The sequence below is a fragment of the Brachionichthys hirsutus genome, unplaced genomic scaffold, assembly GCF_040956055.1.
Source record: "Brachionichthys hirsutus isolate HB-005 unplaced genomic scaffold, CSIRO-AGI_Bhir_v1 contig_434, whole genome shotgun sequence".
Classification (NCBI taxonomy): Eukaryota; Metazoa; Chordata; class Actinopteri; order Lophiiformes; family Brachionichthyidae; genus Brachionichthys; species Brachionichthys hirsutus.
In genome coordinates, this window is record NW_027180590.1 from 5,619 (window position 1) to 73,616 (window position 67,998).

General features: G+C 45.1%; 7 protein-coding genes across 8 annotated transcripts; 4 read left to right on the plus strand and 3 right to left on the minus strand.

Moving 5' to 3' along the window:
• The first annotated feature begins 9,903 nt into the window (after nt 1-9,903).
• LOC137916063 (retinol dehydrogenase 12-like) lies at nt 9,904-12,603 on the plus strand. Its single transcript, XM_068759182.1, has 7 exons — nt 9,904-9,999; nt 10,216-10,331; nt 10,823-10,978; nt 11,058-11,162; nt 11,514-11,723; nt 11,814-12,006; nt 12,232-12,603. The coding sequence occupies exons 1-7, from the start codon at nt 9,986-9,988 to the stop codon at nt 12,332-12,334; spliced, it is 897 nt and encodes a 298-aa protein (XP_068615283.1). The 5' UTR covers nt 9,904-9,985; the 3' UTR covers nt 12,335-12,603.
• A 3,841-nt stretch (nt 12,604-16,444) lies between these two features.
• On the plus strand, nt 16,445-25,564 carry LOC137916069 (phthioceranic/hydroxyphthioceranic acid synthase-like). The gene is made up of 6 exons (XM_068759188.1): nt 16,445-16,502; nt 16,598-16,751; nt 17,072-17,232; nt 17,446-17,652; nt 17,758-17,939; nt 18,821-25,564. Exons 1-6 carry the CDS (start codon nt 16,445-16,447, stop codon nt 24,365-24,367), a joined length of 6,309 nt encoding a protein of 2,102 aa, XP_068615289.1. The 3' UTR covers nt 24,368-25,564.
• A 1,335-nt stretch (nt 25,565-26,899) lies between these two features.
• On the plus strand, nt 26,900-35,619 carry LOC137916071 (phthioceranic/hydroxyphthioceranic acid synthase-like). Its single transcript, XM_068759190.1, has 6 exons — nt 26,900-26,957; nt 28,062-28,215; nt 28,518-28,678; nt 28,899-29,105; nt 29,211-29,392; nt 30,073-35,619. Exons 1-6 carry the CDS (start codon nt 26,900-26,902, stop codon nt 35,617-35,619), a joined length of 6,309 nt encoding a protein of 2,102 aa, XP_068615291.1.
• Nucleotides 35,620-36,403: 784 nt separating this feature from the next.
• Nucleotides 36,404-43,503, minus strand: LOC137916070 (mycocerosic acid synthase-like polyketide synthase). The gene is made up of 6 exons (XM_068759189.1): nt 43,446-43,503; nt 43,202-43,355; nt 42,966-43,126; nt 42,677-42,880; nt 42,400-42,581; nt 36,404-42,309 (listed from the first exon to the last, which is right to left on the minus strand). Exons 1-6 carry the CDS (start codon nt 43,501-43,503, stop codon nt 36,829-36,831), a joined length of 6,240 nt encoding a protein of 2,079 aa, XP_068615290.1. The 3' UTR covers nt 36,404-36,828.
• A 272-nt stretch (nt 43,504-43,775) lies between these two features.
• Nucleotides 43,776-49,029, minus strand: LOC137916066 (ATP-dependent zinc metalloprotease YME1L1-like). 2 transcript variants are annotated; one of them, XM_068759186.1, is made up of 18 exons: nt 48,908-49,029; nt 48,287-48,403; nt 48,040-48,211; nt 47,853-47,954; nt 47,680-47,783; nt 47,498-47,594; nt 47,265-47,348; nt 47,001-47,174; nt 46,729-46,881; nt 46,490-46,622; nt 46,323-46,385; nt 45,953-46,065; nt 45,593-45,748; nt 45,333-45,484; nt 45,108-45,234; nt 44,884-44,957; nt 44,713-44,799; nt 43,776-44,634 (listed from the first exon to the last, which is right to left on the minus strand). In XM_068759186.1, exons 1-18 carry the CDS (start codon nt 48,941-48,943, stop codon nt 44,494-44,496), a joined length of 2,085 nt encoding a protein of 694 aa, XP_068615287.1. In that variant the 5' UTR covers nt 48,944-49,029; the 3' UTR covers nt 43,776-44,493. The 2 variants fall into 2 exon arrangements, with proteins under 2 accessions (XP_068615287.1, XP_068615286.1); XM_068759185.1 differs by having other exon boundaries at nt 47,001-47,348; nt 47,438-47,594.
• A 625-nt stretch (nt 49,030-49,654) lies between these two features.
• On the plus strand, nt 49,655-54,175 carry LOC137916067 (serine/threonine-protein kinase greatwall-like). The gene is made up of 13 exons (XM_068759187.1): nt 49,655-49,798; nt 49,863-50,000; nt 50,092-50,231; nt 50,303-50,391; nt 50,468-50,574; nt 50,659-50,818; nt 50,889-51,040; nt 51,167-52,171; nt 52,384-52,525; nt 52,638-52,658; nt 53,220-53,333; nt 53,495-53,596; nt 53,796-54,175. Exons 1-13 carry the CDS (start codon nt 49,655-49,657, stop codon nt 53,951-53,953), a joined length of 2,472 nt encoding a protein of 823 aa, XP_068615288.1. The 3' UTR covers nt 53,954-54,175.
• Nucleotides 54,176-55,005: 830 nt separating this feature from the next.
• On the minus strand, nt 55,006-59,933 carry LOC137916065 (acyl-CoA-binding domain-containing protein 5A-like). Its single transcript, XM_068759184.1, has 11 exons — nt 59,837-59,933; nt 59,335-59,455; nt 58,974-59,046; nt 58,736-58,853; nt 58,205-58,405; nt 57,922-58,131; nt 57,186-57,602; nt 56,856-57,070; nt 56,355-56,414; nt 56,165-56,274; nt 55,006-56,072 (listed from the first exon to the last, which is right to left on the minus strand). Exons 1-11 carry the CDS (start codon nt 59,931-59,933, stop codon nt 56,060-56,062), a joined length of 1,635 nt encoding a protein of 544 aa, XP_068615285.1. The 3' UTR covers nt 55,006-56,059.
• Between the last annotated feature and the right edge of the window lie 8,065 nt (nt 59,934-67,998).

The following is a 67,998-nucleotide window of genomic DNA, read 5'->3' on the forward strand; positions in this document are numbered from 1 at the left end:
GAATGAAGTCCCTTTATTGACAGGAACCCGCTCCCTGCTCATCCTCCGGTTAACCGTTAACCGGTTTAAAATGATAAAACCCAAAACCCAATAGGAATGGCATTTTCATTTCAGAGTGCAGAATCGGCTCAAAGACGATATTCCGGAAGTTTTCCACTTTGCGTTATGAATTTTTCTGACTGTGAGCGATAATGGCTTACAGGCTAAACATTCCAAAAGCAGATTTCCTCTGTAATTTCCTGCTGTCAGTCTTCATCGCCGGATTATGTAAACACCCGTTTCTTAAGGAGAGAGCGTTTCTGGTCTAAAGACGGATAATCTGGGACACGAGACTGATCACAGTTAAACAAATCTACCGCGTCCACGGAACGATGCGGAACTCCGTTCATCCTTTGGGATGGGTTTTTTGGGTTATGAGATTTAATTGTTGCGTTCACTGACACGCCCTGTTTCTGTTCATTAGAGTCAGCTTTTTAATTACACCCCCCCCCCCCCGAAGTCTCTTTCTGCAGTCATTTTAAACAATCCGGATTACACAGGCAGGAATAAGCAATCTATTCCCCTGAAGTTAAAATGGTGAAATGCTTTCAGTCATTGCGATGCGTTCGAGTGAAGCCTTTTCCGCCCCGTTACGTGCAGAGTGCTCGTTCCGTGGCGTGCGCTTGTTGGGCCACCTGCACGGATGATGGAAATGCTGCAGGGAAACCCTCATTCCGATGTTGAATGGCTCGTTTCTGATCTTACTGTGGGATTAAATACAGAGTGTGCGCCGCCCGGCGTGAGCTCTTCTCCTCGCATCCCCTCATTAGCATGTCGGTACTTTTCATTGATAATGGTGGGAAGTAAGAAGTGATAACGGAGGAGCGCCACGCTTACACAATTCCTACAGCTCAGGAATAACTTTATCTAGGTCACCTCCTCCTCCTCCTCCTGCTCCTGCTGCTGCTCCTGTTCTGTTGCCCACACTGATAAGAAGAATGAGTCTATTCACCGAGGCTTTCTAGCTGCTTTGCTGAGTGGAACCGAACCTGCAGCCATTTCTGTGTCCATTCGATGGTTCATTTCTTTCTTTCTGATGTTTCGCTGGGGTCAATCGTTCCCGTCCCTCTTCCTCGTCACATCGTCATCTCCTGACCTCCGTCTAGAATCCGGCCTCAGTCCGGATTTCTGTTGCTGCTCCTGTGCTCCGTGGGCGGCATGCCGCCGGCGTTCCCCGTGGGAGTAGGGTTTCCCGTGGAGCTGCAGGAGGTCACACTTCTCACGTTACCAGCTGTTACCAAGTGCTGGTTAATAAGGGGAGCAGAAATGTGACGACATGCTCCTCGGTTGTTCCCGAAAAGAAATGTGCTCGCTAAAAATCGATCGAGCTTGGAGCCGATGATGGTTTTTTTGCACAACGCTACAACTCCATTTAAGCGTTTTGGAAAATCCGATGCTTCCCATCACTAAAACTGGGATTTTATGACTCTAAAGCTGCTGTGTGTTTCTTCCCTTGAGTTCTGCACATGATGGCGGTAAAATGTTTATGCAGGTCACGTGCACAACGCACAGAAGATATGAAAGTAAAAGCACCCAGTCAATCAAAGCCGTAAAGTGGAGTATATCTTCTCATCCGTGTGGGAACAACGACCTACGAGGGTTAATATATATGACATCACACAGAGATAGAGGACGTTTTATTGAACTGACATCGACTCCCATGGATTACAAAGGGGAACCAGATCAATCTGACATGCGGCCTGTTAATCCCAGCGTTAATCCGCGTGGACACCAAACACGCCGGAGAGACATGTTGCTGCTTTCTTTCTTCTTGTTCTTTGATTTGTTGCTGTTGCTTTTGAAGAGAATTCATCATGTGAAGTAAAAAAAAAAAAATGCATGCATTTATTATTTCTTTAATATAATATTTATATGCCGATAGGATCAGAGCAGCTTCCGTGCAGCTACTTAATGGTTAATGGGTTTATCCTTATAGCTCAAAGAGCTGTAAAAAATGAAAACGATGATCGCTTGAACTTCTACATTGAATATACTTTAACTAACTGGCCTTCGCTTTGTGTTGAAGGCGGTGCGGGTTCCGTGGAAACGTCCATCAGATACGACGCTTCACGGGGCGTGGTTGTTTTCTCTCTGCTCCAGACGCCTGGCACCATGTGCTGGTTGGCTGATAATGTACAGTGCAGTCAGATAACGTGCTTAAAGTTCTGTTCTTAGAGGGGAAAAGGACAAATCAACGGATGGGCTGCTCAAAGCTGACGACATTTACCTCCATTATCCCGTTACTGGACTTGAACTGCAAACCGACGTATTCAGGAAATACAATTAAATCCATTTAGTCCCTGTTAGTTTTCAGTCTCAACATAAATCCGACATGAGTGAGAACCTGTTCAATGGAAAATAAAACGTGAAACGCCAGGCCCTGCAAATGTAATGCTTAGGAAGACATTTGGATCGTATAAAAAATACAAAATATCAGTAAATTGGTGAGAAAATATTCTCAAATTCTAATATTTTATTTTTGATATAAGAAATCTCAACTATTTAGAATTAAAAAAGAAATAATGTAAATTTTAGTACAAATATAATTCACTTTACTTGACACGATTTCTTGCTGCCGTTTATCTGTCTGTCTGACTTTTAGCAGCATAACTCAAAAAGTTAAAGGCGGATCTTGATGAAGTTTTCAGGAAAGTTTGGGAATGTTACCAGGAACAGAGGATTAAATGTTGGTGATGATCCAGAAGAGATCCTGAATTGTGGCTCACTTTGAATTTTTTGTTAACTTTGCAGTCAATGTGTCAGGAACCCAGCTCCGCCCTCCTGCTCTACGTAGCTCCGCCCTCCTGCCCAGGTCACGCTGCTCCGCCGGCCACGCCTGTAATCAGCTCATCCACATCACCTGTGCTGCTCAGCACACCTGCTGCTCGTCTCCTCATCAGCCTCACAGCACATAAACTCTCTCAGTCCTCACGCGGGAGGCAAAATGTTACCTCCAAGGAGGTCATGTTTGTGACGGCGTCTGTCTGTCTGTCTGTCTGGTAGCAAGATAACTCAAATAGTTACGGACAGATCTTGATGGAATGTTGGAAATGTTACTCGGAACAGATTATTCAATTTTGGTCATGACCCAGAAGAGATTCTGGATCATTTACATTTTTGTTAACATTACAGTAAATGAAGCTTCAAAATTTGTTCCTCAATATCGGTTGATACGTAAATTATGTAAATAAAGTTTTGTACCAACGGCGTCGTTGGTACAAAAAAAGCAAAATGATTTGAAGTCACACTTCGAAAAAATCCAGCCGGCCGGCGCTCTTTGGAACGTTCGAGCTGTGTTTTAGTTCTGTTTCGATGTCTCTGCAGATACTCCTGATTACAGCTAATTATGTTGCTGTAACACACGGGGGGGTGACAGGAAGCTGGCTGAGATGGGTGTGGCCGTGTAAAATGCTGTTCCTCAATCTGCTGCAAAAGCCTCTAATGTTCATTCTAAACGCATCCGAGCAGCGACGGAAGCGGATATCTCGGGTCACGCAAGCCGGTTTCCCATTGGATGACCTCCGCATGTGATGTCGTGACAACAGCGGTCATATCAGTTTAAGAGCCGATTAGCCCTCATTGTTGGCAAAGCAAACACAAAGCGCCTCCTTCATTTGATGTAAAAACAGGCAGAGCAATCGGCCGGCCGATTGCCATCGCCGTTCCTCGCCGGTGAGCACGGGCGTGAACCCAGACGCGATCTGTCTGGCACCAACAGATCGGCGCAATGTGCAAATACCGAGAGACATGAGGGAACAGGTTCGTCCAAGGAGAGAGGCGGAGGCGTTGGATAACCGGCGCACGTTTGTCTGTTTTCACATCACACGCCGGGAGGTTGTCGGAGTTTATGGCTTCATTTGAGGCCGAGGTTCATTCATAAAGGAGAGGACAAAACCCAACAAGCCAGATGAACGCTTGGATGGATTCACTCATCCATCCGTCCGTCCATCCGTCCATTGTTCTCCTGCCTCACACACGTTTCTGCTTCACCTGGGTTCGTGCCTGATGCTGCAGCTGGTGGATCGGTGGACCGCCCCCCCCCCCTCCACACACCTGACGCTCATCGCATCATCCCCATTGGCTTCTGTCCTCCCTGCATTTCATCACCAGATTATTGTCTCAGAGGGGTTTGCGTATTATTATTTTTGGGGTGCCTACCTACCAGTTTAAGATATCTTTGTTTGTCTGCTTTTTTTGCAAATCTTGAATCTTCCTCAGTTTCATCAGCCACCACCACCTTTGACACTAAAGCTTTTCGGACACCAAATACATTAGTCTCTCCTGATTTTACCATTTACAAGTGTACTTACTTTACTCCCATAATCCCATACTCCTCAATGCATCATTGAGCTTCATCTCTAGACGAGCTGAGAGTTGAGGAAATCACACACTTTGCATTAAAATACTTGAAACCTGTGACGGCACGAAGGTGTGTAAATATGAAGGCAACCTTGTTCTTACTTCACAACAAGCGCTGTGGCTGTTTTCGTCACTAATATTTTGAGTTACAACAAGCCTCTATTTTCTGCTTCACAGGTATTATGTCACTCAGTTTCCTTCTCCTGCCCAAACACTTTTAATAAGATGATTACGAATGTACAAAGGTCGTATTTATCGATGGCTAAAACGGCTTCAATTGTGTTAATTTGATGCTTGGTGACGGACCCCGGGAATGTAACCCGATTCTTCATAGCACTGCTGAGACAAACAATGAAAACTATTATAAATGAAAAAAAGCATCGAGCATCTTACACGCGGTTATTTGTCAAGGTGAAATCTGTCGTGAAGAAGGAGATCTTATTATCTTGTTTTTCAAGAAACCTGAAAAACAAGGGACTTGAACTCATCCAGAGCTTTCGTGTGGCCCGTGTGTTCTAATATTCCGTGGGAGACATGCTGGGAATGAGACCAGATGAGCTGAATGTCTTTCGTCAAGTTGCGTTGCGGTGAAATCCGAGTTCTTAATGGGAATAAAAAGGTTTTTTTTCTTCAGTGTCTGAAAGTAGAAATTAAAGCTTTAAAGCGGTGCTACTAATTACGCAAAGAGGATTGGCACATTAAAGTATTTCAGGGTTTTGCACCAATCGGTAAGGACCTTTTATGCTTTGGAGACAAGGTCAGAGAGGACAGACTTTGATGGTTTGGACATGTCCAAACCATCAAACCATTTGGACATGTCCAACTGGCGGAACTAAGAATACTTTCTTTTGACTAAACAAGGGGGCAGCTGGGAGCCCGAGCCCGAATAACGGGGGGGGGGGGGGGGGGGGGGGTCAGCGTTCATGATGCGCAGGCCTACTCTCCCATGAAATAACACTGTTGTACATCCAATCAAGAGGAGGCACGGAATCAAGGCCAGCTCCCCGTTGTGCCCAAAGAACAGAGCTCCATTCTCCATTCCCAGTATGCAACGGGACAGCAAGGCGAATGACGACGGGTCGTCTGGAAACTCTTCTATGGACGTTAGGAGCTGGTGTAATGAAAGGCGAAAAGTTGGAATCTTATTTGTTTGGTGGGAGCAGTCAATTCATCGGGTCTGGATTTCTCTCGAGCTGCTCACCAAACCTTTCTACGACAGCGTCCGCGGCGATTGTGATGTCCCTCGGGGATGAACACAGAAGCCGACGTGAACGGAATATTAAATGGTGAAGTGGAAGAATGTGCCAAGTGTCAAGGCTCCGGTCCCGTTAGTGAACGCCGGACGCATACAAACTCCATGAACTCTGCCCACCTTGTAATCCAGACTCTTTTGAAAGTCCGGTTTTCTGCCCCTCCGTCGCCGCAGCTCATTTCTCTGAATATTAAAGAGCTCCTTTCAGCTCTTGTGCAGAATAGCGCTTTTAACAGAACGTTCCACGGGAGACGTGGTTTGCACGGTAACGAGGAACGCGGTGCATCTTCTGCGCTCTCGTGACTCAAATCAAACATGAAAAACTAAAAATGAATGGCTGCATTTTAACAGTGAAGTGTCGTACAAACATTTGGGATTATGTGAAGTCTTACATAACGTAATCCCTGCAGGGAAAACATTCAATTAAATCTGCGTCCGGCTGGGAATTCCTTGGAATTCTGTGTGACTGGGAATGCGAGTTGAGAAAAGGCTTCGAGGGACATGTGGGTTCCATCATCACCATTCATGCAATTAACCAGGCCGGAGTGAATGCACAGCCAGATGTGTAAGGTCTGCAAACGTCCTGCATGACCGCTGCTCCCATTAAGGGAACACAGAAAGCTTAAACTGACCAGATCGGGTTATCGTTCCTCCCCTGGGCCTCCTGGGAACTCCTGCGTCGCTGCCGTCTAAAGTTTCCCTGGTAGAGTTTTCCCACTTTTAATGAATATGTGCAAAAGTCTTTTAAAACTGTCCCCAATCCCGACGCTTCTAGACTGGACTCTATTTTTAGAGTCATTCACTTGAATTGGGGTGCTAACCCTAACCCTAACCCTAACCCAATGTTTATTTTCCATTCCACTCATCCATCACAATCCCTCCCTCCCTCGGCCCAAATGATCTTGCGTGTTTTTCGGGTTTCTGCTAAATGACCTCACCGAGGTGACGCTTGGGGCCGCGTGAGCACACCCAAGAAGGTTCTGGGTTTCAATCTTTAGACCTTTTAGGACCTTTCTTTGTCGGAGGCGTTGGATCGGTGGCTGTAAACCTGCCTGGATGTCGTATCCCTGTGATGAGTTGCCGATTTTATCCGGGACGGGCTCCAGCGCCGACGTGACTCTGTGAGCAGTTATAGATAATACATATTTGGCTTCCCTCCCGCTGTTAAATTAAGACATAGACCGATTGTAAATGTCAAAGATCATGAGCGCAGATAGTGTGCGAGCGATGGAAGCAACAGGCAGTCTTCACCTCCGGTACATTCGATCACGTTTGAGCTCCTAAAAACATCGTAAGCCTTCGTATAGACAATAGTACCGGAGCCGGGATTTTAGGTTTAGGATTTATTCAAGCTTTCTCTAAAACTAAAGTTCATTAGACTTTATTAAACCGTGTGAAAAAGCCCTCAGTGGTCATTTAAAGCTGCCCTTTTTATTACGCCATAGTGATAAATTACAGCCACTTATAAATACTCCGGGTGACGGAGGTCTGCTGGGAAGAGTTCATCGGCGTGTCAGAGAGATCAGATTATGCAGATCGCGGCTTGTGTGGCGAACGCCAGTTGCTCGACTGCTGAAGGACGAGTGTTGATGGATGACCGTTGATCACTACGAGATAAAGTTCAGACTTCGGTAAGCAGGAAGAGGAAAAGGAAGCCGACAGACTCGTACAGAGACTCGCACAATAAAACTGAATTACGTTGATAAAACCGACGCTAATCCGCGATGTGATGACGGCGCCGCTCCCGTCTGAAGCAAAAAAAAAAAAAAAAAAACTTTCCGGGTCACGGGAGTTGCTGGAGCCTATCCCAGGTTGCTTGGGCGAGAGGCGGGGTACACCCCGGATGCGTCGCCAGCGCATCGCGGGGCCACACAGAGACGACCATTCACACACTACGGACAATTGGGAGTAATAAATTCACCTAAAGTGCAGATGGACAGATAGGATTCGAACCCGGTACCTTCTCACTGTGGAGCGACAGCGCTAACCACTACGCCAGAATACCTTTACATGACATTTCTTATTTTTTTCCTCCTGATTTATCTGCAGAAACTGAAAAGTAGTGCAAAAAAAAAGGAGACTATTGCACATGTGGAAGAGCAAAATCCTACAGTTTGGGATGAAGGGGTCCGTCAGCTGGCGTTAATGATCAGCGTGCCGATCGCTATCCCAGGGGACAAGCCATTATGGGGTGGGAGATTTGTATCGGTGTAGTACATGATGAATAGAACCGATTATGTTATGCAACCAGTCAGATAGGGAGGCTGGGTGGGGGGGGGGGGGGGGGGGGGGGGCTGATGGGAGAGCCAGACTAAACAGAATAGGAGTGCCTGACATGCCGTCGTGGGTCTGTCTGTACGGTGAAGGTGACGGCAGAGGATGGGGGCGCTCGGATGTGCATCATGTCCCACGGCATCAGATAAATAAAGGCTTCTGCAGATGGGAGGGAGGTGGGGGGGGGCTGTAGAAGCCAGACTGCTGGTCGCCTCTTTGTGTGTCAGGGAGGGGGCGTGGCCTTGGATGGCTTCGACAGACTTTTATACCAAAAGGACAAGAAAATGAGTTTATCTTTATACATGGTTATTCTGTAGAGGACATGAGAGTGGCTGGTGTTGGGGAGGGCGATGCAAAGGACAGGGTGAAGTGGAGACGGTTGGGTTGCTGTGGCGACCCCTCAGGGGACAAGCCGAAAGTCCAGTAGTAGATAATGACTTGTTCATTTCTGTTTTATCTTGTTTAAAATAAAGAAAAAACCTTCATCCTCTCGCTCTACATCTGCAAAAGCGTATAATAATAGCTGATGGACGGTTCTTGTAGTTTGTTCAGTTCATCCGCCTCCCTCTCCATTGTCTTTAGCATCTGGGAAGCTGCTAATGTGGCGCCACTAATAGTTTAGATTGTTATGTCTGGGTTTTTGCCATTCATGAAAAACAATAGCCAATCAGTGAGAGTCTGCACGTGAGGTATCTGACACACAAATAATAGATAGATAAACGTGTATCAGTTGTTATTATGTCACGTTATAAAATGTTAAATTAACTTCAATTTATTAATTGCTGTATATGAGATTATAATATATCAGTGAGTAAAGCAGGACAATTAAAACCCCGACTGAGGTCAACAAGGAAACGGAAGTCAAGGCGGGGATGTGGAAGTTCTGGGGATGCAATCAGGATAACAAACGACTTGGATTTCTGGGTGTTGGATAATCAACGTGGATTCAATTATGCTCCACGCACACAACTGTCTGTCTTTGTTCCTTCAAAATGCATGCGCACGCGCGCGCGCGCACACACCCACCCACGCACACAAAGAGAAAGGGGCTGGAAACGTTTGCTTATGCACAATCAGCTGATGACCCACGCGTCGTTTCCTGTTTCACTGACCTTCTGTCCAAGGTGAACTTCCACGTTACGCAGTCCGGAAGTGATGAATCAGCTGTTCACGGTGTGTGTTGGACTTTTTTTTTTTTTTATTGGTGACTGGATCCTCTCTCTGTGTGATGAAGCTCAGCCGAGGACAACGATCTTCCTAAATACAAACCCGATAATGTGTGTGTGCAGCCAAAACACGGTGACGCTGGGATTGTGCGTAACGGGTCCCCACGACGGTACATGACTGCCCTCTGCTGTTCGGAACGAGTTTCGGCTTGTTTCATTTATTAGTGCGATTTATTTTTTTTATTTACAAATAGCACTACATAAAATACTGTAAACTGGATGATACAGTTTTGAGTTGATCAGAGCCTGTTTAGTCATCTGTCAGCCTAAATGCTGTTTATTTATTTATCACAATGTACTGTATGGTTTTATTCTTCTTTCTTTGTTATTAATTCTTAACCTTTAATCTACTATTTGCTGCTATGATACCGGGATTCATGCATTTCCCTTTGGGATTACTAAAGTATTCTCAATCTGAATTATGTATTTTAGGAATAGAATAGAATAGAAAATATTTTATTACATTTTCAATCAAATATAATATTTATATTTAAATGTATACCAATTATATATTTTTACATGCAGTTGTATTCACTCCAAATAAAACAATAATATCGTCTCTTCTTTTGAACAAGCGCTTCTCTTCTTCCGAGAGAGGCGGACCCTCACATAAATTTCAACCAATCAGCGTCGTCAAAGAAACCATGTCGTCGCGGCCTATTGGCTGACATCCCGGCCTATCAATATTTACCGAACTTCCTCATTGGGTGCGGTTTAAAATCTGTTGTCGCAAATGTTTGCCACTTCCGGATTGAAAGTTTATCACTTAGCGAGGCTTTTTTAAAGCATAATTGTGAATATTTGTGACCCGCCCGGCCGCAGTAACAGATACAAAATGCAGGCTTTAAGGTAAGACAGCGTTTGTTCCATCTTCTGAAATAAACTATGTAGTTTGGGCGACGCCCAAATGATAAGCTCGCTGTTTCCAGACGAGATGATTGATACGTGGTTATTCCCGGAAGGTTTTTATTTGCGTAGTTGGGCGTGAAATAGCGTGTATATTTTTTAACTTGACTGCACTTTGTTTGTTGAGACATGAATTACGTGTATTTCTCAACGTCCTAGGAACTTCTTCCGGGCTCCCTGGTCCTCTGATGAAAGGTTGGATGACAAGACTGTGGTCATCACCGGTGCCAACGCTGGGATTGGCAAAGAGACCGCCATCGACCTGGCAAAGAGAGGTGCAGTATTATATATAAACACATGGCTTTCATATCTGCATGGTGGCGTAGTGGTTAGCGCTGTCGCCTCAATGAAAGAAGGCACCGTTCGTATGTTCTCCCCGTGTCCGCCTGAGTTTTCTCCGGCTTCCTCCAAAGACATGCAGATTAGCGTGTGAGTGGTTGTCTCTGTTTGGCCCCGCGATGCGCATGGCGACGCACCCGGGGTGCGCCCCGCCTCTCGACCCTAAGCAAGCTGGGATCGGCTCCAGCAACTCCCGGGACCCGAAAAATGGAAAAGCAGCTTAAACCTTGATGGAAACGTGACAAAAGTGTTTCGTTTTCCATTTTAATATTGAACCCGTTTCCACTTATCCACATCCAACCTTAACTAAATGAATCTTTATGGAATGATGAACACATTTTGTCAGGAGGGGGCGCTCTCTAGTCATATTGCGCGGGGAACTTTCTCCCGCTGGTGTATTTCACTGCTGCTTATCTTCCCGCTTCAGGGGCAAAGGTCATCATGGCGTGCCGCGACATGGAGAAAGCGCAAGCGGCTGTGAAAGAGATCGGCGAACGCTCGGGCAGCCAAAATGTTACGTGCATGAAGCTCGACTTGGGAGATACCAAGTCGATACGGGAATTCGCTGAAGCCATCAACTCAGGTTAAGCGCGTCCCTCGGAGACCTGGGCGCGTGGAGGGTCTGCCCGTCACGCCGTTTCACTCCGTGTTGCTTTCTGCAGGGGAGCCCAAAGTCAACATCCTCATTAACAACGCTGGAGTAATGGCTTGTCCTTTCGGGAAGACGGCGGATGGCTTTGAGATGCAGATCGGCATCAATCACATCGGTAAATAAAACTTTAAAGCTGTTAATATAGTATATATATATGTAGGAATATTTCTCTTCTTGCTCGTAGGAGAAATTATTTATCTTTATTTTTAAGGTTTTGGTGACTGAAGGAAATGTCTTTTGATTTTCTCCTAGCTTTGATTTGTTTCCTTCTGAATAGCAGAAGCAAGAAGATCTGACAGTCGATCAGACGTTTTGTGTCGTTAAGGGTTGTTTTTTTTAAACGTTTTTTTTAAACATTTTGGCGCTGTAAGAAAAACCATGAAACAAACTCGTGTTCCCGATTGCTTCTGGATTTAAAAGCTTTTAGCAGGTTTTGGGCTATTTTCATCACTTCCTCCTTCCCCAGGTCACTTCCTGTTGACGCATTTGTTGATTGACCTGATTAAGCGATCGGCACCGGCCAGGATCGTAAATGTCTCTTCCATGGCTCATTCCTGGAGCTCCATCGACCTGGAAGACATCAACAGCGAGAAGAGCTACGACAAGAAGAAAGCCTACTCCCAGAGCAAACTGGCTAATATCCTGTTCACCCGCTCTCTGGCTACGCGACTAGAGGGTGCGTGCGTTAACGACTGTTCGGAACGCTTTAAGCTAATAAAAGGAACGTTTCCATATAAGCCGCGCTACGGATCGACTTGTCTTCCAGGAACAGGTGTGACGACGTATTCCCTCCACCCCGGGGTCGTCCAGACGGATTTATATCGTCATCTGCCCGGGCCTCAACTGGCTGTCGTCAGACTCGTCACGCCGTTCACCAAATCGTCTGTCCAGGGAGCGCAGACCAGCATTTACTGCGCGGTGGAGCCATCACTGGAGAAAGAGAGCGGCGGCTACTACAGGTACGCTAAAAGGGCGGCCGCTAAACTGCAGCTTAGCTCAGATTTATTATTAAGTGTTACTGTTGAGGAGCTCTCAGGAAGGAAACCTGCTCCTGCAGGGCCAGACTGAATGAATGAAGGAGAAAACGTGCATGAGTTTCTTATCGTGTGTGTGTGTGTTCGTGTGTGTGTGTGTGAGTGTGTGTGTGTGTGTGTGTGTGTGTGTGTGTGTGTGTTTTCTTGCAGAGACTGCGCTCCTGCAAACTGCTCAGCAGCCGGGAAAGACGACAAGCTGGCGCAGGAGCTGTGGGAACTGACCTGTCGGATGCTCGCAATAACCTGGGAATGAGACGCGTCGAATGAAATCCTCAAAATTCAATTTCACTGTTACTTTACCGGCTGCTGCAATATTTCTAGAGAAATGGTGGACAAATCAAGGGTTTTCTTGGTTTGTCATATCACCTAAACTCACAGATGTGGCACTATCCATCAGCTCCAAGTCGGACTGAGGGAGAAGAGATGGCAGCCATGTTGATAGGACTGCAGTTTCTTGTACTAATATTTTGATATATCTGCCATCATTAGCTGAGTTGTTCAAGTATCAGCCAAGTATTGATAAAGAGAAAAGTTTGAATGATTAATTTGCAGAATAAAGTTCCTGTAGCAGAATCAAATGCCTGTTGATTGATTGATGTCTTGGGATCCATTCTGTACCCTGAAACTGATTTTAATGTGAATGTTTTTGGCATCGGCCTGAAACGTTCTTTGTAATATAAAGCAATGAGAGAGACGTCCCGCATAGTTCCCTCTGTTGTTGGATCCAGCGCTTTCATCGAAATGAAATGAAAGTTCCTGCTTGCCCCCCAAAAAATGGAAATGATCAGTCTTTTTGAGGTTACCCCGTTTCTTTTCACCTTTTTGTTGTGGACCTCCGTCTCCCTGCGCACATGCTCGTTCACTCTGGTTTCCCCAAATGTTTTTGAAAGCACCGCAGCTTTTAAGTGTTCGGCAGTGCTTAGGCGTCTCGTTGCTGCCTTGGTTAGGCAAGTCAAATTTACAAACCCGGTGTGGCTCCAGGCACCATGTCGATCAGTGGCAAATAACAAGCACTCCCAGCAATACGGCTTGCAGTGCTCCTCGGACCCTGCTAGCCGGGGGTACCGCTAGTAGTTGGTAACATGAAAGTAATGGACAAATCCTCTTCCTGGTTGTGACAGGCTAGCTAGCTAGCTTCGGAGTTGTCGGCCCTTTTTTTTTAAACAATGTCCAGCTTTTCTTGAAAAGTTTCATTTTGAATACAGTCACGTTGCCGTAGGCTGCTAGAGGGCCCTGGTGACACCAACTCCAAATCTGATTGGTTGAAGCAACCTTTATTTTATGTTAAGAGTGCCTGCAAAAACAGATTTCTTTGACTTTGACCCTGCCTGGCAACAAATGATGGCTGAAATGTGATTGGATGAATGCTTTAATATGAAAATACATGTCTGGAAGCAGCACAACCATTGCAAAAGCAATGAAAGGAAATGGACAGACCATTTGGAATTATTTAATAAATTTTCATGGACAACATATAATTAACATTAGTCTGTGATTCAGATATTTTTAGGCCAGCAGAGAAGGCCCCAGATGCTCTCCAACAGCCCCACCCTCTACCCCTCATTCAGTATCAAGTTTAATCCCTGATAAAACCATCAATAATCTAAATTTTTAATTTGTAGGATGAGTGCAGCAGGTGTTCGATGTTATTTATTTCATATCTGTTGTCCTGATATTTTTAAATATGCCATCGTTAGCTGGGTTGCTCAACAATTATCAGCCAAGTATTGATAAAAGGGAACCGTTTGAAGGATTTATTTGCAGAATAAAGTTCCCAATGTATAATTAAATGCATATTGAATGATTGTTGTGTTGGGGTCCATTCTGTACCCTTAAACTGATTTTAAAATGAAAGTTTCTGGCATCGGCTTGAAAAGTTATTTGTAATGTAAACTAAAAGTAGGTGCTAGTTTATGACCTGATGCAGCAGGGGTCGCAACCTAAAGCATGACATGCGAGGGTGTCTAGTTAAAAAATATCTTATTGTATTGTATTTGTAAGGCATTAACTAAAACACACAGCTGGCTGGCGCTGTAGCACTGCATATCTTTCGGCTGAGCGAAGCGATTAGAGTTGTTTGTCCTTCGTAGGACACCGTAGGTTACTGCCTTTTTCCAGAGGACGTCATGTTTCGATCAGTTTTCTAATAGTGAAACAAGGAAATTGAACCATTCACGGACAGAGAATCCATGGAAGCTTTCCTATCGACTGCGGTAGGTTTTGTGCGTGTCCTACACAACACTGATAGTACATTGTCCTGCTCTTTCTCCTGCGCTATTGTCTGTTTGTTTTTTAGGCTCTGTGAAGCTAAAACCTAGTTATAGATGTGCACTCTGACGTATACGGTTAACTAAGGCACTTGGTGCTTAAGTGAACATATTTAAATACCGCAAAAAAACTCTAAAAACAGAAATTAAAAATGATTTTTTTAAAGAAGTAAGTGTTGGCGCTCTTGGCTTGAGTATGTTGTAATGTGGTACGGGTCATGTAAATTTGTAAAAGGTTGCCAATCCCTGTGATACAGTCTGCCGAAAGAAGAGTCCGGTCAGATTAAAAAGCCTTACTTTTATCCTGACGTCCGAATAACGCTATTTGTGGTTAATAACTGAAATGCCTTCAAATTACTTCTGTGTGTCCCAGGAGAAGAGGTATCCAGAAACTGAGCTTCATTAATCGAAAACCGGGTAATCAGCCCAAACCAGCAGACAAAGGGAAATTCCAAAAAAACAGGCAGAGTTCAAAAACTAGATTAACCGGGCAGACGAGTCCAACGGGGAATGCACACAGGCGGAATCCACAAAACAGGCAGGTTTACTAGTGCTGGAAAGTATGAGGATGTCTCTAAACAATCTGGCAGAGGACTGAACAGAGACTAAATACTGAGGCGCTGACGTGCAGAGCATGTGGCATAAATCAACAGATGACAGGGAGACGTCATGTTAGGAACATAGATATTTGCGAGTCAGATTAGACGGCTGCCGTGACACTGACTGTGGGGAGTTGATGAAGACAATAAATCACAGGTAACTCTTGATTCTGCTTTATGCATCAAACAAGTGTCTTTACTGACCGAGCTACCAAAACAAAAATGTAATGTTTAATGATAATTAAAAAAAAGTGAAAAATAGACAGTTCTGAGGAGAAAGTGCAGTGGATTTATTTGGGGGCTTCTTCCTGATTGTGCCGGGAAAAGATTTGAAGCTTCAAAGCCTCAAATAAAGAGCTTACTGGTTCCATCTAGTGGTTAGCTGCTGTCATAGCAACGATAAACTGACACTGGTGCCATCTAGTGATTAGCTGCTCTCATAGCAACGATAAACTGACAAATGATTCCCACATCTTGTTGATACTGTGGCGCTCAATACTGCCACCTGGTGGATCTTGGAAATCATCACTAGGTTTCAGCAACATTAAACCGACTTCCTGGACGATGCGTGTAAGATCTAACACATATCAAAGCTGGATCTGGTTCCAGTTCATACTCCAGATCTGGCACCTGTAGGAATATTTCCAACTTTTTCCTTGATCGATTGGATGATTATTAGTTGTGTCTTACATGTAATCAGCTTCAATGAAACAAGATCCAGGGTCACCTATATTGTGTGTGTATTCATTTACACATTGAACTTGGACTAATCGCTCACAATGGACCATAAATGTGTTCACTGAAGTCCTTCATCTCCATGGACACGGATGCAATCAATCATTAATGTTTAATAAAGAGCAGAAGCAGGCTTTAAGATCAACCACAATTGACGCCATCACTAGGGAAACGGTATGGATATAGGGATACACTGAGTTGTGACAAATTTGGACTGATTTATACAACTACTGTACTTTCAGCTTGTCCCCTGAGGGGTCGCCACAGCAAACCAACCTCCTCCACTTCACCCTGTCCTTTGCATTGTCCTCCCCAACACCAGCCACTCTCATGTCCTCCCTCACTACATCCATGTATCTTCTTCCGGGTCGACCTCTAGCCCTGTTCCCATCTCTCCTCTGGACATGTCCAAACCATTGAAGCCTGTCCTCTCTGACCTTATCTCCAAAACATCTAACCTTCACTGTCCCTCTTATTGTCTCATTTCTAATCCTATCTAACCTGGTCACTCCCAAGGAGAAACTCAGCATCTTCATCTCCGCCAGCATTCCGCCAGTTCTCTAAATTCTCCTCTACCTGCTCCCTGCTCATCACAATGTCATCTGCAAAGATCATATTCCAATGAGCTTCCTGTCTCACTTCATCTGTTAGTCTAATACAGTTTAATTTACATTCAATCCTGGACGGCTTGAAAACAGAGATGCTGACAGGATGATGCAGTAAATATTTTTGATTTGTCCTTTTCAGTGATGTTCAGTCACAATGGAAGAAGCTGAAGACGGTATTGCAGTGGTTGGAATTGGGTGCAATTTGCCCGGCGGTAAGCTGGAGCTTCTTTCTTTGACTATATATAGAAGATGCAGAGTAGTCTATTGCCACATATTATCTATCTATCTATCTATCTTTCCAACACAGGAGAAGGGCTTGATAACTTCTGGAAGGTTCTGTTAGAAGGGAGGAACTGCTCTGTGCCCATTCCAAGAGAGAGATTTGACATATCCATCTGGTATGACCCTGATGACAACAAAGTTGGTAAATCCCGCACAGCCAAGGCTGCACTTATTGACGGGTATGTTCTTTAAAGCATATTAATTACACGATTTAGATACCTTTATTTATTCCTTTGGTTAGATTGGGTTTCGGCATATTTCAGACATCCACCTAATCACATGCATAGAGTATATTTCTTCCCTTTAAATTGTTACTGAATCAACTAAGAATTTTCTTGTTTCTCTTCGCGCTAAAAAAAATAGTTTGAACAGAAATGCTGACGTCAAACAAATAAATCACCAGAAAACCATATATTTCAATGATTTTCAGAGTTCTGAGCTGAATTCAAATTTAGTGCTCTCTGCTCGAGATTTGATGTAATGATTTGAATGATTTCAGGTTCAATGAATTTGACCACAAGTTCTTCGGCATCACTGACAGTGAGGTGGAACAAATGGACCCTCAGCAGAAGCAGCTGCTTCAGTGCGTCTACAGGGCTTTAGAGAATGCTGGAATTCCAATGGAGAATGCCAGTGGGACCCGGACAGGAGTGTTTTTTGGTAAATCAATAATTATGTGTTGGTATTGCTTTAATGTGGTGTAATATCAGGAATGTTGACTCCATTTCGACTGAAATACACATAAGTTTATTCAGGTTGATACATTTTTTTCCAACAATTGATTCTCTATCTAGTTTTATTACAGTACCCTCAATTATATAACTGATCAGAGACCAACAACAACAGCCAGGTTTTATTGCGCTTCTATTGCAGGTCTAATGAACAGAGATTATGAGACAACTGCTGTACATGTGCACCCAAGTGTGATCAACCACTGGACAGGCACAGGACTGGCTTTGAGTATTGCAGCAAACAGAGTGTCTTTCATTTTCAACTTCACTGGACCGTCACTAGCCATAGACTGTGCCTGCTCATCGTCGCTCGTAGCGCTTCATCTTGCCTGCCAGTCCATTAAACAAGGTGTGTATCATGAACCACGGTGGGAAGCAGTGCTGCGGCATCATGGTTTAATCGCAAAGGTGGATTTTATTGGTCAAGGTTATAAAATCTGTGTCTTCTTGTCAGGCGATTGTGACATGGCTGTTTGTGGAGGAGTCAACTGCATAATAGAACCAAGAGTGTTTGTTGCTCTCAGTAAGGCAAAGATGATCTCACCTGATGGGACGACCAAAGCCTTTTCCAACAGGGCAGATGGTTATGGCAGAGGTGAGGGCTGTGGGGTTGTTCTGCTGAAGCCTCTGGAAAGGGTAAGATTATGCTGAGTAATAAAATATTTCAACTTTGTCCCTATGTCCTCGTGGCTAATTGACATGATATAACTACTACTGTACCTTCTACTTGTCCCATGAGGGGTCGCCACAGCAAATCAACCTTCTCGATTTCACCCTGTCCTTTGTATTGTCCTCCCCAACACCAGCCACTCTCATGTCCTCCCTCACTACGTCCATGTGTCTTCTCCTGGGTCGACCTCTAGCACTGTTCCCTGGCAGTTCCACCCTCAACATCCTTCTACCGATATAGTCCGTATCTCTCCCCGGGCCATGGCCAGTCGAAGTCTGTCCTCTCTGACCTTATCTCCAAAACGTCTAACCTTCACTGTCCCGCGTCAGAATCAGAATCAGAAGTAGTCTTTTTCCAAGTGTTAAACGTTTCCGGTTCTGACAGACACATCTCACAACACAAGTGTCAATGAGGGTTCAAAGTCTAGGAATTTTCCTCACTGAAATCGCGCAACATGTAACAGTAATGACTAAGTTACAAAAACATACGAGTACAGAACACATAAAAAAAACAGCTAAATGTTCATGATTCCGAGACTGATTTCTAATCCTATCCAACCTGGTCACTCCCAAAGGAAACCTCAGCGTCTTCATATCAGCCACTTCTAGCTCCACTTCCTGTCTTTTCCTCAGCGCCACTGTCTCTAAGCCATACATCATGGTTGGCCTGACCACTGAGGCCAGTATTGATGTGATATAACTAAGCATATTAAATGTTAAAAGGTCTGAAAAAGACTCACAAATGTCAGCAGATCCCTTGCTTCTATTATTTCTGTACTGCAAGCAATTTGTCATGATGTAGACAAAGACTAAAAAACAAATTTTTCAATACTCTTGTTGCTACACAGGCTATACAAGATCACGACCATATATGGGGTATCATCAGCAAAACAGCCGTCAACCAAGATGGACACTCAGTGACTCCAATCACCAAACCCTCCATGACACAACAAGAGGAACTCCTGCGAAGGATCTACTCAGAGACAGACTTAGCAAAGGTCCAGTACATTGAAGCACATGGGACTGGAACCCCAATTGGAGACTCAACAGAGGCAGGAAGCATCTCAAATGCAATTGCTAAAGCCAAACCTCCTGGTTCAGAGACACTTCGGATTGGCTCTGTGAAGAGCAACATTGGACATACAGAATCTGCCGCTGGAGTGGCTGGACTCATTAAAGTTCTGCTCATGATGAAGCATGAGACCATTGTTCCCTCAGCGTTCTACTCTGAGGAGACTGCCAGTGTAGATGCCAAAGCACTGAATATCAAAATTCCTAAGGAAGCAGAAAAGTGGGAATCCTCAGGGGAAAGGATTGCAGGAGTGAACAATTTTGGCTTTGGGGGAACAAACGCACACGCCATTGTCAAACAGCACAAACAGTCTTGTGTTGGGAAAAAGCATAATGAAAAAAGTGCAAAGTACTTTGTTATGTCAGCAAATTCACCAAAGTCTCTTACTCTAATGATGGAAGACACCATTAAACAGCTTGATAAAGGCAGCAAAGTTGATCTAGATTCTTTGTTGTACACATCAGCTTGTAGGAGGAGCCATCGAAAACATAAATACAGGAAGGCCATAGTGGTATCGTCTTTAGTTGATCTGAAAGAGAAGTTAAGGGCCACTGTAAGCAAAAATGCTCAACCATCTTACTTAGACGCAAGGTTAGTGTATGTCTTTTGTGGAAATGGAGTAACCTACCATGGCATGTGCAAAGAACTCCTAAAACATGAGCCTGTCTTCAGGGATAAAATCCAAGAGATTGCTAAACTTTTCCAAAGACGAAGCACATTGAACATCTTGGAAACACTTGAGAGCGAGTTTGAGCACTGTGAATTCAAAATGCCATATGTTGCCCAGCCTCTCCTCTTTGCTCTCCAAGTTGGCATCGCCACCTTACTCAGACATTGGGGTGTCAATCCAGATGCAATGCTTGGACACTCTGTTGGCGAAGTTGCAGCTGCACACTGTTCTGGACTTTTGTCTCTTGAAGATGCCATTAAAGTGATTTATTTCCGCAGCACTCTCCAGAACAAAGTTACCGGAGGGAAAATGCTTGTGATCAGCAACATGGCTGTGTCAGAGGTAGCTGCTCATCTTCCTCGCTTCTCTGGTAAAATTTGCATTGCTGCTTTCAACAGCCCTCAGTCCTGCTCCCTCTCGGGTGATGCAGAAGTAATTGAGGGCTTCTACAAAGAGCTAAGTACCTCAGTTAATAGTCATAACCTGTTCCTTCGGGTACTGGATGTCAATGCTGCTTACCATAGCAGCATGATGGACCCAATTCTGCCAGAAATAGTGGAAACAATTGGCTCTTTACAGGTGAATGATACTGAATCGACCTTGTTCTCGACAGTGACAGGCAAGGAAGTCCAGCAGGGTGATTTCTGCTCAGGGGAATACTGGGCAAGAAACATTCGTGAGCCTGTAGCTTTTGAGCAGGCAGTAAAGTCAGCTGCAAAAGGAAAGAAGAATGCAGTTTTTTTGGAAATTGGGCCAAGAAGAGCATTGCAAAGAAACATCATGGAATCTCTAGGCAATGAAACTGATGTTCTTGCATCTCTGCAGCCAGAGAAAGATCATGAAACAATAATATCTGTTGTCTCCAAGCTGTTCGAACAGGGGGTCCATGTAAATTGGAACACCTTCTACAAAGGCCATGAGGCATTGCCATTACCAATCCCAAAATACCAGTTTGATTGCTCAGACAGAGATGTCGTTATTGGAGCAGCACAGAACAGCAAAGGGGGTAGCCATCCCATTCTTTGTCAAACAGGAAGTGACAGTAATGTTTTCAGCTGTGATCTGATGTCTGACTCTTCTTTCTTCCTGAAAGAACACAAACACAATGGTGTACCCATCATCCCTGGTGCCTTCTATGCTGAGTTGGGTTTGGCTGCATTTATGGAAAGTGCCAAACCAAAAGTGCCACTCAGGTCAGTGCAGCTCAGTGTCAGCTTTCACAGTCCATTTGTTTTAAGCCTGAACTCGCCTGAGATGAAGGTACAACTTGAGCAAACAAAGGAAGAAACTCTGTTCAAGGTACTCTCCCCATCTGCATTGTATGCATCAGGCACAGTGGTTTCAAAGAAAGAGAGGCTGATTGAGGAGCAGTGTATTTCACTAAGCTCCATTTACAAAAGATGCAAATTAGTGGTGAGCGCCGAGGAACTCTATTGGTTTCTTTCTCAAGGAGGCTTTCAGTATGGAGATGTCTTCCAGAATAAGATGGACGTACATTATGGAGCAGATCTTAGGGAAGCCTATGCAAATGTCAGAGTTCCAGAAGAGCTGCAGTCTCAGCTACATGACTACTGCATTCATCCTGTAATGTTGGATTTTCTGATGCAGCTTCTTCCAGTTACAGTAGAGCATGCTTTTGCTGGTAGACCAGGCTTTCCTGCCAAAATAGGCAGTTTGACCGTGTTTGAACCATTGCAAGATGAAATGATTGTCTATCTGCGAGCAATTAATGTGGACGATGATCAATTTGAGGTTTGTGGCTGCTTTGCAGATAAGGAAGGAAGAGTTTTGGTTGAGGTTAAGCATGTGATAGTCAAGTTCCTTGACAGTCGCGCCCAAGTAGTTGAGGAGTACTTTTACCATAATGCCTTTAATGTCATTCCTGAAAGCACCCCATCTTCATCTCCTCCTAAAGCCTTGGTCTTCTGTGACCACATAGGGATTTCTGAAGGCCTTCAACAATATTTGGACTCGAAGTCTCGGTATGTTTCCTTCACACATGCAAAAGATATCCTGAGCCACGGGTTTCCTTCTCTGTTGGCAAATGTCAATATAACAGATATTGAGAAAAACTTTGATGAGGTCTTGTTTTTGTGGGGCAAAGAGAACCTCACATCACTTGCAGCTGATCTTGTCCTGGAGAATTTGGTGAACTGCTGTGAGATTTTTCGTCAAATAGTTCATGAGCTAAAGCAAATTCACTTCCCACACTCCATCAGAGCTGTAACATACTGCTCATCCGACATCACGGTGGATCATGTAAGTCCAGGTTTTGCTGTCATAGGTATGACAAGGTCATTTGCTGCAGAGATACCAGAGCTTTCATTTCAGTTGATTGATATAAGCACTACATCTGCTGAGGACATCGCAGCTCTTTCTGAAGTGCTAAGATCATGTCCTTGCAACCAGTACCCAGAGTTGGTCATAAAAGACGGGCAGATTCTAAAACCGTACATTGTCCGTACTCCACCTGGAATCATTGACACGTCTGAAGAAATCTTTTCCTCTACAATGCCTGAGCCCTGCGTCCTTCAGACGCTAGATGCACATAAGATGATTCAACTCAGTGGCATTCTCCTTGAGGATGAGACCCAACAAATAAATGACAAATCAGTTGAGATTCAGCTTACCAAGATATGCGTTCACTCATCTGATTACTTCCCTGTAAGTGCATCACATCTCAAATTTGGCCATACACTCTACTGGAACAAACACTCCTCCCAGACCCACAATCTCCTTGCTCTTGATTTTAATGGTGTTGTTACTGCAGTTGGAAAAGATGTCAGGAAACTGAAAGTTGGAGACTATGTTGCTTCCTGTTATCCTGTGGTAGCAGCCAGCAAAGTCAAAGTTCCAGAGGATGTGTGCTACAGCACCAAGCGGTTCCCATTCCTTGAAAGGACACCCTGTGTTTCCTACTTCGTACTAGCATGGGAGATTCTGCATCGAGCCTTGCCCAGAACCCGACATAATCTAGGAATCATTTCCTCCATGCCGGATTCTGCTCTGGCCAAAATCTTGGAACTCACCTCTTGCAAGTCAGGCTGGAATGTGATTGGTGGCACACAATGCAATGGCTCTTTTGTTGGTGTAAATCAAATAGATGCATTTGTCATCTTACCTCCATTTGATGAATCTTTGATTGCTAAGATTTGCAACATTCCTGGTGTCCAACATGTTGTCTTGATTTGTGAATCTCAGTGTATTCTTGCTAAAGATGTGCTCCAAATCGTAAAGGAAAGTGTTCATGTGCAGACAATTCAAATGCCAGTCATTCTACAAAAAGGGTTCTTGAGCGTACAAAGGCCACACATTTACCAGTGGCTGAAGTCCTTGGCCTTGAGCGAGACGTTTTACCTGGAAAGCGTGATCTTTCAAAGTGTGAAAACTGAAAACATCAAGGGACTTAATTCGGAGAAACCACAATCTTATTTTAACTCAAAGGAGTTGGTTGTTGTGGCTTTGGATAAAGATGTCGATGGTGACCTCTCTGAGATCCCACTGCTTCAAACAAAAAAACAGCTTTTCCGAAAGAGGGCAGTATACATTGTGGCAGGTGGTCTATCTGGTTTGGGATTCGAAACCATCAAGTTCATCTCCCAAAGAGGTGCTGGGTATGTTGTTATACTCTCAAGGAGTAAGCCCACACCAGAAGTGGAGCAACAGATCCATAAGGTGGAGAAACATTGTGGAAATGTCATCACTGCCATAGAGTGTGACGTATCTGTGTCTGAGTCTGTGCACAAAGTTATCAGTGTTATTGGTCAGAAATTCCCTTCTTGTCCAGTCAGAGGGGTGTTTCACAGTGCTGTTGTCTTGCATGATGGGATGATTGAGACCCTTGACAGGTCTCTTTATGAGAAAGTCCTCAAACCCAAAGTGAATGGTGCATTGAATTTGCACCTTGCAACACAGCACTGTCAATTGGATTATTTTGTGTGTTACTCGTCCATCTCGGCTTTCCTGGGAAATGCATCACAAACCAATTATGCAGCAGCCAACACATTCCTCGATATGTTCTGTCAGTATCGGCGCAAGCTTGGCCTGCCTGCACAGTCCATCAGCTGGGGTGCTCTCAACCTTGGTCTCCTTTTGAATAAGGAGCTCTTCCAGAGATTTTTGGAGGCAAAGGGAATGATGGTTCTTGATGTGGCTGAGATTTCTAAAAGTCTGGAGCAATGCCTCTTGCTCAATCGACCTCATCAGGTTGTTTGCAGGTTTAATTTCAGGAACATCCGGTATAGCCTCCTCTCCCAAAATGTGGCCCTAAGCCTGCGTCTGTCTGCATTGGTGGAAGAGGCTTTCCAAAAGTCCAAGGAGACAGATTCTGAAAATGAACAAAGTGAACATGTTTCACCAAAAGAGTACACCATCTCTCTGCTCAGTGAAACCATCGGCATTGGTAAAAGTGATCTTAAAGATGAAACACCTCTTTCATCATTGGGCATTGACTCGATGCAGGCCATGACTCTGCAGAATCGCATTTTTCGGGAGAGGGGTGTGAATGTTCCTTTGGTGAAACTGTTGGACCCCAATGCCACTCTATCAACAGTTATAGCTGTGCTGACTGAGGGAGATGAAGGTGAAACTTTAAGAGACGACCGAGAGTCTCTTTCAGTCGGAGACATGACTGCGCTTTCTGCTAGATTGTAAAAAAGTACAAAAGATTTTGTCATTGAATTCAATAGCGAGCACTTGTAAAATAACACCATCCTTGCAATAATGGCAGATGGTCATAGTGCTTCCTTTTTATTTTGCTGTCTTTATTGTAAATGAATAGCTGTATTCTTTTGGGTATTGTATGTTGAATATGCATTGTTATTTTACCCACTGTTTTGGATACGTGCCCAGTTTTCAATATTTCATTGTGTTTTGGGAAATGTTCATAAAGAAGACATGGAATTCATTGGTTGGTAAATTCTCATCTATGTAAATTAAGAAGATTGTTTTCTATTAATTTACTTAAGTTCGATGAATTTGTAACTTTAAAGCTCATCTGTAAATATCTGTGTCTGTAAAGTTGTGTTCACATAATGCTGAAGTCAGATGATCTTATCTGTTTATTTTACTCCTCTCTCTTGGTTCATGGACAGAAGCTATCACTGCCAGCTCAGTGATACTGAGGGATTATTAACACTTTTATAATGATGATGGATAAAAGCATGGTATACACTACTCTGGTATAGGCTATAAAGGTTAATTTGGGGGTGTTTATAACTAGTGAGACTTTTGATCTGTTCTCCATTAATGTTTTACAGTTTGCAAAACTGTCTCATGACCTTAGAGGACATTATCATCACGAGGGCATGAAAGCAAATGTCATAAAATACATGCTGAGATCTCTTGTGTTCGTGTTTATGTCTTTCCATCAACAGCATTTTTATTTCTTCCAATGCCAATATTTCTTCATGCAGCAAATACAAAACAAAACAATATAAATTCATTTTTGTTTTCAGGAAAAAATATTTTATGATAGAATTGGGTTTTTTTGCCTCTTCATGACACACAAAACAACTTGCTATTTTGTGATGAACACCTTGTCACATCTGACCTTCCAGGAGTCTGATTGGTGGAACTGGGTCAGTAAGCTGATTCAGGTCACCTGGTTTTGTGTAAAAATTAGCATGTCTCGCTCTGCTATCTGCTAATATGTAAAATACATGTATTTTTAGTCATTACTTTTGTGTTCCCTTTTCTTTTGTTCAGGCCAGTCTCTAACAAATTTGATTTTAAATTTACAACACTTTCTTGTAAGGAGCTGTAAAAGTGTTTTTTCATAAAGTATTTTGTGGCACCTGCCCATCCTGTTTTCCTTAGTTTTGTATTTTGTCTTCCAATAAAGATTTGTTAAAACCTTTCCTTTAGTCTACGTCTCTGTATTTTAGGGTCCACTCTCTCGTAAGTCATCACAACAAATGAAGAAAGATTAAGAAAATAAGAGGAGGTAAGTAAACTGATTAATTTAGATCTTGTTCATTACCAACATGTGTAAAGACAATCAGACTTATCAAACAGTTTATCAAATTTTATTCATCTCCGGAAAGGTGCAGATGGTTACACAAGAAACTCTTGATAGACGACTAACAGAGATAGAAAATAGACTGAGAGCTTTCTGAGATTAGGGAACAAATTAAAAGTGACAGTCCTATAGGTGGTGGTGGATCAATCTCTCAACAGTTTGAACAGTTTGATGTCAGAATAAAGTTCCTAAAGCAGAATGAACTGCCTGTTGATTGATTGTTGTCTCCGGGTCCATTCTGTACCCCGAAACCGATTTTAATATGTAGGTTTTTGGCATCTGCCTGAAACGTTCTTTGTAATATAAAGTAAAGGTAGGCACTAATTTATGACCTGATACAGTCTGCCTTAAGAACGCAGTTGGTAACCAACTGGGAGTCGATATCGGTCAGATCAGATAAACAAGCCTTACTTTAATCAACGTTTGCCCTCGTCTTGTCCTGACGTCATGAATTGAGCGTAATAAAGCAATTTGTGGTTAATGACTGAAATGCCTTCAAGTTACTTCTGCGACTCCAGGTAAGTTTACACAGGTAACTTTTGATTCTGCTTTATGCATCAGACAAGTGTCTTTACTGACCGAGCTACCAAATCAAAAATTTAATGTTTTTAATTCTCCTGAGGTTTCAGCAGCATTAAACCGACTTCCTGGACAATGCATGTAAGATCTAACACATATCAAAGCTAGATCTGGATCCAGTTAAAATTCCAGATTTGGCACCTGTAGGAATATTGCCAACTTTTTCCTTGATCGATTGGATGATTATTAGTTGTGTCTTACATGTGATCAGCTTGACTGAAACAAGATCCAGGGTAAACTCTATTGTGTGTGTATTCATTTACACATTGAACTTGGTCTAATCATTCGCAAGGGACCATAAATGTGTTCACTGAAGTCCTTCATCTCCATGGACACGGATGCAATCAATCATTAATGTTTAATAAAGAGCAGAAGCAGGCTTTAAGATCGCCCGCAAGAGCTAGAGTGACGCTGTGACCGGGGAAACGTGTGAACGGTATGGATATAGGGATGCACTGACTTGTGACAAATGTGGACTGATTACAGTTTAATTTACATTAAATTCTGGACGGCTTGAAAACAGCGATGCTGACAGGATGATGCAGTAAATATTTTTGATTTGTCCTTTTCAGTGATGTTTAGTCACAATGGAAGAAGCTCAAGATGGTATTGCAGTGGTTGGAATTGGATGCAATTTTCCCGGCGGTAAGCGGGAGCTTCTTTCTTTCTCTTTTTTTTTATATATATATTTGTTGTATTTGTTTGTTTATTTCGAATATGTTAACATAACAATTATGCAAAACACAGAAAGAATATCAGAATAAATCTGGCAAAAGGAAACAAATATGAAACGAATCATAGAACATAAACAAAACATATCTGAAAAGGAGTGAGAAGAAGTAAAACTTATTTACTTCCACCCCCTCTTATACTGTAATTGATCAAATGTACGCGTATACACAGTATACAAACATCCAACCACGCATCACCTTATTTGTTACTGTTATGCCTAATTTTCCACCAATTTCAATCTGCAACTGCGTGTTTAACATGCACAAATAACATGAACTTTGTCTTGCAAACATTTAAAGATAATTTATTACAATTGAACCATAGCTCCAATTAACAATATTTATTATATAGCAACCTGAATATTAATGAAAATAAGCCACAAGCGCTTTCTGCATTAGCTACTTTATGATGTCCCTGTTCAGTGATGCTAGTTCATGCTTTAGCCCAGCAATCGATTCATCAGTCCTTATTTGTCTGTATAGTTTTTTGTTTATCTCTGTTATTCCTACAATTACAATCAAATACTTTAAATACCGGCATGTGGTCTGTAATGTCGCCTAGCTAGCTAGAGGTAGGCTAGCCGCCTAGCTCTGTTCTTTCAGTCGGTGTCCCGAAATCAGCATCGTTAAATCAAGGTGGTGTTCAAGCCAAGGGTGGCATCAGTTAGACCAATGTCCGTAATCGGAAATCAGTGACTACTGATATGCAACCACTGATATGGAAAATAGTCCAAAACAGACTACCAAAGCACACAAACTCTCTGCAAGCTGTTCTCAACCTCCTTCCTCCTCCCTCTATCTGGTTGGAATATTTATTTTTGTTGCATTGACAGATCTGGCTTTTACTATTTTTTTCTGTCAGGCCTTTGTTAAATTATAAATGAAATTGTATTTAAGGATATTTATTTTTTTCAAATGAACTTTGAAATGATCATAATTTCCTGAAACGATGTTTCTCCTGATTTAAAGGAGCTATTAAATATCATATATTATTTATCTATCTATCTTTCCAACACAGGAGAAGGGCTTGATAACTTCTGGAAGGTTCTGTTAGAAGGGAGGAACTGCTCTGTGCCCATTCCAAGAGAGAGATTTGACATATCCATCTGGTATGACCCTGATGACAACAAAGTTGGTAAATCCCGCACAGCCAAGGCTGCACTTATTGATGGGTATGTTCTTTAAAGCATATTAATTACACGATTTAGATACCTTTATTTATTCCTTTGGTTAGATTGGGTTTCCGCATATTTCTTCCCTTTAAATTGTCACTGAATCAGTTGAATGTTTCCAGGACTAAGACTTTTCTTGTTTCCTTTGGTGCTACAAAAATATATATGAATAGAAATGCTGACGTAAAACTAATAAATCATCAGCAATTGCAATGGACGATTATAGATACCAGAAAACCGAGCTGAATTCAACTTTTGTGCTCTCTGCTCGAGATTTGATGTAATGATTTGAATGATTTCAGGTTCAATGAATTTGACCACAAGTTCTTCGGCATCACTGACAGTGAGGTGGAACAAATGGACCCTCAGCAGAAGCAGCTGCTTCAGTGCGTCTACAGGGCTTTAGAGAATGCTGGAATTCCAATGGAGGATGCCAGTGGGACCCGGACAGGAGTGTTTTTTGGTAAATCAATAATTATGTGTTGGTATTGCTTTAATTTATGCGTAATATCAGGAATGTTAACTCCATTTCGACTGAAATACATGTAAGTTTATTCAAGTTGATAAAAAAACATTTCCAACAATTTGATTCTCTATCTAGTTTTATTACAGTACCCTCAATTATATAACTGATCAGAAATCAGAAAGAACAACAACCAGGTTTTATTGCACTTTTATTGCAGGTCTAATGAACAGAGATTATGAGACAAATGCTGCACACATGCACCCAAGTGTGATCAACCACTGGACAGGCACAGGACTGGCTATGAGTATTGCAGCAAACAGGGTGTCTTTCATTTTCAACTTCACTGGACCGTCACTAGCCATAGACTGTGCCTGCTCATCGTCGCTCGTAGCGCTTCATCTTGCCTGCCAGTCCATTAAACAAGGTGTGTATCATGAACCACGGTGGGAAGCAGTGCTGCGGCATCATGGTTTAATCACAAAGGTGGATTTTATTGGTCAAGGTTATAAAATCTGTGTCTTCTTGTCAGGCGATTGTGACATGGCTGTTTGTGGAGGAGTCAACTGCATAATAGAACCAAGAGTGTTTGTTGCTCTCAGTAAGGCAAAGATGATCTCACCTGATGGGACGACCAAAGCCTTTTCCAACAGGGCAGATGGTTATGGCAGAGGTGATGGCTGTGGGGTTGTTCTGCTGAAGCCTCTGGAAAAGGTAAGATTATGCTGAGTAATAAAATATTTCAACTTTGTCCCTATGTCCTCGTGGCTAATTGACATGATATAACTACTACTGTACCTTCTACTTGTCCCGTGAGGGGTCGCCACAGCAAATCAACCTTCTCCACTTCACCCTGTCCTTTGCATCTCCCTACCCAACACCAGCCAATGTCATGTCCTCCCTCACTACGTCCATGTGTCTTCTCCTGGGTCGACCTCTAGCCCTGTTCCCTGGCAGTTCCATCCTCAACATCCTTCTACCGATATAGTCCGTATCTGTCCCCGGGCCATGGCCAAAACATCGAAGTCTGTCCTCTCTGACCTTATCTCCAAAACATCTAACCTTTGCTGTCCTGCTTAATTCCTCATTTCTAATCCTGTCCAACCTGGTCACTCCCAAAGAGAACCTCAGCATCTTCATCTCAGCCACTTCTAGCTCCACCTCCTGTCTTTTCCTCAGAACCACTGTCTCTAAGCCATACATCATGGTTGGCCTGACCACTGAGGCCAGTATTGACGTGATATAACTAAGCATATTAAATGTTAAAAGGTCTGAAAAAGACTCACAAATGTCAGCAGATCCCTTGCTTCTATTATTTCTGTACTGCAAGCAATTTGTCATGATGTAGACAAAGACTAAAAAACAAATTTTTCAATACTCTTGTTGCTACACAGGCTATACAAGATCACGACCATATATGGGGTATCATCAGCAAAACAGCCGTCAACCAAGATGGACACTCAGTGACTCCAATCACCAAACCCTCCATGACACAACAAGAGGAACTCCTGCGAAGGATCTACTCAGAGACAGACTTAGCAAAGGTCCAGTACATTGAGGCACATGGGACTGGAACCCCAATTGGAGACTCAACAGAGGCAGGAAGCATCTCAAATGCAATTGCTAAAGCCAAACCTCCTGGTTCAGAGACACTTCGGATTGGCTCTGTGAAGAGCAACATTGGACATACAGAATCTGCCGCTGGAGTGGCTGGACTCATTAAAGTTCTGCTCATGATGAAGCATGAGACCATTGTTCCGTCAGCTTTCTACTCTGAGGAGACTGCCAGTGTAGATGCCAAAGCACTGAATATCAAAATTCCTAAGGAAGCAGAAAAGTGGGAATCCTCAGGGGAAAGGATTGCAGGAGTGAACAATTTTGGCTTTGGGGGAACAAACGCACACGCCATTGTCAAACAGCACAAACAGTCTTGTGTTGGGAAAAAGCATAATGAAAAAAGTGCAAAGTACTTTGTTATGTCAGCAAATTCACCAAAGTCTCTTACTCTAATGATGGAAGACACCATTAAACAGCTTGATAAAGGCAGCAAAGTTGATCTAGATTCTTTGTTGTACACATCAGCTTGTAGGAGGAGCCATCGAAAACATAAATACAGGAAGGCCATAGTGGTATCGTCTTTAGTTGATCTGAAAGAGAAGTTAAGGGCCACTGTAAGCAAAAATGCTCACCCATCTTACTTAGACGCAAGGTTAGTGTATGTCTTTTGTGGAAATGGAGTAACCTACCATGGCATGTGCAAAGAACTCCTAAAACATGAGCCTGTCTTCAGGGATAAAATCCAAGAGATTGCTAAACTTTTCCAAAGACTAAGCACATTGAACATCTTGGAAACACTTGAGAGCGAGTTTGAGCACTGTGAATTCAAAATGCCACATGTTGCCCAGCCTCTCCTCTTTGCTCTCCAAGTTGGCATCGCCACCTTACTCAGACATTGGGGTGTCAATCCAGATGCGATACTTGGACACTCTGTTGGCGAAGTTGCAGCTGCACACTGTTCTGGACTTTTGTCTCTTGAAGATGCCATTAAAGTGATTTATTTCCGCAGCACTCTCCAGAACAAAGTTACTGGTGGAAAAATGCTTGTGATCAGCAACATGGCTGTGTCAGAGGTAGCTGCTCATCTTCCTCGCTTCTCTGGTAAAATTTGCATTGCTGCTTTCAACAGCCCTCAGTCCTGCTCCCTCTCGGGTGATGCAGAAGCAATTGAGAGCTTCTACAAAGAGCTAAGTACCTCAGTTAATAGTCCTAACCTGTTCCTTCGGGTACTGGATATCAATGCTGCTTACCATAGCAACATGATGGACCCGATTCTGCCAGAAATAGTGGAAACAATTGGCTCTTTACAGGTGAATGATACTGAATCAACCTTGTTCTCGACAGTGACAGGCAAGGAAGTCCAGCAGGGTGATTTCTGCTCAGGGAAATACTGGGCAAGAAACATTCGTGAGCCTGTAGCTTTTGAGCAGGCAGTAAAGTCAGCCGCTAAGGGGAAGAAGAATGCAGTTTTTGTGGAAATTGGGCCAAGAAGAGCACTGCAAAGAAACATCATAGAATCTCTAACTAATGACACTGTTGTTCTTGCATCTCTGCAGCCAGGGAAAGATCATGAAACAATAATAACTGTTGTCTCCAAGCTGTTCGAACAGGGGGTCCATGTGAATTGGAACACCTTCTACAAAGGCCATGAGGCATTGCCATTACCAATCCCAAAATACCAGTTTGATTGCTCAGACAGAGATGTCGTTATTGGAGCAGCACAGAACAACAAAGGGGGTAGCCATCCCATTCTTTGTCAAACAGGAAGTGAAAGTAATGTTTTCAGCTGCGATTTGAAGTCTGACTCTTCTTTTTACCTGAAAGAGCACAAACACAATGGTGTACCCATCATCCCTGGTGCCTTCTATGCTGAGTTGGGTTTGGCTGCATTCATGGAAAGTGCCAAACCAAAAGTGCCACTCAGGTCAGTGCAGCTCAGTGTCAGTTTTCACAGTCCATTTGTTTTCAGCCTGAACTCACCTGAGATGAAGGTACAACTTGAGCAAACAAAGGAAGAAACTCTGTTCAAGGTACGTTCCCCATCTGCATTGTATGCATCAGGCACAGTGGTTTCAAAGAAAGAGAGGCTGATTGAGGAGCAGTGTATTTCACTAAGCTCCATTTACAAAAGGTGCAAATCAGTGGTGAGCACCCAGGAATTCTATTGGTTTCTTTCCCAAGGAGGCTTTCAGTATGGAGATGTCTTCCAGAATAAGATGGACGTACATTATGGAGAAGATCTTAAGGAAGCCTATGCAATTGTCAGAGTTCCAGAAGAGCTGCAGTCTCAGCTACATGACTACTGCATTCATCCTGTAATGTTGGATTTTCTGATGCAGCTTCTTCCAGTTACAGTTGAGCATGTTTTTGCTGGTAGACCAGGCTTTCCTGCCAAAATAGGCAGTTTGACCGTGTTTGAACCTTTGCAAGATGAAATGATTGTCTATCTGCGAGCAATTAATGTGGGCCTTGATCACTTTGAGGTTTGTGGCTGCTTTGCAGATAAGGAAGGAAGAGTTTTGGTTGAGGTTAAGCATGTGATAGTCAAGTACCTTGGCAGTCGCTCTCATGTAGTTGAGGAGTACTTTTACCATAATGCCTTTAATGTCATTCCTGAAAGCACCCCATCTTCATCTCCTCCTAAAGCCTTGGTCTTCTGTGATCATATAGGGATTTCTAAAGGCCTTCAACAATATTTGGACTCTAAGTCTAGGTATGTTTCCTTCACACATGCAAAAGATATCCTGAGCCACGGGTTTCCTTCTCTGTTAGCAAATCTCAATATAACAGATATTGAGAAAAACTTTGATGAGGTCTTGTTTTTGTGGGGCAAAGAGAACCTCACATCACTTGCAGCTGATCTTGTCCTGGAGAATTTGGTGAATTGCTGTGAGATTTTTCGTCAAATAGTTCATGAGCTAAAGCAAATTCACTTCCCACACTCCATCAGAGCTGTAACATACTGCTCATCCGACATCACGGTGGATCATGTAAGTCCAGGTTTTGCTGTCATAGGCATGACAAGGTCATTTGCTGCAGAGATACCAGAGCTTTCATTTCAGTTGATTGATATAAGCACTACATCTGCTGAGGACATCGCAGCTCTTTCTAAAGTGCTAAGATCATGTCCTTGCAACAAGTACCCAGAGTTGGTCATAAAAAACGGGCAGATTCTGAAACCGTACATTGTCCGTACTCCACCTGGAATCATTGACACGTCTGAAGAAAACATTTCCTCTGCGATGATTGAGTCCTGCGTCCTTCAGACACTAGATGCACATAATATGATTCAACTCAGTGGCATTCTCCTTGAGGAGGAGACCCAACAAATAAATGACAAATCAGTTGAGATTCAGCTCACCAAGATATGTGTTCACTCATCTGATTACTTCCCTGTAAGTGCATCACATCTTAAATTTGGCCATACACTCTACTGGAACAAACACTCCTCCCAGACCCACAATCTTCTTGCTCTTGATTTTAGTGGTGTTGTTACTGCAGTTGGAAAAGATGTCAGGAAACTGAAAGTTGGAGACTATGTTGCTTCCTGTTATCCTGTGGTGGCAGCCAGCAAAGTCAAAGTTCCAGAGGATGTGTGCTACAGCACCAAGCGGTTCCCATTCCTTGAAAGGACACCCTGTGTTTCCTACTTTGTACTAGCATGGGAGATTCTGCATCGAGCCTTGCCCAGAACCAGACATAATCTAGGAATCATTTCCTCCATGCCGGATTCTGCTCTGGCCAAAATCTTGGAACTCACCTCTTGCAAGTCAGGTTGGAATGTGATTGGTGGCACACAATGCAATGGCTCTTTTGTTGGTGTAAATCAAATAGATGCATTTGTCATCTTGCCTCCATTTGATGAATCTTTGATTGCTAACATTTGCAACATTCCTGGTGTCCAACATGTTGTCTTGATTTGTGAATCTCAGTGTATTCTTGCTAAAGATGTGCTCCAAATTGTAAAGGAAAGTGTTCATGTGCAGACAATTCAAATGCCAGTCATTCTACAAAAAGGGTTCTTGAGCGTACAAAGGCCACGCATTTACCGCTGGCTGAAGTCCTTGGCCTTGAGCAGAAAGTTTTACCTGGAAAGCTTGATCTTTCAAAGTGTGAAAACTGAAAACATCAAGGGACTTAATTTGGAGAAACCACAATCTTATTTCAACTCAAAGGAGTTGGTTGTTGTGGCTTTGGATAAAGATGTCGATGGTGACCTGTCTGAAATCCCACTGCTTCCAACAAAAAAACAGCTTTTCCGAAAGAGGGCAGTATACATTGTGGCAGGTGGTCTATCTGGTTTGGGATTCGAAACCATCAAATTCATCTCCCAAAGAGGTGGTGGGTATGTTGTTATACTCTCAAGGAGTAAGCCCACACCAGAAGTGGAGCAACAGATCCATAAGGTGGAGAAACAGTGTGGAAATCTCATCACTGCCATAGAGTGCGACGTATCTGTGTCTGAGTCTGTGCACAAAGTTATCAGTGTTATTGGTCAGAAATTCCCTTCTTGTCCAGTCAAAGGGGTGTTTCACAGTGCTGTTGTCTTGCATGATGGGATGATTGAGACCCTTGACAGGTCTCTTTATGAGAAAGTCCTCAAACCCAAAGTGAATGGTGCATTGAATTTGCACCTTGCAACACAGCACTGTCAATTGGATTATTTTGTGTGTTACTCGTCCATCTCGTCTTTCCTGGGAAATGCATCACAAACCAATTATGCAGCAGCCAACACATTCCTCGATATGTTCTGTCAGTATCGGCGCAAGCTTGGCCTGCCTGCACAGTCCATCAGCTGGGGTGCTCTCAACCTCGGTCTCCTTTTGAACAAGGGGCATTTCCAGAGATTTTTGGAGGCAAAGGGAATGATGGTTCTTGATGTGGCTGAGATTTATAAAAGTCTGGAGCAATGCCTCTTGCTCAATCGACCTCATCAGGCTGTTTGCAGGTTTCATTTCAGGAACATCCGGTATAACATCCTCTCTCAAAATGTGGCCCTAAGCCTGCGTCTGTCTGCATTGGTGGAAGAGGCTTTCCAAAAGTCCAAGGAGACAGATTCTGAAAATAAACAAAGTGAACATGTTTCACCAAAAGAGTACACCATCTCTCTGCTCAGTGAAACCATTGGCATTGGTAAAAGTGATCTGAAAGATGAAACGCCTCTTTCATCGTTGGGCATTGACTCGATGCAGGCCATGACTCTGCAGAATCGCATTTTTCGGGAGAGGGGTGTGAATGTTCCCTTGGTGAAACTGTTGGACCCCAATGCCACTCTATCAACAGTTATAGCTGTGCTGACTGAGGGAGGTGAAGGTGAAACTTTAAGAGACGACCGAGAGTCTCTTTCAGTTGGAGACACGACTGCGCTTTCTACTAGATTGTAAAAAGTACAAAAGATTTTGTCATTGAATTCAATAGCAAGCACTTGCAAAATAACACCATCCTTTCAGTAATTTTTTTATTTTGCTGTCTTTATTGTAAATGAATAGCTGTATTCTTTTGGGTATTGTATTTTGAATATGCATTGTTATTTTACCCACTGTTTTAGATACGTGCCCAGTTTTCAATATTTCATTGTGTTTTGGGAAATGTTCGCAAAGAAGACATGGAATTCATTGGTTGGTAAATTCTCATCTATGTAAATTAAGTAGATTTTTTTCTATTTATTTACTTAAGTGCGATGAATTTGTAACTTTAAAGCTCGTCTGTAAATATCTGGGTCTGTAAAGTTGTGTTCACATAATGCTGAAGTCAGATGATCTTATCTGTTTATTTCACTCCTCTCTCTTGGTTCATAGACAAAACATGGACAAAACATTCTTACTTTTTGCTTCAAAGAAACAAATTCATTCTTGTTTTCAGGCCAAAATATTTCATAATATAATATGTTTTTGCCTCTTCATAGCGCAAAAAAACAACTTGCTCTTTTGTGATGACTGCATGCATGTTCAGATCTAAGCTTCCAGGAGTCTGATTCGTGGAACTGGGTCAATCAGGTGATTCGGCTCACCTCGTCTTGTGTCAAAACTAGCGTGTCTCTCCCTGCTAACTGCTAATATGTAAAATAAATTTATTTTTAGTAATTAATTTTGTGTTCTCTCTTTTGTCAAGGCCTGTTTCTAACATTTGATTTTACATTTACAACACATTCGTGTAATGAGGCGTTCCAACCGATGCTGCCATTTTGAACACATTTTATTCACACATCTGAAAAGCAGCTACAATTTTCCCTTGACAACTTTTTCAAAATAAAAATGTAAATCAGCAACATGATTTAACACATGATCAAGCATTTATGCAAAACATTTATTTCACTAACCTACAACTGAATTAACAACAGTAATAAGTTATTGTGCAGCTCTTTAATAGAAAGTTATTAGAATAAAAATCACAAGACTTTCAACACTGCATTCAACATGTGACTGAGCCAAGTGGGTACAAAGAGGGATAACATACAGTATAGTTTCTAACTGCAAAATACAATTACAGGATTTCATAATCAAGAATACAGCAAACAATGAAAAAACTGAAGTGAATTAATATTTGCATAAAAAAAAAACTTTCATGTTCATGATATCAATTAGCCTATACAATTATCCATTATTAACTGCAGTTTGCAAAGTGGCCAGTGTGCTGTTGGGATCCAATAATCTAACCAAAGGTACGTTCACACCCGTCTCCTGAAAAAGTTTATTCTGCAGAGTCATGGCCAGCAGAGAGTCAATGCCCAGTGTCCACAGAGCTGCGTCGTCATCCAGATCATCTACACTCATATTGCTGATGTCACTGACAATGTTTCTCAAACTTTTGTCTGGGGACAATGAAAGCTGAACCCCGGATTCATTTGTCAAATCTTTTAGCTCCATTTCCACCAAAGCAGACAGCCGCTCTCTGAGGGATGCGTTTTGGGAAAGTACATGAACGTTCAGAGTTTTGAAGTTGAACTTGCATATGACTTGTTGTGGCCTGTTCATTAGGAGACACCTTTCAAGAGCCTCGTGAATGTCACACCCATCCATTACCATCATCCCTTTTGCCTCTAGGAAATTTTGGAAATGTTCTCTATTCAATAAGAGACCGAGGTTCAAAGGACCCCAGTTGACGGACTGTCCAGCAAGTCCACGGTTTCTCCGATAATGGCAGAATGTGTCGAGGAAGGAGTTGGCTGCTGCATAATTAGATTGTGATGGATTTCCAATGAAAGAAGAAATGGAGGAGTAGCACACAAAGAAATCCAGTTGGCTGTGAAGAGTTGCATAGTGAAGGTTTAGAGCTCCGCTCACTTTGGGCTGCAGCACCTTTCGGAAGAGGGGCTCATCAAGGTTTTCGATCAAAGCGTCGTGTAATACTGCAGCACTGTGAAACACTCCTTTGATTGGACAAGAGGGGAATGTTTGTTCAATTTCTGAGATTGCATCCACTACCTGCACTGACACAGAAACGTCACATTGGACGTTCATGATCTTCACCCCATATCTTCGCTTAATGATTTCCATTTCACACCGCTTTTCATCAGTCAGACATCTTCTCGACAGCGTTGCAATAAAGCCTCCACCATTTTTGGCAATGAATATTACTGTCTCAAGTCCCAAACCAGAGAGCCCCCCAGTTACAATATAAATGCAGCTTTGCTTAAACAGTAATCCAGGCCTTGTCATCAAAGGGATATCAGACACGGGGCAGTCAGATTCTCTATGATGTAGAACAACTTGTTTGACTGTCTTCGTTGTGAAGTAGGACTCGACATTGGTCTGAGGCTCTGTTGTGCTGAATAACTGAAAGGTTTCCCTCTTCAAAGGTAGAGATGCCGCATCGAAACGTAAAGACAGCAACCAATTGGATATCTTCCTGTTTTGTGCTTGCAAATTGGCTCTCTGGAGAACATTCGCCACATCGAGTTTGTGGATATGAATGCCTTCATTTTTCACCACAAACATGTTTGCAGGAAGAGACGATGACATGAGATCGCTGCATACAAAAACAACATGTCGATCATGCCCACCAATGTCACGCATGCCCTGCCAAGAGAGATCAAATGGGGGCAGAAACACAAGCGCGTGACTCTGCTCACAGAGTTGAGTTTGACCTCTGAGATGTGCCAGAGAGGAGACATTCCAGCCTGACCTGTTAGCTGTCAGAGCCAACACTTTCAACAGAGCGGAGGCTGAGCTAGAGGAGACGATGATCAGTTTCCTACGCTGCCGTTTAACCTCGGGCAGTTTTCGCTGCAGGATCTCCCATGCCAGTACGAAGTACGACACACATGGATTCTCTTTCAGGAACGGGAATGTCTCTGTCTTGTAGCATACAGCCTCAGGAATCATAATCCTCGCAGAGGCAGTTATTGGGCAACATGAGGCAATTTGATCTCCAACTCTTAGGTTAGAAACCCCTTTCCCAACAGTTCTGACAATGCCAGTAAAATCTAAAGAGAGAAGTTTGTGGGTCTGTGATGTGTGCGTACTCCAATACATTGTCTTGCCGAAGTTCATATTTGAAATGGTGACGGGAAAGTAGTCAGAGGAATGCACACATATTCTGCTCAACTGAATCTCTACTGACTTTTCTTGAACATTTACATTGGAGTCAGAGGCCATGGCGGACAAAGGAGCCATGCTATATGGGTCAGTTGTCTGTAGAACAAAGTTGTTCACATCTACTGGCTGCATAACCTCTTCCCGGGAACCCTCCACCCTAATGGGCGTCCGCTCTATGTTTGCTGTCAATGCTTGCCCCTTGCTGATTGTGACTTCGTGTTGTTCAAAGGTGTTTACTACATGGACCAACATTTGAATGTCCTCACTGGTTACAGAAGCAAGGTCAATAAGGTGAAAAGAGAGACCCGGTATCTCTGCGGCACAAGCCCTTGTCATCCCAGACAGGACAAAACCTGGATTGACATGGTCCACGATTGTGTCTGTCGCTCTGTAGGTTATGACATGGACAGTAAAGGAGCGTTGACTGTCTTTCAGAGCTAAAACAATCTGACGAAATAGCTCACAACAAGTTGCCAAGCGACGTAGTATCTTCTCAGATGAAAGGTGGCTGAGGTCTTCGGCACCCCAAATGAAGAGGACATTATCCAAATCCATATTGTTGCTCAGTGACTGGAAGACTACATGTCGAATCTGCTCTGTCATCCAATGCTCTCTGCTCTTCACGAGAGTTGAATCTGGATGCATGTATGGCCCGAGTCTTTCTGCGATGCCAAGTTGGTCTTTAAAAACTATAGCTTTGATTTGGCAATTTTGCAGGTCGCTCTGGTGTGGAATTTCAAACATTTCATTGTGGAAGAAGTGTGACTCCATAGACTCTGAGCAATTGCCCAAAAAAGAGATCCTCACCCCTTTAAGTTCCACCAGTACATGACCCTCTTTGGTGGAAAAGCTACCACATACCTCGAGGAAGTCTGGCGTCTCTTTGGTGGCTCGCAAATACATGACCATTTTCTCCTGCAGTGGTCTTGAAATGACTACGCTACAAATAGCCGAGGGGAATCCATGCTTTGCCTTTAACTGTCTCATAGCGATCACAGCTGTCATTTGCATGAAATTGTCCAATAAGACTGGGTGAATAAAATAGGCATGAAGGTCCTTTAGAAGTTCACCAGGCACTTGAATCGCAGCAACAGCCTCCTTTAATTCGTCTCCAAAATGCACATCATCAATCTGTTTGAAGATCGGGCCATATTCGAAACCTGCCTGTGAAAGAATTGAATATATTTCTCTTTGTTTCATTACTGTTTTGCACCTTTGGAAAATCATGTCAAGACAAATGAATGGTTCCTCTAACAGGGGTTGGCCGTCTGTGCACCTGTATGTGCCAGAGGTATGTGTTGCAACAGGAGACTGTATTTTAAAAGAAGCTTCATTCTCTCTGTGATCCACTATAACTTTAAACTGGTGAGAGCTTGCGCTTAAAGTAAATGGACTCTCAAACCTTATGCTGAGCTGGAGCTGAGAAACCGGTTTCTTTGGCTTTAACATTGCCACAATTGAGGCATAAGCTAATTCAACATAGAAAGACCCTGGCGCAATCGGGACACCGTTGTTTTTATGCTCCCAAAGATACGGTGCAGTATCTAACGATGGCGTCCACGTGAATTCGTTATTGCCCTGCCTCGTTTGGGATATGAGCGTATGAGAAGAAAAAGCAGGGGATTCATCACCGTTTCTCACAGCTTCAAAATTCAATTCCTTTCTTGTATTGACGAACTGATAGACTGGAAACGCTGTGGGCAATGTCTCACAACCCCTGTAGACCTGATGCCAGTCAACATTGATGCCTAATTCGAAGAGCTTTGCAACAGTAGACAAGATTGTGTCATAATCTTTCTCTGGCTGGATTGACGAAAGAACTGTGGCGTTATTTCCCAGAGTCTCATGTATGCTCCTTTGGAGAGACCTACGAGGTCCGATCTCCACGAACACCGCCTTTCTCTTTGGTTGCTCGTCTTTAGCGGCAGCACGGAGTGCTTGTTCAAATAAAACGGGCTCTCTGATGTTTCTTGCCCAGTATTTGCCTGTTCTGAAGTCCCCATCGGAACAACAATCTCCAGTCACTGTTGAAAACAGTTTGGATTCCATTTGGTTGGCATCTAAAGGATCAATACTTCGTTCAATGTCCTCTAGTATAGGGTCCATCATGTGGCTGTGATAGGCTGTTGGTACATCTAATTCATGGAGGAAAAGATTCTTCTCAGGAAAGTCGATCCACAGCCTCTGACGGAGGACGTCAATAGAACCCGAATCCCCTGACAGCGTGCAGGACTGGGGACTGTTGAACGCTGCGACACAAATCTTTCCAGAAAAATCTGGAAGTATTTCCAATACTTTTTCCACAGCCACATTGCCAACCAGAAGCATCTTCCCTCCTGTTACGTTGCTTTGAAGAGTGCTGCGGTGGTGCAACACCTTCACAGCATCCTCAAGAGACAGGAGGCCGGAGCACTGAGCGGCGGCGACCTCACCGACAGAGTGTCCGATCACAGCGTCAGGTTTGACGCCCCATTGCTTCAGGAGAGCGGCAACGCCAACTTGAATAGCAAAAAGGAGCGGCTGGACGATGTTTGGTCTGTTGAAATCATCGCTATCGCACTCAGCAGCAAGCCACTGACCGATGTTAATGCTTTTATGACTCTGGAAGAGATTCTCAACTTCCCGGATCTTATCCCTGAAAGCAGGAACCCGTCTCAGTAGCTGCTTGCACATTCCTCTGTAGGCAACTCCGTTTCCACAGAACACAAAAAACACTCGCACATCAGACCCTATTGCCTGAAATTTGGTTTTCACCGCAGACGCCAGGTGATGTTGCAAATCGTCGAGGGAAGATGCCAGGAATGCCTTCCTGTACCTGTTCCTAGAATGACTCCTCCCACATGCGGACGTGTATGACAGTGCCTGCAAGTCAATTGTTTGATCGCTACGAAGCCTTTGGTGAGTGTCAGCCATGGACAGGACAAATGACTTCTCAGATTCTGCAGATATTGCAAAGAGATTCGAACCACATTTTGGAATCTGCGTGGGAATGCTGGTCTGTCTGTGCTCTCTTACAATCGCATGGGCATTTGTGCCGCCAAACCCAAAACTGTTGATCCCAGCCACCCGTCCTAACGATCCGCCTGCCTCCCACCTTTCGGCTTCAGTGGGAATACTTAAGCCCAGTCGTTTTACATCGACACTGGAACTGTCCTCTGAGTAGGAAACTGAAGGAACTATAGTTGCATGCTTAACCATCAGGAGTACCTTAATGAGTCCAGCCACTCCTGCAGCAGATTCCGTATGTCCAACGTTGCCCTTCACGGTTCCAATCCGCAGCGTGGCTGAACCTGGCGGTTTAGCTTTAGCGATGGCATTTGAGATGCTTTCTGCCTCTACTGGATCCCCAACTGGCGTTCCAGTCCCATGCGCCTCAATGTACTGGACATTTGCAATGTCAGTCTCTGAGTAGATCCTCTCCAACAGCTCCTGTTGTTGAACCACGGATGGTTTGGTGATGGGGGTGACCGAGTGACCGTCTTGGTTGACTGCTGTTTTGCTGATGACACCCCATATTTTGTTGCAGTCTTTAATGGCCTTCATCATATAGAATAGCACGATGTCACACACGGCACGGAATCTATAAACGATCTGAAATGACTGTGAGAAATAATTGCAATGGCTTACTTCTGCCAGAGGCTTCAGGAGAACGACGCCACAGCCCTCTCCTCTACCGTAGCCATCTGCACGGCTGGAAAAAGGCTTGCTTGTCCCGTCCGGTGAGATCATCCTCGCTTTGCTGAGAGCGACGAACACTCTCGGTTCGATTATGCAGCTGACACCGCCGCAAAGAGCCATCTGGCAGTCTCCTAGTTGAAAGAGTGAAATGAAAGCTGAAATATTTAAAACACAATGCCTTGACCGGCACGACAATAAAGAGGGAAGGGAAATCTTGATTTAATACCTTGCCTGATAGCCTGGCAGGCTAGATGTAGCGCCACCAGAGATGACGAGCAGGCACTGTCAATGGCAAAAGATGGGCCCGTGAGATTAAAGGTGAAGGACACCCTATTGGCAGCCATGCTCATTGCCGTCCCCGTCCCGTTGTAGTGGGTTATTGCAGCTGCGTTGTTATTTTGGATCATCTCATAGTCCTTGTTCATCACACCTGCAACACCGTCAGAAAAGCACAGCGCGTGTCACAACTGCATCACAAAATCGGGCTTGCAATTTGACCATGGAACAGCTGTCACCGATGTAAACCCCCGTTCTGCTTCCACTGATGTCTTCCATCGCCACTCCCGCGTCCTCCAATGCCCTGTACGTACACTGCAGAAGGAGTTTCTGCTGTGGGTCCATGAAGTCCGCCTCGACTTCAGGAATGCCAAAAAACCTGTGATCAAACTCATTGAACCTAAAATATAAAGATTATAATTCAAGCGTCTCTCAGTGGCACGATGGACATTTGTTCTCGTGAGACAATCCTTACCCCTCTATAAGAGCCGCTCTGGCCGTCTGCGTCCTTCCTGGCTTGCCTTCCTCTGCATTGTACCAGAGCGAGGCGTCAAACCTCTCTGCTGGAATATCAGCAGCACAGTTCCTCCCTTCCGACAGAACCCTCCAAAAATTGTCCAACCCCTCACCTAAAACATCCACCACCACACAAACCCAGTTACAGTTGCGTTTTGGCACAAGCGGAATAAACCAAGCTAAACTTAAAATGCAAGTCAAACCTCCAGGGAAATTGCATCCGATCCCAATAACAGCCATGCCATCCTCCTCCTCCTCCATCTCGATGGGAGCCAAGACGCACTGGAGGCTTCTATTCCAGAAGCCGAGGTGAAGTTCCCAGCCTGTCCATGGCAAAGCGGAGTTTTGCCCTGATTGGTTGCCTCTGCACCGCACTCCCTTTATAAAGATGTTGGAAAGGCACTAGCGGACTCAATAATGCCCCGGTTTGTTAAAGGTCTGAAACTAAACCCAGTAATTACAGGTTGATCATTAAAAGGCAGCAGCGAGACTGATGAAAGAGCTCAGTGTCTTGAGAAACAGAAAGAGGGAGACACGCTTTTTGGGTTTATTTGAGCTTCAAGATGGACTTTATACAAAAGAAGAGAAGCACAAAATCAATCGATTTCCACTCTTACATTATTTACACACTTTCCCTTATTTATCAGTCTGTGCTGTCATCAGAGTAGGACAGGAGGGCTGATCGCTATATAAGTACAAAATAAAAAGAATAAGCAAACATCTCTGGGCACTTAAATAATTAAGGAAGCAACATTGTGTATGGAAGATGAAGCGGAATGACCCAATTTAGAGAAAAAGAAACCCTAAAATGAACAGCGGCACACGACAGCCAAATAGTACATTCTATATGGAAGTATTTTCCAATGTTCACGGATCCTACATAAGCACATCAATTAAATCATCTCATTAATCAGGATCTGTGTCAAATTCATTTGCTTTAAAAAGTTATTTTAGCCCCAAATGTGACCTAAAAAAAAAATATTGTGATGATCGCGCTGTCATTTTTAATAATTAAAGTGTGAAGCGCTTAGAAATTGTGAACCCAAGTCGTCTCTCATTCAAACACAAGAGAAATGGAAATTAGGGGAAAGCAAACCCATAAAAGGGGTGAAACAAAAACATTTCCATTTCATCTTCACACAGAGTAAGAGGGATACAAAAAGATGCCTCCAAAAGGCCTGTGCACAATCGCACAGCTTTATATATATATACACACATATGATTAAACATCTACAATGTCTCCCCAGGGGTCTAGTGGTCCAGAGATTTCCCCTCCAGCACCATCCGGATCTCCTTGGCATCCAGAGTCTCGTATCTTAGAAGGGCATCAGCCAGCGTTTTGTGCTCCTTGTTGTAAGTCTTCAGGATGTTTTTGGCACGTTCATATGAGTCCTGTGAGGAAATGAAAGGAGTTTGAATTTGAAATAGAATATTTGAACAAAGCTACAGCGTCGATTTGAGAACGCTCACCTTCAGTAGGAGCCTGACCTCCTGCTCGATGGCGGCCTGCGTCTCCGGGCTCTGCTTCGTTACGTCGCTGTAGGTCATGACACCGAGCTGCAGCGAAACGCATCCTCAGATGGGCTGAATTGAACAGATGTTTGTGTTCCGAACGGACGCGATCGCATCTTTAAAGTTTACCTTGTCACTCATGCCGAACTTGGTCACCATCCCTTTTGCTACTTTGGTTGCGCTGTCAAAATCGCTGGACGCGCCTGAAAGCAGAAGCGCGAGACCGGGGGTGTAAACAAACGCGTGCGTCTAGAAATGATATTTAAATATCTGGTCAAATCGCAGTTCATCTTTTTGCAATGCAAGTTTTTAAATGTGCCGGCTATTCAACGGTTTATTCCGCATTCCCGCACCGCTGGTGATGTAGTCGGCTCCGAAGATCAGCTCCTCTGCCACCCGGCCGCCCATGCTGACGTCCATCTGAGCCAGCAGCTGGGATCTGGTCTCGTGCCAGCCGTCCTTCTCTGGCATCATGGACACCTGGAATACAGAGACCAGGATGATCCGGCTCAGCTCAGTTACGAGAACAAGCGGCACACACAAAAAAAACACGGTTAAGCCACAAGACGCCGGCTCACATGTCCAAGACTGGCTCCTCGAGGCATGATGGTGGCTTTGTTAATGGCCATTGCATCTTTGGTGAAATAAGCAACAATGGCGTGACCAGACTCGTGGTAAGCGGTGATGGTCTTGTTCTTATTGTCAATGACAACACTCTTCCTCTCGGGGCCTGGCGAGAACAGGGCAAAAATAAAAAAGGACCGTGAGTGACGAGGATTAAAAGCTCCCATTCATGCCCAGCGTTTGAAATGCATGAAGAAAAGATCTGCTTGTTCACCCATGAGGATCTTGTCCCTGGCGAAATCCAACTCCTTCATTGTGACCATCTCTCTCTCGTCCACGGCCGCCTTCAGGGCTGCCTGGTTGACCAGGTTCTCGAGGTCCGCTCCAGAGAAGCCCGTCGTGCACCGAGCAATAATCTCTGCATCTACAGCTGCAAACACAAAAGACAATGATGCCTTTAAAAAAAAGGGGGGGGGGGCAGGAGACAATGGCGTCCCTTTACTGCAAATGAATGCAGCTTTGAATGCTTTAAAAAAGGCTGATGGGAATCAAGTCAAGGATAAAAACGCTTGCTGCCTTTTTGCTTTGTCAGACATTTTAATATGCATCCCTGATATTATACACAGAGACCCACCGGGGTCCACTTTGACCTTGGAGAGGTACCACTCGAGAATTTCAGTGCGTCCTTTCACATCAGGACGAGGGACCGTGACATGTACGTCAAACCTTCCTGGCCTTAGCAGTGCCCTAAAGAGAAGAAGTAAAATGGCGTTTTAAAAAAAGGCTCTAAGAAGGAAGGTTAGGTTGCAAAAAAGAAACGGAGAAAAATGTATGAAGTCTTGATGAAGATTTCTCTCTTCCCTATTTTTGTTTTGCTGGATGCTTTTCAGTTTACATAAAATATTTAAAGTCAGTGTGACAAAAAAATAGGTCAACGTCACATATCGAAGCAGAACGACGAGAAAAGGTTGTAGATGAACGTAAAAAAAAAAAAAAAAACCTACGGATCCAAAGACTCTGCAAGGTTTGTGCCGCCAAGAACGATGACGCCTTCGTTTCGTTTAAACCTGCAACAAAGCAAATCATTAATGACAGGAAGCAAAAGGTTCTGCGAGGCCCACATTTTATTCACACTGAGCAGTTTTTAAAGAGTTAAAACCAGGAAACCGACCCGTCCATTTCAGCCAGCAGCTGGTTGATCGATTGCCTGGCGTGAGGATGAAGAGAAGACTCCGTCCTCCTTCCACCGACGCTGTCCAGCTCATCGATGAAGATGACGCACGGTGCGTTCGCTTTCGCCTCCTCTGCAAGCCGTACCAAAAAAAAACAAAAACAACAACGAGGCATCGTACCTGTCGAGATGCATCCTAAAAAGGGCCGCTCGCATATTCTCACGTTCAGGGAACTTACTGAAAAGGTTTCTGATTCGGCTCGCCCCAACGCCCACAAACATCTCATCAAACTCCGATCCGGAGGTGGGGTAGAACGGCACGTCGGCCTCTCCGGCCATGGCCCGCGCTAGAAGAGTCTTCCCGGTGCCTGGCGGACCAATGAGGAGGATCCCTGAGAGAAAATGCAGAAGGAGCCAATAATCAGCAACAACGAAATCAACACGGGACCAGAGTGATCCGCTCGAATCCTGATTCGGGCTAGCAAGAACTACAGCAGAGAAGATCAAAGACCTTTAGGCAGCTTTCCACCCAGGGCAGTAAACTTCTGAGGATTCTTGAGAAACTCGACGACGTCTCGCAGTTCGTTCTTGGCTTCATCGACTCCTTTGACGTGCTCAAACGTCACGTCCTTCATCTGGTTGGAGCCGAGCGGAGAGTCCGAGCCAGGCGCCGTTCGGAACATCACTGCAAAATCCCATAAACACCGGCGCTCAGCGCGTTTAGTTGCAAGCACGGGAAACAAATTGAACGTCACGTCAGACGAGGAGCATTTACCCGAAAAATATTGATTGGTTCTTGACCAGCCATAAATGGCGAGGCAGACGAGCAGGAGGAAATATCCGGTTCTCCTCAGCGAGACTGTGGGGAACAGAGCGGAGACAAAGGAGTTCATTGAATCGATCCCGGGATCGACGGACTCGGCGTTGGACACCTGCTGCGATACGTGCCTTTCTTCCTTTCCTTCCGATTCAATTCCCGAGACATCATTACGCCCTCGGCGAATCCACTCTTAAAGACGACCTGCTGCTCGTATGTGAAGTCGCTCCGTTTGAACGTTTGATCCAGCGAATGCGCTTCGAGTCCCGTTTCTCTCTGAAGCAACCCCTGCGATGGGACACACGGAGAGCTTTTAAGCAATCGTCCTCTTCAGACGCCGAATGACTTAATCGTGACCCAAATTCTCCGGGACCTTCGGGAATATGTCGGGCTCAGAGTCCACCGGACCGTCATAAGCAGCTTCCTTTACTCTGGTTCTTGATTTGAGTGTCTTGAAACCCCGATTCTGGACGCAAACTGGACACAGAGAAAACCACGTAAACGTCGAACGCCATATCCTGAGTGCAATGAGAGTGGATTTCTTACCAGGAAGTAACTGCAGCTCTGAGAAAACTTGTTTTAGAGGACTGTGGTACGATCGGTGGAATATCGGGGAGCCCAAGCCACCCAATTTTGTGTGAAGAAACCCTGTCGGACAAAAAAAAAAAAATGTTTTCACATTACCTTTAATAGTCTCGCATCCTTCAACTTCAAAAACAATAAAGCCGCTCACCGTGCTTGTTGAGGAAAAAGCTGCCTGAAGAAACGTGACTCGTCCTCCATGCTGTCGGAACTTGAGTAGGGGCTTCTCCTGGTCCTAACGTAGGCAGTAACCTGCCGACCAGCTCGTCCAGCTCGCTCGCCCCGACCTCCGACAGGCCGAGATCCCTCAGATCCACGTTGGACTACGAAGGAAAGATGACATAAGTAAAACTCTCAACATTTGTCAGACAAAAATGGCAAAATGGTCTCCGCCTCGCCTCTTTGAGAGACGCGCCGTTGTCTGTCGAGTCTCTTTGCAGGGCCTGCACAGAAGCTGTGGCGGAGTTCCTCAGGGAGTGGAGGGCGTTGACGAGCTGGCTCAGAGGCAGATTCATCTGACAGAACAGAGGAGAGGAGAGGAGGGGAGGGCGGAGGTGAAGCACAAGAAGCACAAGTCTTTCAACAGAAATCAGTTTCAGCCGGTCTAAAGTGGATCTGTCAGACAGGAGCGCAGCTGTTATTCAGGCTAACAACGAAAAGCGTTCTTACGTCAGACATATGCGCCACGCAGCATGCTAATAACCCTGCTTGTAACCTTTCGAGCCTACTCTTCACAAAACATAAACAACACGTGACCCCCCCCCCCCCCCCCCCTCAAGAACGAACCTACGTGTGACGCAAGAATGGTCCGATCGAGCGACGATTATTCCGCTAGCTCGTAACTGCTAACATTCAGATGAGCAGAAACTTCCAAAAACGATAAACAGAACATTTTGTTCATATATAACAATTATCCAAAGGCATTGTAATCCAAATGTCAAATACAGTTACGTTGCCAAAAGGTCACACATTAGCTAGCTAGCTAGCTAGCTAGCTAGCTAGCTCTCCTGCCGGCTTACCAGCTGTGGTTGAAACGTCGTTGAAAGGGAAAACATTTTTTTTTTTGCCAGATGATAGTTTAAAATTCGGTTTTGGAAGGGTCGATGTTTGAGGAGTTACCCTCTGAATTATTTAAATGAACGAGTCCTCCTTGAAGCCGTGCCCTTTATTTTCCTCGTTACATAGCTTTTAGCACCTTCATTACACGTCAAATGGATTCTCCGTGAGTTGCTAATATCGCATGGACTACAAAATGACGTCAAGGTGAATCACTACCGGGTGATTTTTTTCATTTGTGGAGGTTAAACCGTGCGATAATTAAAATCCTATTAAAAAAATGCCTGAATGTATTTAACGACAAAGTCTGTTTATTGTCAACGCATCCTTTACAGGGACGAAAACAATTATTATTATTATTTTTAAATAATGTAATTTTCAGGTCTGTTCCTGATAGCCTCACCAAAATTAAAATATTCACAATGTCAATTTCGTTCTATTAGACATTTTAAACACTTTACGTTCGTTTCGTCGAAAAAATACAGACCTAATAATTAATTAAAGCACAAATCGAGAGCATTTAACGTTTCGCACCCAATTAATGCGATATTTCCACACAGGCGGTTATTGGGACAGCTAAACGTGGTGTCAGGGGACCTCGGGAAAGAGAGGCAGGAATTCAAAATTTCAAAACAATCCCAAAATGGTTGTTTTGTCATGCAAGTGTTTATGCTGAGGCTTGAAGTTTGAAATCTAGTTGAAAGAAAAACATGGATGCAGATAAAAAACATGACAAATCTGTGGATGTTCCATCAATTGAGGATTTCATCGTTTTGAAGCCCATTAGCAGAGGGGCTTTCGGTAAAGTCTACCTTGCACGGAAGCGGTGCAATGCGCGATTATACGCCATAAAGGTAAATCAGATTGTTCTCTGGCAGCTGTAAATCCTAAACGTGTTCGCTAACTTGTTTCCGTTAGGTGATGAAGAAAGCCGAGATGGTTGATAAAAACATGACGAGTCAGATGAAGGCGGAAAGAGACGCACTTGCTTTAAGCAAAAGCCCCTTCGTGGTTCACCTGTTTTACTCCCTCCAGACCGCCGCCAAGATCTACCTGGTAACGCAATGCACTTTCACACTCACATTTACAGTGTGGGATTATTCACGTTGCTGTTGCTACTGCTACATCTCCCCCCCTTGACTTGCAGGTAATGGAATACCTCATTGGTGGAGATGTGAAATCTTTGCTTCACATCTACGGCTACTTTGACCAGGATATGTCTGTGAAATATATCGCAGAGGTTGCGCTGGCCTTGGACTACCTCCATCGTCACGCTATAATCCACAGGTACGTCGTCGTTAGGTGTGTATAACAGACCCGAGTGTGAGCCGGACGCTAACAGAAATCTCTTTCTGCAGGGATCTGAAGCCAGACAACATGCTTCTATCCAACGAGGGTCATATCAAGCTGACAGATTTCGGCCTTTCGAAGGTCAAGCTCGACAGAGGTACGACGTCGTATCAGCTGCTCATTAAACAACCTGCGGCGATCGCAGGTACTAATATTTCCTCCCTCTTTACCAGAGCTGAATCTTATGGATATCCTTAATACTCCATCCTTGGCCAAACCCAAAAAAGATTACTCCCGCACCCCAGGTCAAATCCTCTCCTTAATCAGCTCCCTTGGATTCGTGAGTGAATTTACAGACTTTTTGCTTGACATCTGCTCCATGCCTGGATTGTATCCCTCTTTAATTTGTACAATTTAAACGCAGAATACGCCTGCGGCCGGAGGGATGCGCCGCTGCAGCGCATCGGCTGCGTCCAGTCCCATGTCCTGTGGCAGAATAAAACAAAAGAATAACTCTCTCGGTTCTTCCGTGAGGAAGAAACGAGATCATCTGTCTCCTGCGACTCGCCATCCTCTGAACTCAGGCATGTAAGCCGCTGAGCTTTGTGTCTATAAAACGTGTCTGAAATTAACATTAACTGTCTCTCTCCACAGGGCCAAGCGACATTTTGTTCAATCCTCACAAGGTCACTAAGAATCTGACCCACACACTGCTGAACAGCAGGAAGCGATTTGAGACGATGAGCGCCGGGAGCACCACCACCGACACCGAATGTGGGGTCAGTCCACTGTGGGAGTGCGAGGAGGTCAGTTCCATGTTTTAAAAACATGACTTTATGAATATAAAGCGCTTTTTTGCACTTTAAAATGGATCCTGTCTTTTATTCCCTGCTTTGACGGGAATTGATGCTTTTTCTGTCTCGCTTTTTCAGAAAGAAAACCAACATGCTGCGGAGCAAAATAGGGGAGGGCCTGCTAAATCCAGCGTGCCAAGAGAGGATTACCCGCCCCCCATCGATCTGTCGAATCAGTCAGATCCAGGCCACCCCGCAGACACAAAGCCCCGACCAAGCAAGGCTGGTTCTCTTTCCACGGCTTGTGAAGGTTCTCCTCCCTCGGCCTCGTCTTCGAAGAGAACCTTTTCTGATGTCGAGAAAAGCCCCGAGCCAGCGGAGCTCCGAGCCAAGAAGAGCAACGCGACGTTTAAGAGATGCTTCGGTATTCCAGAACAGACTTCCGAGTCTCACTCTGGAATGACTGGAGAGTTTTCCACCATCCGCATCGGCGGTGTCCTGGACCCCGCGGAGCGCCGAGCCCGAGTCCCGAAGCGCTCCAGTCCCATCGCCAAAAGTCTGTTCTGTGAGCCGGACGAGCCAACGGAGGACGTGTTCGAGGAAACGGCTAAAGATTTGTCCCAGCTGAGTTTCACGTCTCCGCTCGGGGGGGACTCTGATGTTTGCAGGAGCTTGAGCCTCGACTCTGATGGGTCTCTGTGTGAAATGTCTCTCGCTGGCAGCCATGCGTCCCTCAAGACAGACGGTTCCCCTAAAAATAGGGATTCTCCATCACCCGAGGAGCAAAAGGGGGACAGAGACTCGTCTCTCACGGAATCGAGCCCCAAAACTCGACCTGCTAACAGCGAAACGCCAAAACTCGGCGGCGACGGTCAGAGACGTGGATCTCGCGGCTCCTCCCTCAGCCGGTTCCCTGATCTGCCGGGCGCCGTCGGACCGCCCCCCTCCTTCCTCAGGCCGCGGAACGTCGTGGCTTTCCGTAGCTACTGCAGCTCCATCGACCGCTCAAACATGTCTGGCGTGTCCCGGCTCAGCGTCGGGTCGGTCGAGGCGATGGACGTGTCCACGGCAGCGTCTTGCCGCGCTGCATCTGGAACTGGAACGCCGCTGCAGAGACCCAGCTCCAGCAGCTCTCTGTGCCAGGTACCCCCCAAGGGCAGATCCACAGTGTCCAGAGCTTAGCTGTCCAGTCCAGGGCCTAGTCGGAGATGGTTGGTGGTCTGCCCCCTCCGGGATGGAGTCTTTGGGGTCTTGGGTGGATTGTCGGAGATATGAAATTACGACGCGCTACGCTGCCCGTTTAAGTTTTGCCATTAACCCGTTTGTCGTTTAATTTTCTTCTCCCTTCACATCAGACCCCTCAACCCATGTCGACCTCCCACACCCCCTTCAGGACGCCAAAGAGCGTCAGAAGGGGTGCGCTGCCCGTCGAGGGCGTTCCCATTCTGGGAACTCCAGACTACTTGGCTCCGGAGCTTCTCCTGGGCAAATCGCATGGTGAGGAAAAATCACAACTCCGCATCGGTCGCTCCGTTTCTCAGCACAGCACGTATAACTGGCGGCGGATTGTCATCCATTTTGAGTCCTTGTGACAGACGCTCTCTTTGAGTTTCAGGAGTTTGTCCATGTGGTGAGTTTTTAAACGATTGCTGCTGTTTTGTTCAGCATGCATGATCACACATCCCTGCTAATATGCTAAAGGAAGATGGCTGCTGATCCATTTTTCCTTCCCCCCCCCCCACTGGCTTCTGCTCCGTGGATCGGTGAATAGACTGTGGGCTTGATCAGAAAGAAGAGGGAGAGCATTTTAAATGTGTGATTACGAATGCTGAACAACTGGGAGCGTCTGTTAACGTCCAACTAACCCCGTCGCCGTTCGCAGTTGGGGAAATCAGATTTGCTGCGGCTGGAATGAAAAAATATTTTTTCTGCTTTTGGAATCTGGGTCATTCTGGCGCATGCGCTGCAGCGCCGGGTCCGTCTGTCAAATTCAGCGACTGGCCTGCTGATAATAACGCATTGATCAAACCTGTCACGTAACTCATTGAGGATTTCCTGTCACATTGTCCTCAGTGTTTGGGTTTTCCACTTGTGAATGAATGAATACGACGTTAATCCCGTCCAGTCTTATTAGCGGATTAGCGTGACGCCAGCAGCTCCGTGAAAAGCGACTTTTCTTTGCCCCATCCAGACTTCATGGTGGACTGGTGGGCGCTAGGCGTGTGTCTGTTCGAGTTCCTCACAGGCGTGCCCCCTTTCAATGATGAGACGCCTCAGCTGGTCTTCCAGAATATTCTCAGCAGAGGTGGGTTTTGGGGGGGGGGGCAATTGAGAAAGAGAGGGAGGGTGTTTTTCATGATTACCATGTTTTAATTATTCCATATACCAAACAGCCATCGTTTTACAGCTTAGTTTTAATTCATGATCATGATGCGTCCTTTGTCACCTCCCTGTCAATAACTGTAGATATTCCCTGGCCTGAGGAAGAGGAGGAACTGTCTGCAAACTCAAGGGATGCGATTGAAATCCTCCTGACCATGGACATGACGAAACGAGCCGGTCTTAAGGGTAAGGAGCACGTCACCATTTTTGATTTTAAATCCCGTCTCAGAATGTTGCTCAGGTTTCGCTTTAAAATCTAATTTGTGATCCTCGCTAATGAGGATCGGGAATATATCGTTATATCATGGTAGCATTGGCCGCATTGTGGAATTTGATTTCAAATCAAATGTCAACTGATCTGATGATTTGCATCGACATCCATCAGAACTTGGGCGTCACCCCTTGTTTGAAGGGGTGGACTGGGACGATCTGCAGAACCAGCCGATGCCCTTCATACCCCAGCCTGAGGACGAGACCGACACCTCGTACTTTGAGGCACGGAACAACGCTCAGCACATCGCCGTGTCCGGCTTCAGTTTATAGAGTTTAAAACAGCAGTCAGGACCTTTGGGTTGTTCATCTTTGTTACGTCTAAACCTAAACTTATATCTCTTAAATTTGACTCTACGAGCAAAATACCATTTGTTAATATTTTTGCTGTATAATAACAATTAATTTATGTATAAGTACCTTAGGAAAGCTTGTATATTTGTGTAAATGTCTTTACTGCCTGATTTTGACTTTTCAAGCTTGTACTTGTTCATTAGTGTGACGTTCCCTTTGTTAGACTGGTTTGTGTCTGACTTGTTGGCACTGAAGGAACAATACTGCTGAAGAAAAACTTGTTAATGTGTTCAGGATTAATGCATTTTATATGTAAATCTTTTAAATACCACATAGTGCTGTTGTTTTAAAGCAGTAGTGTGTATTTTGTGTTCTGATGGCACTTTTCCAGCTTTTATTTCAATGTTTTTGGGTGATTTCCATGCTGTCTGTTTCCACATACTTTTTAGTCAACTACAAGTTCACCAATCTTACTAAATAAAATTTATCTTGTTCTCTTTGAGAAAAAAATTATGAATAAAATGTGTTTGTAATTTATTATAAAACATCACAATGACCAACTTCTTTACATAATCTAATAGTTTAAATTTAATGTCTTGGAGAATTGTTTTCTTCTGTTTGCTAAGTATAATGCTACATCATACACGAGCCAGCTAGCTAGCTACCAAGCCTCATACTATAACAAATAACCAGGGTCTAAAAATGTTTTGGGTTTTTTTTTCTCTAAAAGATATATTTTAGAAATAGTTTTGGACTTGCTGAACTTTATCATCTATTTATGTAGATATTGACGCCTTAAAATAAATAGCAAAAAAAGCAAGCAAGCTGTTATTTTAGCAAAGCTAAGCAAAACAGTGCCAACTGTAGCACTTAGCATTAAACTCTGTGTAATAGCTAATTATTATTTACATTTTCAAAATTAAAATTTCCCTACAAAGAGAAAGAAAAGCATTTCCTAAAATGTCAAAACCATTTGAAATTAAATTAGAGGCTTCTGATTATCAGATGGAGAGACAGTGAGAAAGCCTTAGAACGTCTCAGTAGAAAGTTAAACTTATGTTTTATTAACACGCAATGGCTCTGGAAAGATTAGTGCTACCGGAGACAAACCTCTCTCAATATTATACATTAAGCTAACTTAACGGGAAAACAATCAAAACACTGCATTTCAATCACAACTGTACATCTGTTGTACGCAATTTGCATACATCTCATTACTTTGCAATGGATTCGTGATTAGCATCAGTGACACAAACTATTTCCACAATATTTGTACAAATGTTATATATCGCACATTAAAATGATTCGATAACGCAAACGAGAGACGAAGACAAGAGCTATACGTTAATAATGGGACAGTTGACCACGTTATGGCTCTCTGGGTAGTATGATTCATTAATTAATTTGGTCCAACCGTTATGAGCCAATATGAATGTACCTCACAATGTTGAGGCACTTCTTTGATTTTGAAAGACAATGACATGAAGATTCACACGACAAAAAGCGCGGACGTCGTCGAACCCAAACATTTAAAGCAGTCACATCAAAATTAAACTTCCCCAAACAGCTGGAATCGGGCTACGGGAAATAAATATTAATATTGTCATAATTTAAAAGAATCTCATATATATATATATATATATTATTACATTCAATCCCTCCTGGACTATTACAGTTATTAAAACGATTTTATTGTAGCAGCATTGTGCCTGGGCAGCTCAGGAAACAGAATCGTGAAAATCAAGCAATGTGCTGAAAACAACACGAGATTAGGCCCAGTCTTTGTGCAACAAAAGCCTTCGTTATGGGAATAACTGAGAGGCTTTTGTGTAAATCCCAACGGGTCCCCCTACGAAGTAAAAGATCGCAGTGCAGCGGCATCGTCTAGAAAATGTACGTGAAGACCGTACATTCCTGCTTCTATCTCCACGTCAGCGCTACGACACACTTGAGAGCTATTCCCTTCTTCCTCACCGTGCAAAAGCAAATTACTGGGTTGTGGATTTAAGCAGGGTGGAGTTACAGCTATTAGCAGCTCAGAACAGACATTATCTGTGCCCCGTTGGTGTTTGGATGAGAGCAGGTTCAGTTGGTTCGCCTGTTAAAGCAAGAGGAAACTCAGATCAGGTACGGCATGAATATTATAGGAGATAGTTTATATTTATATTTATCTGTAAGAAGAAAAAAAACCTTCTCCTTCTCTGCACGTAAAGGCGAATAAGCCACTGAACCACAAATGGCCAAATAACCGCAAAGGCCAAACTGGTCGGAGAAATGTCAAAAGGCCACCAGGAGGGGTTCTAAAATGGACAAAGAAATAAAATCAGGTCAAAGTTGTGAGTTTTTCTTATACTAGCGTGACATCTTTGAGAAGGTTTACCCGAAGCCTCTTATTTACCGGGGGCGACACCAAAGTTGGAGACAAAGACAAGGATCTCGCCTGAAGAGAGGGAGGAAAAAAGTCTGTCAACCAAAAAAGTAAATGTTTCAGTGCAAACGTCTTCTCTTGTGTCCTTTCTAAAACCTCGTCTGCACACACCCATGCTTAAAAACAAAACAAACAATGTCAGCGTTAATCTGTACACGCTGAATTCATCTAACTTTGGAAGGTATCAATAAACCTTTATGTTGAAGCTAAACCTGCACACTATGTGATAAATATTTTGTAGCCAATAACGTTGCTCGAGCTGAAAGCTCGGACCCGCCCACAAATGTTTTTCCCTGCGGTAGTTTTAATCCTCGCCGAATAATTTAACCAGGAATTGAAACTGTTTTTCCATAAATGGGATTTTTGTGCACGCCGGCTCCCCCGTGTTAACAAATATTTGTCGTGCGGTTCAACCCGTCGGATCACTTTGGTGTCTCGGCTGACGGGACGGACCTGGCTGGTGCTGAGAGCCTCCAGCGTGTGCAACCTCTGCAGGACGCTCTGCATATCCTCCTGGAGTCGAGCCAACGCGACCACGATCTGCTCGTTCAGGCTCCCCGCCGGCCTCCCCGCCGGCCTCCCCGCGCCGCCCCGGCGGCCCCCGTCGCCGCCTCCGCCGCCGTGCGCGGGCACCAGAGAACCGGAGCCGAGTCCTTGAGACTTGGATCCTAAAATGGACGGTTAAAAGTCTCCCTGATTTTATCTGACTAGCATTGAAACTCAAAGAAATTTAGTTTACTACCATAAATGACCAAGAACTCCTCGCCATGGTGACAGCCTTACCTCCTCCTCCTCCTCCTCCTCTCATCAAACAGCTGTCTGGCACATCTGCATTCAGTCTTTGTCTCTGTGATATCGCTCCACCGTTCTCCTCGTCTTCTCCTCCACACCTGATGACCTGCGGTGGACCCTGCCCCCCCTCCTCCTCCTCCTCCTCCTCCTGGAGCTCCTGCTTTGGCTGGACATGGTTCTCCTCTTCATCCAGCTCGTCTACAGAGCAGTTGAGCTCTGAGTTCTGGAGGAGCACAGCAAATACATCACATAAAATGTCGGGCCAAGAGCTCCGGCCGCTGCAGCAGAGACGAGGGATGAAATGGTTCCTTGCCTCTTTGTGGCCGAACTGGTCCACGGAGTCGCAGTAGACTTCGCTGTCTGAGTCACTGGCCAGGTGACCGGGAGCGGTCGCGTCGAGACCGGGACCTGAGGTCAGCACAAGAGGGGCAGATCTGGGATCAGAGGTCGGCACAAGCGGGGCAGATCTGGGATCAGAGGTCGGCACAAGAGGGGCAGATCTGGGATCAGAGGTCAGCACAAGAGGGGCAGATCTGGGATCAGAGGTCGGCACAAGAGGGGCAGCTCTGTGTGCTCGTTCAACAGAGCGAGTACTTTAGCTCGTTAGCTGAGGTGTGTTTAGATCCGACGCCTGCCAGAGCTGGGTGAGTCCAGATCACCTGATCGCCTGGTGCCTCCTGTAACATACGTACACCACACATCGCCATGGCGACTCACTGCTCCTCACCTGCGCAGTCACAGTTGAGCAGAGGTTCGGCGAGCGAGCCCTCGCCGTTCCGGACATCCGCAGCGTGACACCCATTGGTCAGGTGGGCGACGCCGTTGGACACCTCCCCGTTGGACACCTCCCCGTTGGACACCTCCCCGTTGGACACCCCGCCGTTGGACAGGGGGAGTCTCTGCCTCCTGGAGGAGCTCTTCTTCTTCGGCTGAGACACTGAGACGTAAATAAATCGTGTCAGTTCAATCATTTTTAGGACAGTATTTTCCAGCAGTAGAATTGTGGTTACCTTTTCTGATCTCCCTTATCACTTCTTCTTCTTCTTCCTCTTCTTCTTCTTCCTCTTCTTCCTCCTCCTCCTCTTCCTCCGATCTCTCCCAATCTTGCTTTGATTGGAGCCGGGCCGGGCGGGTCTCCAGAGTGCCGTTCATTTCCATCGTTCTGATGATGCTCTTTGCGACGCTCTTTGACGTTACCGCGTTGCTAAAGCCTGGGAAACGAGACGGACGGAGTAAAGTCAACGGTAAAAAAGTCTCTGGTTCCATGAGGTAGAGGGGAAAAGCGACTTTCAGCGCGCCGACACCTCGACACACGTTCTGGCTAATGACGCTAAAGGCCGCTATGCTACAGCACCAAACTGCACCAGGATCAGACGCGCACGCGTCGCTGTACTTGCCTTCCAGTTGCCGAGCAAACTTTGTCAAACGGGCTGAGCGTTGAACAAGAGGCAAATCATAAAAGGTTAAGCCGCAGCACGCCGTTATCACAACGAAGGAAGGTGAAAGGTGGAGGCGGGACCGCAGGTGGAAAAGACACCGACCTGCGCTCAGGTCCGAAATGTCCGTGATTCTTTTCTTCTCCTCGATCAGCTCGTAGAACGGGCCGAGGACACGGAGGAGCTCCTCCACCTCGTCGGTGACGGGCATCCCCTCCAGGATCTACGCGGCAAACGCGGCGAGACGGAAGCGGTCCAACCGGGATGCGTATAAAAGGTCAAAGGTTTCAAACAGCGTTGTGTTAGCTTTTAAAATTCAGACACTGAAAACAATAAAACATACCAGCTTCATTTCATCGACATAGGAAGCCATCGCTTCTTCCTTCGGCATCTCTCCGAGAGAATTCCACGCATCCCTGGAAAAAAAAAAAAAAAAAAAAGCTGAATCACAGATCCTGGTGAATTTTGTTTTGCGTGTAAACAGACTAGAAATAGTTACTGGAAGCGTTTGGATTTGTGAACAGTTAGAGACACTGAAGCTAGAGTAGGGGTTACATTCCTGCTCAGCGATTCCTGCTCAGCGAGATCAAAGTGCAGAATGCGACACAAGTAGAACACGGTTTACGAAATGTCATAAATTCCACGCAGCCAAACATAAAAAGGCACGGAGCGACACCGACTGTACATTTTGGGTTTGTCGTTACCATTTCGCTTTACCGACCGCGTCCCAGAAACCCGGTCGGGGAACGTCGCACGCTCCAAGCGTTGCTTGTTTATAGAAACTGTAGAACCTGAGCATCATATCGTTGGACGGCTGGAAAGGACCTGTGGGGGGGGGGGGGGGGGGGGATAACAATTCAGTTTATGCACCGCTAAATTTGCATGAAAATAACAAACTGAAATCTTAAACAAACACAAGTTTTTATAATTTACACAACGCAATCAGGCGACTATAAAATCGGCTCCAAGACAAGCAGCCAGTTTCAGGATGTGTAATCTGATCGATGCCTTTCTGAGACAACGTGCACCCTTTGATGCACCCTTTGATGCACCCTTTGATGAGCGACTGCTCGAGCATTAAGTTCGGGCTGCCGTCTGTACGCTGCTAGTAAAGAGGATTAAGCCTTCTAAACCGGACAAGGACCGGGTCGGCCATTCTGGCGGAACCTGGTCTGAGTGCGAGGTGCAGGCTGGAGCCCCCCTCACCGTCGGGGGGTAAACTCTTGATCACTTTGACAGCGGCATCGAACCTCAGCTGGGTCAAACGCCTTTCATCTCCCCCTGTGACGCGCTCCACCTCCATCGTTCCACACTGCGGGGCAGTCAAAAATAAAAACTTCAAACGGACAGCAAAACCCACAACAAAGACATGTCGACAGCTAGCTTCTGCGTAGCCTCCAAATCCAGAGTTTTAAACTTGTGACTTTACTGTAGTTATTACACTGTTATTATGGCCGCCAGAATGACGTTATGACGTCTATCTAGATGCGACACGTTTAACGACACTGTTATTAACGCGTAATAAAAACTAGCTTCCAAACTGTCGATGGAAAAAGCTGAGAATTATTGACACTCACCGTTCGCGTCAACGACCTACCTGCTTGTATGAGGGCGGCCTATCTTTAGCCATCGACCAGACGTCATGAACAATAACCCGGAAGAGGTGCATGATGGGAGTTGTACTTTTCTACCGAGTGGCAATATTTCCTACAAGCGCCACAATCCTCCGCGCCGAAATGTAGTTTGATGTTCTAAAGGGGGAAACTACAAATAAATACAGAGAAAATTAGATAGTAGCAAGACGTAAAACGTAATAAATGTTATAACGCTTAAATTCCACACAACATTTATGGAATTTGTCCGCTCTCGTTACTGTTTATAAGAAAACTACATATACCATCATGCTCCATCGGGATGGTCGTTGGAGCGAGAGGTGGAGAAAAACCTAAGCTCTCACTCTTAATCTTAGTTTTAATTTCCGTGTACCGTAATTATTTTAATATGTAATTATGTAATTACGTAATTACGTTGTCATGTTATTCATAAAACACATCAAGGATGCACATGTTTAAAAACCTCTTTGTTTATGTTTTGCACAAAACACATGACAGAATCTTAATTTGAAGCATAATAGTCAAAGTCAAACATATAATATCACTAATGCTAAAACGTAATAAGAATTAACGTTTCAAATTCTGACCCGGTTTTATAGCTACACCGTTCGAACATTGGACTTCACGCCATGCTCATTGATCAATAAGCAAAATATCACAATATCTCAACCAAAATAAAAAATTAAATAAAATTATTTACATATATGTACACCTCAATTAATCTATTTGAATTACAGTGGGCACTACCCAAATGTGGCTGATGATGATGATGGTATTAATAATAATAACTCGTTTTTGTCTTTGTTTGCACCAGTTCTACTACAGAGTGACCCTCTTGTCCAAACCACAGACGATCTTCGGTGTGACGTAACGCCGACGCCAGGGCATGAATCCCACTACAGCAGGCTGAGAGCTGCTTCTTTTTTTTTCGGGGCAGAACTGGACTGGTTGCCGTTTCAATCAAAGGAAAGGCGAGGCGGAGAGGGAAGGGAGACTCTGCCGAGGGATGTAAGATGGCAGAGCTACAAATGCTGTTAGATGAGGAGATTCCTGCCGGCAAAAGGGCGCTGGTGGAGAGCTACCAGAACCTGACGCGAGTGGCGGACTACTGCGAAAACAACTATGTGCAGGTAGGAGCGTTAAGCTAGCCGGATGCCGTCCGGCCGCTATTGTCGCGGAAAGCTCGGGGGTTGAATGGCTGTCGGGACAGGAAATGAAGACGCTGGGCTCGGTGGTGAAATAAACATCCTCCACCCAAGGCTCGGCGCGATAAAGAAATAAAACAAACACTCGATTGATTACGCAAATCTGGGACATTTAGCCAGCTGCTATCGGCTCCGACCATCGAGCACAATTACCCGTTTACATAGAGGGTGTGTCTACATTTTTTTTGTTTTGTTATTACACTGCGTCGGTTCGAAACGGCTTTATAAGGAGGCCAGAAGTTCCGGCTGATATTTAATTCCTTTTTAAAAAAAATATTATTATTATTTATTTTTACACAAATCGTTCGCCGTTTGTTAGCTTTAACTAGATTCACACCAACATAGAGTACAGTAAAATACGTTTGAACCTGAACGCAGCAGTGAACATGGCAGCGCGGAAGGTCATTAAACGCACCATTAAAATACAACTAAAACAGTTTAAGCCCCTTTGGGACGCTAAAGAAACATTCCAGCGGGGGTATCACGTCTGTAATGTGAGGTCATGCTTTATTAAGCATTAAGACGGTTATTATACAACATCAACACCTAATAAATGAATGATCTGACTCGGTGGAGGCATGTTTCGCTGAGACGGAGGGAGGAACTTAAAGCGATTGTTAGCGGGTCAATAAAGGTTGGAGGTATTGATTTTACACCCCTTGAACTTATTCATGGCGCAGACCTTGCTTAATCTCTGCTGCACAGCTCCTGTGTGGAATGATTCTCTCTCTCTCTCTCTCTCTCTCTCTCTCTCTCTGAAGTAATTTTAGCAGCTGTCTTTGTCTTGTTTCATTTCAGTCGACTGATATATGTGATTATTCGCACGAGAAAAGTCAGAGCTGTCTCTTCTGAGCAGACTGAGCGACAGAAATTGTTTGCAAGGCGACAATTTCTTTTTTAAAGAGGACGACCCAGCGTGTCCGATGCCACCGAGGGTGTGTCTGCTCCAGCTGTGTCTGCTCCGGCTGTGTCTGCTCCAGCTGTGTCTGCTCCAGCTGTGTCTGCTCCAGCTGTGCTCCCCAAGGACTCCCTGTAATTTAGCTTTCCCCTCCTCCTCCTTCGGTGATGACCTGGCATCGTCGGGCACGGCCCCGGGGCCCTGCGTGGGGTTTGTAGTAGCTCTCAGGCAAAAGCTGCACAACCAGTTCTCATTGAGGCCACTTTTAAACTCCCGATGTGCCTTTTTATTTATCCCCAGTCGTTCAGATCAGGTGAAATCCCGACAAAGTCACAAACGGTTGATTTCCGATTGAGAATTTGATTTGCTTTTCGTGTAATGACGCTCTTATCGGCCCGGTTCTTGATCCGACGCTGACTGATATCTGTAGCTCAGAAACTGTAACGTTGGTGTGAAATGTCTGGTCTGATTTGTAGTCTTCATTTGTTCCCTGATTTGACAGTTCCTGCTTTCATTCTTGGACATTTATTCTTGGATGAGAGGAAAGGTCTTCCTCTCATCCTCATCCTCAAACTCGATGGAAAGTTAATTTAGACAACTTCAAAAGTCTGTTTAGAAATTAGGTACAACGGCGCTGGAGCCTGAAATGGTGGCTGTAACGTCCAGATGGGACCGCTGTTAAAAGGACAAGAGTTTATTACGGCACTAAAACGAAAGCCAAATCTAGAGAGAGGAGCTGAAATGTCAAATTTGTTCAAACTTCAACTGAACGCTCGGAGAAGTGTCGCCTGGCGCGCTCAACCCGTAATCTGCATCCTGTTTGGAGGATGCAGAGCTTTTTCACCTACGGTGCGAAGCGAGTGTCAGACTTGGCTGCTCTTTTCATAAGGCCTCTCTTTTGGAGACGCACACACACACACACGCGCGCGCGCACGTCAACATGCCTCAGCTCGTCCTTCCAACACTCCTTCACATTTCCATCCCCTCAGCTCCGGCTCTGCTCCGGCCGTGGAGGCGTTGGAGTCGGTGGTGCAGCTCAGCAGGATGGAGAAATGTCCACTTTAAGGACGGGTCACTGCCCCACTTTCTCAACTTGGTGGGGGCTTTTGTTTCTTCTGAGGAAGTGTGTGTGTGTGTGTGTGTGTGTGTCAGAGATATGTATCCTGCCGGCCCTGCCGGCCCTGCTGACTCCGAAGACAAGCTCCCTGGAAATGCCTTCACTCCGTGTCAGGAAGAGGTTTAATTTTAGCGGCCCAAAAAACAAAAACCGTTTCACATTCAAACCTGTGCAGACATGATTGTTTTTAATGCGGCGCTTCGCATTGTGATATTTTCCTATGTATATCCTATATATCCTATATTTTTATGTAGGATATTCGCCATAAAAAATAATCCTCCTTGAAATGTATACGACCCCCCCCCCCCTAATATCTGTTGGGTTGACCTCGATGGCGAGGACTCGTGCTCTGTGTGCCGAACGGGCCACCTGGCCATGCTGGCAGGACGCACTGGACGGGGCTCCACGCCGCTTTGTTCGGTGCAGCAGCCTGGAGAAGTGAGCCCACTGGCTGAAAACACTGGGGTTAGATCCCGCCTCCATTCTCCTTCAGCAGCCTGTTGGCTCCAGAAACATTCACGGACATTTTGTTTTTTGTTGTCATTTTGATCAAATGATGTAGAATCGGCTCATCTGTTCAGTACTTCAGCAGTTCTGGGAGTGAATGAAGAGCTCGGGGACACAACGGAGGGGGGGGGGAAATGCCCCCACCCCCCCGAGTCCCGCTCACACATCCTCCATCGACGTGTGAGTTTTCCTCCTGGAAGCGACGACACGGATCCGTCATCATTTCCTGTCCTCCGTCCTCCGACTGTCTTTCTCTCCGTTCACGGGATGGCCTTGTTTCTCTCTGCATGGGGAGGCCGCGCGGCTCTCGCCCTACCGGCCGCGCCCGCTCCGCCCTCCGACCACCTGTCACTCCTCCCCCCCAGCTGACGGACGGTTGGTTCGGTCCGATCCGTTGCGAGCTGGTTTGACTGTAGTACGGTAGTTCTGCACAATACTTTATCTTATCTTAGAGGACATTCCGGCGTGCCGCAAGCAAAACCGCTCCTGACGTAACCCAGCGGGCCCCGAGTTCATTTTCTCCTTCGTCGAGTTCACGGCCTCCCGTCCGTCTCTTCCAAGACATTTGTTAATTATCGGATAAACGCGTTGATTCAGGTTTAGAAAGCAGCGCTTTGCTCGGATGAACCGATTCAGGGGTTCAGGAACGTTCCTGCGCGTCCTCCAGGTGCAGGCGACCCCTTTGTGCCCCATCAAGTGAATTTTAAATTGCTCCCTGTTGGTTCTTCAAGGTCGGGCGGACCTTACGCCTCCGGTCACCCTCCATCTGCCCTGGTGGGTGGGTGGGTGGGTGGGGGGGGATTAATTAGGGACTCATGCAGTTTCTAAGGAGCAAAGGCTTCCTTCAAGAAGGATGGAACTTGTGAAGCCTGCAGCTTTCCTTTTATTCAGGACACGTTCCAATGTCACTTTCACTCCTCCGTCAGTTCCTGTTCTGCTTCTCAGACTAAGATGAGCTTTTTGATCGTTAAAAGATGTCCCTTTAATTAACCCTGTACATGTAACTCCCTCTGTGCCTGTCTTGTTGCCTGCCTACGAGCACTCGTTCTTGTAGAAAGTGTCCCACGCTGCCTTTTTCACAACTTCTGCCGTCGTTGAATCCAGATGGCCTCGGCGGATAATGTTCCCGTGCGTGACGGCCTTCATCTGCTCTCAGGAATGACTCGCTAATATCTCGTCCGACACTCGGCCGGATCCTAATCGCGTCTTCCCGATCGTCTGCTGGACGTTCCGGCATCAACCACCGATCTTACATCCCGCAGCTCCCAGCGGTCTCGCTAATCCACGCCCTGTCCGGTCTGCCGCGATCGGCAGTGTCGATATTCCCACACACACACACACACACACACACACCTCCATGACCTCACCGTCGGGTTTACACTCTGACCACACATCTGGACGTGTGTCCGTAACAATGTCCGGAGTTTTCCAGCTGCATATGAGAGGTGGAGAATGTCTTAAAATTCCAAACATTCCTGAAGGTTTTTGTTCTGAGTGTTCTTCCCCTCCGGATGCGTGGGAACACTCGGGTCCTGATGTGTGCTGCACAAAGCCGGCGGCGGCGTTGTGTTGTTCTCACATGCCGGGAGTAACACGAGCACTTCGCCGGGGATCAAATCAAATCACTCCCAGTCAGCCGTTTGGAAAAGTTACCGCCTCTCTAAGAATCTTTAGCTCATCATCCTGTATTTGTGCCGCGGTTAAACGGTTCCTTGACTGGCTGGCTTGACTCGGCTAACAGCTGTAATTTGTGTGCGAGCACACACACACCACACACACACACACACACACAGTGTGTTTTTAACCCCGGCTCTGGCGCTGACAGCTCGTCGACTGCAGCCTCTTTCAGTCGTTACTCATCTCACAAATATGAGCTACGGCTCCCCAGGAGCGCCGGCGCTCTCGGGGAGATTGCCTCCCTCTCTGCGTCTCCTACTGTGGGGTCGGGATCTTTTAGCCGCACGGGTCCCTTCAGCTGTTGGGAATCTGCAATAAGACACAATAACATTTTTCATTTTGTCCGACTTTCCCCTCGTTATCGAAACAACAATCGCTTTCTATTTAGTTCTTCCTCTCCTCCATCACTGCCGCCGCCGCCGACCCCCGCTCCGGCAGGCTGCTATCGTGGCTCGCCCCCCCCCCCCCCCACCTCCAGCGCTCCGTGGGGTTGGGAGGACGCCGTATCTTTGCCTCAGCCTGTTCGCTGTCAGCGTCTTCACCGGTTTGTCTGGTTTAGCAGCTTTCGGGGCGTTGTTGTTCCAAAAACAACATGGTGGAGGAAGACGTGTTCCAGCCAATCCTACGGAACCTGTTGTTTTAATGCTATCCAGTCTCCGCCCAGCAGGCAGCGGTGCCACCCCTGGAGTCAAAGATATAAACCTGGTAGTTTCTGAAAACAGCAGCGAGGTGGAGGGAGGGGGGGGGATAAATGCCCCGGTGCAGCTAGTTAGCTGTTAGCATTGAAGTTGGTCTAGAAGTCATTCAACACGGCGAACATGTTTCAAGCCTTGGACTTTGTAAATGTTGGTAAGACGTCGAGACCAGCGTCCGAAGTTTGCCTTGCCTCATTTCAACCCCTCCGGAGGGAGAGGAGTATCCGCTCCGTTGGCCCTCCTCCACCACGAACCTGACCCGGATACACGGCTGGAAGGTGTTCTGTGATATTTACCCCCACCGGGCTCCTCCTCCATCTTTTCTCACCTTCCTTTCTCTCTCTCATCCCTTTTTTATTGCAACAGGCTCAGGACAAGAGGAAAGCTCTGGAGGAGACCAAAGCCTACACCACCCAATCCCTGGCTAGCGTGGCCTACCAGATAAATGCCTTAGCCAATAACGTCCTGCAGCTGCTGGACATCCAGGCCTCACAGTTGCGTCGCATGGAGTCCTCCATCAACCACATCTCCCAGGTGAGAACACACAGCTGTGACGACTGGTACCCCACAAGTCCCACTTCTCCTCTCGCTTTCACACAGGGACGGTTATTTTCCGACCCAGAATGAGGTTTCGGTTCTCTCCTCGGTTCCTTTTCGCGAGTCTTTTTTCGCGTTGTCCAAATGTCTTACTTGGTTGCCTGTTCGTCCTCTTGTCAATGTTGCGTCTGTGACTTATTTAACAGACTAAAGTCTAGACCGAGAAATGATTTGGATGAATGGGAGGATTGTTTCCAACGATGCTTAACCCTTTATTCTACGCGTTAGAGGCTCTAACAAAGCGGACGCTGTCAGAGCGGTTTCTCTTGGCGGTAGCAGGTAAATCCAGCCGCTCGTCCAATGAAGGCATTAAGGGCTCAGACAAATCAAACAAAGAGCGCCATGCTCGGGGAATGATGCAGATCAGAATCTGGTGGTGGGGGGGGGGGGGGGGGGCTTTGTTTTAAACTCCAACAATTACAGGTCACCGAAGGTCGAATCCACCCAGCAAATGGAAAGACGACTTCCAGCTGGGTTTGTCTTTCCCATGTCGGGTATCTGTTTTCAAGAGTGCCAGAAATTCTTTCAGGACACTCTGAAGGTCAGATTTTCAGAGCGACGGAGGGGGAAAAGGAAAAAGACTTGTGAGGGATGGAAGACGGAGAGAAATCGAAAGCTTACGATGACGAGCAAAGAAAGACGGGAGAGTAACCGATAAAAGACGTATTTACACGGTTTCGGGCTTCGAGTCAATGTCCTGACAAACACCATTTAGCAAACACCAAGGTCACAGTGATGCCGTCGCATGCCCTCGGTCTCTATGGCAACGAAAGTGGTCGGGGAGACTGCCAGACGTTTCTGGTCACCATAGAGATCCGTTGCCCGGAAGAGAACTTCCTGCCGAGCTTGGCATTGTCTTCTTCTGTGCTCACTGCCGTCTCTTCTCTTGTGCTTGGGAAATTCCGCCCTTCCTCCTGTATATTTATGCTCATGGTTGTGTACTTTCTGTAACCATGGCGATGGTGAAGTAGTCCTAAAGAGTCAGCTGATGGACATGAAGGATTTCCCCCTTCTATTTAGGGTTTCATTTTTTTGTTCCAAGAAAAAATAAGTCACTGT

What these genes read in the sequence shown, in the direction of transcription:
- LOC137916066 (XM_068759185.1), bottom strand. Translation starts at nt 48,943, where the DNA reads ATGTTTTCCCTTTCAACGACGTTTCAACCACAGCTG. An exon ending in CTGCTGGCTGAAATGGACGG is followed by an intron (nt 46,386 to 46,489) that starts GTCGGTTTCCTG and finishes GCTTTGTTGCAG; the next exon opens with GTTTAAACGAAACGAAGGCG. An exon ending in GAGGAGCCAGTCTTGGACAT is followed by an intron (nt 45,235 to 45,332) that starts GTGAGCCGGCGT and finishes TCTGTATTCCAG; the next exon opens with GTGTCCATGATGCCAGAGAA.
- LOC137916071 (XM_068759190.1), top strand. Translation starts at nt 26,900, where the DNA reads ATGGAAGAAGCTCAAGATGGTATTGCAGTGGTTGGAATTGGATGCAAT. An exon ending in TGGATGCAATTTTCCCGGCG is followed by an intron (nt 26,958 to 28,061) that starts GTAAGCGGGAGC and finishes TTTCCAACACAG; the next exon opens with GAGAAGGGCTTGATAACTTC. An exon ending in CCGGACAGGAGTGTTTTTTG is followed by an intron (nt 28,679 to 28,898) that starts GTAAATCAATAA and finishes CTTTTATTGCAG; the next exon opens with GTCTAATGAACAGAGATTAT.
- LOC137916070 (XM_068759189.1), bottom strand. Translation starts at nt 43,503, where the DNA reads ATGGAGGAGGAGGAGGATGGCATGGCTGTTATTGGGATCGGATGCAAT. An exon ending in CAGAACGGGGGTTTACATCG is followed by an intron (nt 42,881 to 42,965) that starts GTGACAGCTGTT and finishes ACGGTGTTGCAG; the next exon opens with GTGTGATGAACAAGGACTAT. An exon ending in CTGCCAGGCTATCAGGCAAG is followed by an intron (nt 42,582 to 42,676) that starts GTATTAAATCAA and finishes TCTTTCAACTAG; the next exon opens with GAGACTGCCAGATGGCTCTT.
- LOC137916067 (XM_068759187.1), top strand. Translation starts at nt 49,655, where the DNA reads ATGGATGCAGATAAAAAACATGACAAATCTGTGGATGTTCCATCAATT. An exon ending in CGCGATTATACGCCATAAAG is followed by an intron (nt 49,799 to 49,862) that starts GTAAATCAGATT and finishes TGTTTCCGTTAG; the next exon opens with GTGATGAAGAAAGCCGAGAT. An exon ending in CGTCACGCTATAATCCACAG is followed by an intron (nt 50,232 to 50,302) that starts GTACGTCGTCGT and finishes CTCTTTCTGCAG; the next exon opens with GGATCTGAAGCCAGACAACA.
- LOC137916063 (XM_068759182.1), top strand. An exon ending in CGCTGAAGCCATCAACTCAG is followed by an intron (nt 10,979 to 11,057) that starts GTTAAGCGCGTC and finishes TGCTTTCTGCAG; the next exon opens with GGGAGCCCAAAGTCAACATC. An exon ending in GATCGGCATCAATCACATCG is followed by an intron (nt 11,163 to 11,513) that starts GTAAATAAAACT and finishes CTCCTTCCCCAG; the next exon opens with GTCACTTCCTGTTGACGCAT.
- LOC137916065 (XM_068759184.1), bottom strand. Translation starts at nt 59,933, where the DNA reads ATGGAGGTGGAGCGCGTCACAGGGGGAGATGAAAGGCGTTTGACCCAG. An exon ending in CAAGAGTTTACCCCCCGACG is followed by an intron (nt 59,456 to 59,836) that starts GTGAGGGGGGCT and finishes CCCCCCCCACAG; the next exon opens with GTCCTTTCCAGCCGTCCAAC. An exon ending in GCGGTCGGTAAAGCGAAATG is followed by an intron (nt 59,047 to 59,334) that starts GTAACGACAAAC and finishes TTTTTTTTCCAG; the next exon opens with GGATGCGTGGAATTCTCTCG.
- LOC137916069 (XM_068759188.1), top strand. Translation starts at nt 16,445, where the DNA reads ATGGAAGAAGCTGAAGACGGTATTGCAGTGGTTGGAATTGGGTGCAAT. An exon ending in TGGGTGCAATTTGCCCGGCG is followed by an intron (nt 16,503 to 16,597) that starts GTAAGCTGGAGC and finishes TTTCCAACACAG; the next exon opens with GAGAAGGGCTTGATAACTTC. An exon ending in CTGCCAGTCCATTAAACAAG is followed by an intron (nt 17,653 to 17,757) that starts GTGTGTATCATG and finishes TCTTCTTGTCAG; the next exon opens with GCGATTGTGACATGGCTGTT.